This window comes from Ambystoma mexicanum, chromosome 1p, assembly GCF_040938575.1.
Source record: "Ambystoma mexicanum isolate Mex_15411 chromosome 1p, UKY_AmexF1_1, whole genome shotgun sequence".
Classification (NCBI taxonomy): Eukaryota; Metazoa; Chordata; class Amphibia; order Caudata; family Ambystomatidae; genus Ambystoma; species Ambystoma mexicanum.
Window position 1 is genome coordinate 1,429,420,839 of NC_090921.1, and position 72,089 is coordinate 1,429,492,927.

The following is a 72,089-nucleotide window of genomic DNA, read 5'->3' on the forward strand; positions in this document are numbered from 1 at the left end:
CAGGAATCTTATAATCTCTTTCTTGACTTCCGTAAAAAATTGGCGTGGCATTTGAATGGGGAGCATTTGGAAGGGGTATAAGAATCTCGGGAGACAGGTCATCTTTATTGCATTCAGGCAATTACATTTTTGGAGAAGCGCTGGGAAATTGGCCTCATATAGGTCTCGGAGGCATCTCATGACATGTATCCCCAAGTATTTCAATTTCTCATGCTCTATCGTTAGACCCAGGGAAGAATATCTTTCACTGTTCAGTTCCATTGATCCCAATAGGGGGAAGAGTATCGACTTGGATCTGTTGATTTTAAAACCCGATATTAGGCCGTATGCATCTATTAGGTTTAGTGCCCTGGGGATAGATGTGTTGGGGATTATCACGTGGAGAAGTAAGTCATCAGCGTACAGCGCTACCTTATATTCCACCTGTTCCAATCTCATTCCCTCAATGTGGGTGTCCTTCCTGATGTTCTGGGCAAGGGGTTCTACGGAAAGGGCGAAGAGTATGGTCGAAAGGGGACATCCCTGTCGGGTACCGCGTTTTAACTCGAACCATCTTGAGTACTCTCCATTGACTGACACTGCGGCTTTTGGTGCTGTGTACACTGCTTTTATCCCTTTTCTAAATTTTGGCCCTATACCTAGGCACGGAGGACTGCGGCAAGGAATTCCCGTTCCACTCTATCGAATGCTTTCTCAGCGTCAATGGAAAGCAAGGCGGGTTCATCAATCATGGTTTGGGAGGCTGCAACCAAGTGGAGAGTTTTCCGCATGGTGTCTGCCCCTTGTCGCCCAATTATAAATCCAACCTGGTCGGGGTGAATAAGGTGGGGCATGTGAGTCTCTAACCTGGCAGCCAATACCCTTGTGTAAATTTTGGCATCAAGATTCAGCAGGGATATAGGGCGATATGACCCACAACATTTGGGATCCCTACCTTCCTTGGGGATGACCGATATGAGTGCTCGGACGAAGGAGTCGGGAGCGGTTCCCGTATCTAGGACCTCATTGAATAGTTCTGTCAGAAATGGGGCTAGGAGGGCACTGAAGGTCTTATAGAAGCCGGCTGTATATCCATCCTCCCCCGGGGATTTTCCCAATGTCAGCCTTTTGATTGCCTGGTGTACTTCCTCTTCTGTTATGGGGGACTTAAGGTGAGGCGTAAAAAAGGGTTGAGTCCCAATTTTTTGTTAAAGGGGGATTGAGCTGAAGTAGGGACTAAGTTGTGAAGTGTCAAAAAACACGCAAAAGAGCTCAATTACCCCACTTTTAGTCCACCTTGCACTTGGGTCAGGGACAAAGGAGAGAATATTGTGATAGATTATCTGTTTTATCTATCTAGGAATCACATAGAACAAACATTATTTTCCAAAGAGTAGGCAAAGTAAAAACACATTTTTTAATCAAAGAAATATTGGCAACACAAAGAAATATATGTGATGGGTGCTTTCCGCAAGACACTCATAAACTTAAAGCAAATTGAAAAACTCAAAAGTTAAAAAGTCCAGCAAAAACACATTTTCTACTAGTGGTGTCTAGAGTTAGTATAGTGACATTTGTAACAGATCACCTTGGCAAACTATTTCAAACAATTTTGATTATTTTACAATTCTTTCAGGGGGAAAATACTCTACGTATACAGCATAAAATTCTAATGCTGCAGAGAAAAAACACATTAGTTGTAGTGTCTGTGGGATGTCTACATATGTTTCGGCACACAGATTACATCAACACCATCCCTGGTGTTCTGCTGTTTTAGTTGTGGCCCTCTTCAGGACGGTATATTGTTTTTTTTCAGTTGACAAAAAGTTCAAAAAACAAATCCCCAGGTGTTTCACACTTTTTTCGTGCTGTAAAAAATGGAGAAGCGGAATTTGTGTTAATGCTTGGTCTACAACAAAAGAACACAATAAAAACTCTTTTGGTAAAAGTTTGTGTGAGTTGGGCTTTTTTATTTCCCATTTCTCAACTTTTCACTGACCTTTATATGCTCTTGTGGTTGGACTAAAGGTTGGTTTCTATAGCGGGGGAAGTGGAAGATCACTTCTTTCTCATGAATTCCGTTGTGCAGCGAAATTATTTCTGTTCTGCTTTCGCAGTCAATGCGTGATTTTGTCAGCCAGGAGACACTTGTGAAAATATTTTCTTTCAAGCCAAGGTTTCTTCTCCGGACCTAGTTATGAAAAACAATCAGATTTTTGATTTTGCTAATTGTTTCTTAATGTGCAGGATAGCACATGTTATTTAGCATATGTACTAACCTTGTGTTTCTTTGGTGATTTATTGTTAGCAGGACTCAAGGTGAGCCGACTCTACCGCACCTATTTTGGGGAGATCGGTGTCAGCGAGATAGTCATCTATCTTTTGCGAATTTGGGTCTGCTTCAGAAGAGTATAGGGATTCATAAAAGTTTGCGAACAGTTCAGGGATGGATGGTTGGACTTGCCCTTGGTCAGGAGTGTTATGTGTTATTTCCTTTACCCTTCGTTCTGCCCGTTGCATCCTGAGTCTAGCAGCCAACAGTGCATCAGCTTTATCCCCCTTTTCGTAGAACTTTTGTTTCAATAATTGCAATTTTCGTGTTATCTGACCCTGTTCTAGGTGGCGAAGCTCCTCCCATTTCTTTTGAACTTCTTAGATCTTATTGAGGTCTATGGTGTCCCCTTCCCTGGCTGCCATGTCCATTTGACATATTTCATTCCGGAGCCTATTTTCAATGAGGGTCCTTTCCCTTTTCTTTCGCGCCCCCTCCCGTATAAGGATCCCCCTCCAGGTTGCTTTGGCCGCCTCCCACACACCCCGTTTGGAGATCTCCCCAGTATCGTTAACTTTGAAATATTCTCTAATCTCTGTCTCGAGTTCTTCTCTAAAGACAAGGTCTCTACACAGGGTCTAATTGCACCTCCATTTCCCACCCCTGATCGGTAAGTGTTCCCACTGTATAGCAGCTGTGACCATGTCATGATCTGACCATGTTACTGGGGTGATCTCAGAGTGTGATGTGATGTCATACAGCTCCCGTGAGAGGAAGATATAATCTATTTCGGTAAAAGTATTGTGTGGGGGAGAATAAAATGTGTATCCTCTTGCGTCAGGATGCATCTCCCTCCAAACATCAACCAGCGTGTATACTTGCATCATGCTTGTAAAATCATTGTGGTCCCCTCTCATTTCGTTGTTGGCAGTTGGGTTACCCGCTTTACGATCAAAGCTGGGGTCGGCCCATAGATTAAAGTCCCCGCCCAGTACAATATGTCCCCTAGCTTCCACCATTATTTTAGGGATGGTCCTTGAGAGGAATCTGAGTTGCCCTACGTGGCTATCGTTACCTCCACACTCCCTATAGTTCCCGCCACCAAAAAAGCTTGCCCTTCTACATCTGCCCAGGATTTTGTGACTTGAAATTCAATTCCCTTTCTAATGAGGATTCCCACACCCCCTTTGCGCAATGGTCCAGAGCCCCAGAACTCCAAGCCGTGACGTTTCCCCAGAATAAGCCTCTCCTCCCCCTTCATATACCTGCTTTCTTGCAGGAATAGGATGTCCATCCTGGCTCTCTGGAATTCCCTTAGTACTAGCGACCTCTTGGTGGGTGAGTTAAGCCCCTTAACATTAAGCGTCCCCACTTTCAGGGGGCCCTGTGTGCTAACTTCAGGGGTAGCCATCAGTTTGTGACCTTGGATTATTCATCATAGTATGCCACCATTCCCTGCGATTTATGCCCTCAACCAGGATCGATGTTTTCCTCTCCTCAGCAGTAATTGAAAAAACTGCTTCGATCATTTCTTTTCCCACGTCTTGTGACCCCTCCCCCTCACCCCCTCTCTCCCTTCTCCCCTCATGTGGCGGCGTCCGAGCAGGTCCAGTGAAGTACACTGAGCCAGCAACGAACCACCAGCAGGGACCGTTACCTCACGGTCCTTTTGCTAAAATTAACTACTGCATGAGTCTGAGCCCCCAATGCATCCCCCTTCATTTAAATCTCAACTTACAACCATTGAACGTGGGTGTTTGTAGTGTCTGACTATAAAATGCCTTGATTTAAGGCAATGGTATAGCATACAGTTAGTTATTGCCAATCCGGATCACTTGCCTCCCTCCGTGGATGTGTTGCCTCTTCGATATTTTCTTGATCCTTTAACTCTCTTTCTCTTCAGGCCTTGGAGTTTCCATCCTCTTCCTTCGCCGCGTGCTACGTCTCCGTCGCTCCCTCGTTCATTCGCCTCCACAAGTTCAGATATGCATTTTATTTCTCTTTCAGATTGCAGCCTGATCCTCGTGCCATTGTGTTCGAAAGAAAGGGAGAAGGGGTAGCCCCACCTGTATCTAGTGTCTCGTTCCTTCAACCATTTTGTGAGAGGGCCGCACATCCTTCTCAGAGCTAGTGTCATGGCAGACAGTTCTTGATATATTGTTATTCGAACTCTGTTAAGGGTGAGCACACCTTCGTGTCTCGCTTTCTCAAGAATCTTAGCCTTGTCCTGATACCTGTAGAAGCGAGCCAGGCCCGATCTCAGTCCCCCCGGTGGGCCTCCTGCCCTGTGGATCCCCTCTGTTCTTGGTTCATCAATCGCGTCATCAGCTACGAGGATCTTAATGATGTCATGAATCGCTGTTTTTAAGCCCTCTTTGGTCTCCCCTTCCTGCTCCAGAATTCCAAAGAAGCGCAGGTTATTCCGTCTTTCACGATTTTCCAAATCGGCCATTTTTAACTTGTATTCCTCTTCTCGCTGCTCGAGTTCTGTAATTCTGTGTCCTAACTGCGTTTCCAGGGTGTCGATCGAGGCCTGGTTGTTTTCTACATCCTCTAGCCTGTCCTCAATCCTATCCATGCGTTGGGTGATTTTGTCGATTTTGCCACCTATATTGGCTCCCATATTTTTTATTTCCGCCAACAGGGCTGCCACGTCATCGTTCGTGGCTGCTGTCTCACCGTGTGCTGCCGCTCTGGTTGCCATCTTGGGGGAAACGATTTTGTGAATGGGGGAGCGTAAGCGTATGTGGCAAGCTTTTCTTTTGCCTGCATATATTCAGGGTCCTTTCCGCCGATTCAGATTTAGGTTTGGAGTGTGAAGATTTCACCCTCGGGCTATGCTGTGCGCGCATAGATTTTTCTCCGCCTCCCGTTGCTATGCTCAGGTGGCTCTTTACGCTCTTGGGATACGGGCCTGTTGCCTTTTCTCAGTCTTGAATAATTTGTGTAGCTTACAAGGCCTCCGTTATGGGTGGGGGGAGCTGCTGCGTGGTACCCCCTATGTATCAGTCCTGTCATGCACTGGGTCGCTTGAGGAGGCACACACCCCTGTGACGGGGGCCCTAACCTCAGTCCCGGCGGTCTTTCAGTGATTTGGTGCATTCAGCACAGGATGTTCCTGCCCTAACGGGGCAGAGGTGCTCTGTGGGGGGGCGTCCTCTCACTGGGGTTGGGAAGGCTCCTTAAGGTGATTCGGGGCTATCCCAACGTTTGATCATGGGGGGGTTCAGTGGGCACGAGTATGTGGGCTGTGGCCGTTGTCCCCGTGTGTCGGTTGAGAGCTGAAGTGGCTTCTCAGAGGGCCCAAAGAAGGACCTTGTCACTTATAGTCCCAGCGCTTGGTCTCTTGTAAATGTGGTTCTGGCATGAGTATGGGTGTTGGGAGCCTCACTATTATAAGGCCTGAGTCACTAGGTGCACCAAAGTTGCAGCGCCTCTTTCCCTTCAATTATTGTTCTTCTGTTTCCTCCTCTCTCCACTTTTAATCATTATCCAGATAGGGTTTTAGCTCCTTGAGTGTGCACCCCGTTGCTCAAGCACGTCAAGACGCTTTCCAGGTGGGGGATGATTGCAGTCCCCCCCACACCTCCCCCTGAAGGCACCGCCAGCGCAGGCCTCCACCTCCGTGCTCGGGGAAACCGCCCGCGGGACCCGCGGCAAGTGCAGACCTCAGCAGAGATCAGAATAGGGGGAGGCGGGGGGGGGCTCTGACCCGCCGGCGCCAAGCACTGGGCCGCCGGAGGGAGAGTCTGAATTATTTACTTTTTTTAAAACGTGCTACTGTTAGTCCTTGAAGGTTTTGCACTCAGAGAGAATTTTTTGTCTTTTGCTGAATTGCATCCTGGTATTTGTAGTCTCCCAGTGAATAATAAAAAATAAAAAAAAACATGTATTTTTACAGCAGCAGTGGCTTTTCCATCCCTGCAGCAACTGGGACAAATCCTGCTTAGCTTCAAAGTGAGGAAAGTGTCATCCCACTAAGGCCATGTTGCCTGATATATGGGCCCCCCCTTAGAAGAACACTTAGAGAAACATGGCCTAAGGGGGCTGGATCCTTCCTCACTTGGAAACTAAGCTGGGTCGGTCTCGGTTAGACAGTCCACAGTCCTGAATTTTGTGTGTTTTCTTAGTTTTAAATATCTCATGACACACAGCATTGGTATTTTTATAAAACAGAAAAAATGAAATAAAAATAATCATGTTTATGCTGAACTCTGCTATCAGAGCATGCTGGCTTAAGGAGTTCAAGATACAGCACTTAACCATTATGTTACAATGAGGTCACTGTTTGGATTTTCACAAGTTTCATACCCAGCCTTTTATTATTGAATGTATTAAGTATGAAATATATGCCTCATGAAGCACCAAGCCATTGTGGCCTAGTGGTTAAATGCTGGGCCTTGAACTCTGGCAGACCACATTTCAAGGCTGTATGTTTTTTTTATTTAACAAATTTAATATAATAAAAAGAAAAGCAATGCAAGTGGGAGGTGGTGAGGTTTGTTGCAGTGCAGTCCTGTGATCTTATTTAGCATGAGGGCATTTAGACGTGGCTGCAATGTCAGCCATGTACAAATATTCCTTGTGCAAAACTAATGACACCAGAATGTCTTTCGCAGCAAAAAGGGTGCACCTAAATGGGCGCTTCAGCGGAATGCCCGTGCCAAATCGGCCCATGCCAAAAGGATGACACTGAAAGGGGGGTACCACTTGGAGAATGCTGCTTACCCAAGTGTGTGATCCATGGCAAATAATTTCATCTCACTGGGCATTTCCTAAAAACATTATGAGTTCTCAAAGTTTTAAATATATCATCTGCATTCTTTTTTGTTACCGTAATACTGTCAGTCCTTGAAAGTTTTGCACTCAGAGACATTGGGCCTCATTCTGAGTATGGCAGTAAGGGATAGCGGCCACCGGTAACGAGACCGGTGGCGGTATTCCCTTGCCGCCATACTCCGAGTTCCCTCTGCGCCCTCGCCTTTAACGCCTGCTTTGAGCAGGTGTTAAAGTCGAGGGCGCAAAGGGGCCTCCAAGCCAATAACGGTGACCGTAATGAACGGTCACCATTATTTGCATCTTCCCCATTCCCATTGAGCCCTATGGGGGCTCATTTGGGAATGGGGAAGAGCCTTGGTGAATGGGGAATTACCGCCCCGCCAACCTTGGAATGGGGCGGTGATTCCGCCATCCACCAAGGCGCTGCCGTTCCGGGTACGGCGTCAACCAAGGCGTTAATAGCGCCATTGGTTAGCACCGTACTCGGAATGAGGCCCATTTATTTTGCGTTTTGCTGAATTGCATTCTGTATTTGTAGTCTCACAGTCAAGATGGGGGGAATAATGCCACAATTGTACATGTTTTGCCTAACATAGGGATATATAAAGATTGATATATTTGAGCAACACTGTGGTATGTGTACTTTTCAAGTTAGCTTTATAAAGCAGAGTATTGTAGAATGCCCGACATGGTGGTGCGAAGGGGATATGGTGACAGGAAAAGTAAGTTGTGAGTATTTGCCCACGATGTGGCAAGAGGGTTTGTAATTCTGGACACTGGTGCATTTATTTTCCCTGATTGTGGCTGCTTTTCAGGACACAAGTAAAGGACATATGTCGGTGAAGGGCGGGTGCAACCCCTTGGTTTTTCTTTAGGTTGGCAAGCTTTCTAAAGTGTTTGACTGCCAGGATTTTACTCAGGTTGTTATGTTCCCAGTGCAGACGCTTACTCACAAGACCATAAGCACTTGTTTGTATTGGGATTTAGTTTCCAGGGAATATTTCACCACAGATTGCTGGGTTTTAAAGGTGAGCACCGTTTATACTTTGCCAGCATACTCTCTCGGGTTATTTCTCTGGTTTTGATTACTTTTTTAAATGTCCAATGCTATTTTGTCTGCCGCACTTTCATCTAAGGAGTAGGTCTGTAATATTAATGTTAATTATGTATGGAATAACAAAACTCTTAAAATTCAAGGAAAAACCTTTAGTTGCAGAGTTGTAAGGTGAGCAATACATTGTAACAAAACCTTTGAAATTCAAGGAAAAAACTTTAGTTGCAAGGATGTGAAGGTGAGAACTTAATGCAACACAACCCCTGAAATTCACCTAAATCCACCTTAACTTCACGCCCCCTGTTGCGCAGCCTGCGAGCACAAATTGACACCACAGATCACATCACTGATGGCATCATTAATTACATGTTGTATGAGAACACTAATAACATTACAAATTACATCACTCATGCCATCACTGGTGACAACACTAATTACATTACAACAATAACTGGCTTTAAGCATGGCCTTTAGCGATGGTCAGTGTACATGGCCAACTATATTTGAACACATGAATGGGTGCTATTCATGGCCTTCAGTTATGGACAGTGGTGACAACCTTCACTCATGTGCACTGAATATTCGAAATCACTTACAGTCTACCAACTATTGTTTCTGGCCTTTACAGCTTTCAACTGTGTCCACTGTATATTATATTCACTGGTCAGGCACTAGCTGTGGACATTAGCACAATACAGGCCACTGTCTTTGGCTGTGCCCACTATATATTGTAGCATATAAATGGGCACTAGCCTTGACCTTTGACCTTGAGCAGTTTGTACATCTTTTGGCCATGTCCACTGTATATTTGACAATAATAAAATACAATAAGCAATGGCCGTACGCCCTGTGGGATGTTTTACCCATGCAACCGAGCCCTACCACCAAAACTGTGCATTACTGGCATTGAAAACATCATGATGGCCAGAACTCCCCAGAAAATGCACAGGGAAAACATGAAGAATAGGCTGCCACCCATTTTTGCCTATGTTGTGAGCACAGGAGGGCACTGCCTAAAACCACCATTGGGCTACACACACAGTAGCCTGAAACCATTGGGAATGGCAAGGCGGATTGCCAAAAGCAACCCAGAGCTGTTGTGAATTCATTTTCTTGATGTCAAAAAGTTGCTAAAATCTTGGGGGTGCAGTACCAGCTTTGTCCACAACGGGCGCTAGCGGTCTAAACTCTTACAGGAGAGCTGTCTTGCAGAACTGTGCATTGATCAGAAGGAGTCTTGGTTAATTAAAAGTTCAAAGAGTCTCTGTTTATGGGAGACATTCACACCAGCCCTGAGCAGCAACAGCCCAGGAAATCACAGGTCTCTGTTAATCAAATGCAGAGTGGCCCCCTGGTCTGTTGACCTCAGCCTGCTGGACCCAACACAATAGACCCTTGCAATTGAATGGGGTATGTTGATTTTCAGTGTGGACTGTAAACAGAGCCCTGCCTGGAAGGAGAGACATGTGTTTCCTGACTTACCCAGTTTCTGGGGGTGGGCTCAGACACTTTTGTGGAATCATATTGCAGCAAATATATGTTTAAGTTAAATGCTTCTAAAATATTGTATTAAGCTTACAAAAATGTGCAATTTGGAGATCCTTAATCTAAGAAATGTATCCACAATTCAAGACTTGATTCAACTTTGTACCATGTTCTGAGGCAAAACCCTGCTATTTATTGATATTACAGACACTGTGTTTATGCTAGAGACCTAGTAAATTAATGGAATATGGGTAGAAAGGCGGTGTACAAATGTGCCATTTTTGGTAAACGTCCGATATTGGTAAATCAACTAAAAACGAAAATAAGTTATCATTTTTGAATGCAAGCCCCCAGGAAGATCAGAGTTGGGCCAGAATGTACCTTAAGTAATCTGTAATATGTACATGTAATGTCAAACAACTGTGTATCTGGGAAATATGTGTAGTTATGAAAAATAATTTATAAGGTAAAAGCAAAGGGGCGTTTCTTCAATAGATCGTAAATGGCTGACATCAGTCTGACACACTATCCTTTCTCAAATCAGGGACCAAAGAATCCTTTGGCCTATCAAATCTTGAGAGGGTTGGGCATGCAGAATTAGCCGACCCACCCACTTTCTAAACACATAAAAAGAGCCACTGGAAGCCAGATAGGACTTTCTTTTTCACTTTCTGCGGAGCATTTTGACAGACAACTCCACATCCAGACTTCAGACTTCACATCCAGAGACTCCTGACTCCAGAACAAAACTCCAAGAACTCTAGCACCCAACAGCTGAACTCCTATCAGCAGGCCTTCAAAACCTAGCAGCCAAACCAAACTATTCAGATAGCCGGGCTGAGCTGTCTGATTCTGGCTATTACCCTGTGCCAGTACCCAGAAAGCAGTGCCAAATCCAGAACCACAGACTAGACCAGAAAGCAGAGCTGTACCCAGACCAGACCGCTGTGAGCAGAACCGGTGCCTGACAGACCCAGAAGGCAGAATTATCCAGTGAGCAGAACCAGGCAGCGACCGTCTGTGGCGAGGGAACCGCAGTCCAATCCTGACCCGATCCGTGGTGAAGTCGCATTCCTGTCCAAAATATAGTGTGAGTACCGGCAGAACTGTGCAAAACCCAATCTCTTAGTTTAAAATAATCTAATTCAAACTACTTTAACCTATTGAGAACTGCATCCTAGAAATCTTGTGTTTCTTCTGTGATCTCAAGCCTGAAAACTGTCAACTGTCATTCTGAGCTTGACTTTTCTTTTGAGAATCTACCTTCACAAAATAGTCCGTATCTCTGGAACCGTTTGTCCTAGGAACGAAATTTCATCTTACAGCTAAGATTCTGGGCTTTCCAACGAACCCAGAATCGACTTTCTACTCCTTCATCCTCCTCCGTAATCGCTCGACGCACGTGACTAAATTGCCACGATTTGACATTTTGCTTCATTTCAGCCACGTGTAAAAATATTTGTCTTGCTTTCCTTTGCTGAAATTCGTTTGCAACCTGACAATCATTCATAGAGAATTGCTAAAGTGATCCTGAACTAATTTAAAGTAGCTATCACTCACCCTGAACCTCTAGAGGGAATTAAAATATTTTTTAGCATATTTTTCCCTTCTTTGCATACCACCTTTAAAGTACTTTGCCTGCGTTTAAAATCATCCCTGTTGATCTAAGCTTGCTAGGGGGAAACTGAATTGGGATTGTACTGTGATTGTATTCCTGAAGAACTGTGTGTGTCACTTCCATCTCCTTACATTGCATAGAGGGGGGGGTGAATTGCCAAAAGGGGAAAAGTGATTATATTATGTTTTGCTGAAATCATATCAAGTTTATTCCTGTGTTGCTTCTTTTCCACCTTGCATTTCCTTGTACCATATAAAGCATTCTCAGCTACCTTATCCTATATACTACTCCTAAGTAATTACTCAGTGTGCTAGTATCACATCATCCATTGTTGATCACTCACTGTCATATGTCTAAGTGTTATATCAATTATTAATTTATTATAAAAGTGCGATATATATATATATTGTTTAATTCTCAAATAAACCTTTTAAATTTGCAAAACAAACTTACTTCTTGGCTCAGTGGGGTCAGGGGGATTCTAAGAGAGGGGTGTTATATAAGGGTTGTCATCCAGAGTACACGAACTGGACATACAAATATATAATTAAGGGCTTTCCTTGAGCAATCCCAGACAAGGCACTGACTTAGTGGGACTGCTTGATTGGAGTCTTTAACAAAGTGGGGGCTCGTAGCCGGGGATTCTGGATTAGATCTATCACTTGTGCCGATTAATACAGTGTGCCAGCTGACAGGATACATATCCGGTTAGATCACCACGCTGTGTTACGCTGTAAAGCACTCCTCAAAGGAACGCTCTAAGGAAACGGTCTGTTTTGCAAAATAAAATACAAACTTCTGTAAGTCAGGAAGGAAATCAATCTCCAGAATGACGACCTTGGTAGATATGAAGATAGCTAGGGAGCACCTCTTACATAAACTGTTTGTGAGAGGTAGATGGTCTGAACAGGACCAAAATGTATGGTTGCAGGCAATCACACAACAGGTCACTACAACTGGGTCAGATATGTGGAGAGATCAGGGTCCCTTACATGTGGCCCTGAGTGAACTATATATGGCTCCTAAAGCCAAAGATGAACACAGTAAGATTGCCAGGATAGCGGCATATTTGTATCTATATATGGGAGCCATGCAGGACAAATGTGCTGAAGGCCAAGATCTGGCAAATTGGCAACAGATGGCGTTAGAAAAGGCCCAATCTGACCTGGTCTCTTCTGAGCAGAGGCTGCACAGAAGCCAGGAGTCAGAAAACGAGAGTAGACAATACATCATTAAAATGAAGGAGGATATGGATATCCTGCAACAGGAAAAGGCTGACCAGGATACCAGAATTCTGGCTTTGCAGAAGGAGCACCAAGACAGTTTGGACTCCTTACTGCAGTGCCAGAGAAAGCTGGAGCAACAGATCAATTTCAACAGGGCATGCACAGAGCAGGTAGCCACCCTGCAAATCCAACTAGACAGAGAGAAAGAGGAAAGCAATAAAATGATTTTGAAAGACCTGGACACCCAGACAGAATTTCAGGAAGAGCGCCAGAAAGCTGGTGCTTTTCAAAGCCAGAGGGACGACCTGGTGGCACAGATGCAGGCTCTTAGTCAGGAAAGGGACACCTTAGGCCAGGAAGTCTGCCAATTAAAATAAAAAATTGAAGAAAATCACCTGGCCCTCCAGGGGCTGGGTGACCTCCAAAAAGAGCATCACGACTTGCTAGAGCACACCAAGAGGGTGGAAGATGCTCTGGCAAGAAAGGAGCAGGCCAGTAGGGTTGGGACTCAGGGGGTAACCCTCCTGCAGCAAAGACTGGCCAGTACTCCACGACCAATCAGGAGGCACAGAGAGAGAATGAGGCTCTCTGTCAGCACAATGATAGGCTCCAGCAAGAGGTAGCCATGCAGGAGAGACTGATAGAGTCTTGTAAGGCCTTAACTGAGGAACTGAAAGCGCAGGCTCTTGCATTGCAACAGGGAGCAGGGCTGACAGAGATGAAGTTCTCTGGGAAAGGGAAACACCGGAGCATAACCTCAGGAGCCCTAGTACCAGAGGCCTTCATCTCTCCCAGTCCCTGGACTCTGCCACCCTCATGTCCCTTGGCACACAGGAACACAGGGCCACAGGGATGGCATATTACTATCCAGCCAAAAGGATTAGGCTCATAGGCCAGTACCACCCAGGAATGGATGGCCACCCAAGCGCAGTGCAAATTAGTGGGGAACCCCAGGAGAGTAGGCCCACTAAGGGCATCCTGAAAACCTCTGCCCACTTAGGTCAGAAGGGGGGTACCCAGCAATTCCTGGTAGCAAGGAGGGATCTGAAGACTCCTCTGAGCATCACAGGACACAGGAGAGCAGGTCCCCACATTCTGCCAGCCATTCCCAGGCTCACAGAATCCGGGAAAACCTGGAAGATCAGACGGGCCCCTCTGGGAGCAGTGCTTCTGAGTCGGAGGATGAATGGACCAGGGTTACCGAACCAAAAAGGCCCATAAGGCATAAAGGGCCTTGCTTAAGGACCCCTTAAAACAGATTAAGGCAATCAGGAGTGTCATCACGCGGTATCACAAGAACTCCAAGTATTCTGTGTGGGAACACTTGGAGCTCTTTGAGCAAATGATGGAGACCTTCCATTTGAAGGACAGCAGTAGCTGCATCCAGTACCTCAAATGGACATTCTCCCCAGAATACTCCAGTTTCTTTGCCGGGCTGGAAGAACAAAATCATTCAAGATGGTCCACCTATAGGGCGGCCATCTTGAAACACTTTTCTGTGCATAGAAATCCCCAAGAGGCTCGCAAGGCAGCCTACAATTTGCAATGTGGGGAGGATCAGGCCCCACAAGAATTCGTGCAAGAATTGAAGCGTGCCTTTGCGCAGACCACCAGAAGGGTGCGCACGGACAGCAGAGAATTCGTCAACACATTTTTCCATGCTCTCCCCAAATACATAATGACCCAGCTCGTGAGAGATTTTCACGAGAAAAGATCTTTAGACTGGGTCATTGAGCAAGCCACCCACATCTATGAGGTGCAGAAACCGGTGGAAAATAAGAATCCGCCCAAAAACCCCAAAACCAACTGCACCCCTGCTGCTGCCAAGGTGGCAGAGGTAAAGGTTGCCCCCGTTTTAGAGTTGGAGATGGGGGGGCCTAAAAACCTGCCTGCACCAAATAATTCACAGCCCAGAAGGCCCTTGGGCCAGTCACAGACAGGGAGTCGAGGAGGTAGTCCCACAAATGGGGTCCCCCGCTCCCCTGACTATGTAAGTCCCCGCTACAAGGGAAACCGACCCATCCTGGGTTATGTGTGGACTCCTCCAGCCCAAGGGGGGGGATCCAGCCAACCACCTAAACCGGGGAACTTCCCTCCTAACTTCCCCCAGGAGGACAGAAATTCACCAAATCCTGGGCAGAACTTTTTCCCCAGGTATCCACCCAATTTCCAACTCCAAAACCATCCATCCTTCTTTCCCCAATTCCCTGAGCCCAGACAACCTAATCCGGGAGAGGGGAGGCCAAGGGTGGAGGGGTACCCAAATCTTCCCAACCCAGGGTATTCAGAGAAGGGATAGCTACCCTTCTCGGGATCAGCCCAGGGGAGAAAACAGGACCCCGTATCAGCCTGAGCGGGTTTCCCAGTTAGAGCGCCAGGTTCAGAACATGGCACAGGATTTGGGCCGCATGCTGAGGGCCCAACAGAACCCTCAGATGGGCATGCCGGTACAGAATACCCCAAACTCTGGACCTAGTGCTCCAGAACAATGACAGGGGCAGCACCCCGATAACCCACTGGTTCCCAGGGAGGAGGCACAAGGGGAAGGGGGGTGTAAAGCCTTGGAGGAGGCTTCCTTTCCCACTTGTAAACAGCCCCTGGAAACCCAGGAATCGGAAACAAAATCTCCTACCCCTGGAAGTCTGCCGCCCAAGGAGCAGAGAGGAGGTAGGAGAAACAAAGTACCCAAACAGACCCATTTTGTGGAGGAGGTACAGGTCTTCCAATTTGAGGGAGAGGGATCCTCAGAGGATCCTGGGAAAAGGATCTTCTCCTTCGGAGATGGGGGAACTCCTCCCAAGGAAAAATGGGTCCCAAGGGATTCCAACCTAGACTGGGTAGATGTGGGGATTGAGCTGTCGCCGCCCATCATTCTATCCCAGAACCAACAATACCAAAAACCCCTGGTTCAAACCCATCCTGGCGACTGCCTCCAAAAAGGCAGGGGCGGCCCAGAACCGGAACCAGGGGAACCTAAAACCGAATCAATAGACTGGGTAGATGTGGGGATTGAACTGTCACCGCCCATCATTCTATCCCAGAACCAACAAGACCGAAAACCCCTGGTTCAAACCCATCCAGGTGACTGCCTCCAAAAAGGGGGGGCGGCCCAGAACCGGAAAAAGGGGGACCAAAAACCACATCAATATCAAATTGCCAACTTTTTCTTTCAGATTCCCGAGACTCTCCACAGAATTCTGCCCAAATCTCTTCTCTCGCCATGTCCAAAACCAGAGAGTTAGCACACCAGTTGACCAAAAATGTGCATTATCTGTGCCCCCTTGAGGAGAAGGAGGGAAGATACTATGCCCCGGTACAAGTTCAGGGGCAGGGTACAATTTTGGCACTGGTGGACACTGGATCCCAAGCTACCCTTCTGTCCAAAAGGACCTTTGATGAACTAAATGCAGGAAGGGGGGAGAATTACCGCTTTCCTCTCACCTCTCTTCCTGGACAACTCCAGAACTTTGACGGGAAGGAAATTCCCGTCGAGGGGACTGCAGATTTGGACATCAAAATTGGGCGATACAAGGTGAAACAACCGGTCATAGTAGTAACTCCAGAGGGCACCCCTTGTTTACTAGGGAATGACCTCCTGAGAAGGATGTCACCCCTAATAGATTGCGTAAACAACGTCCTCTGGACCCAGACTAGCCGACCAATAAAATGAATACAGAGTGTCAACCATGTTAGTTTAAACGGCACATGCCACATGGTTGAACAAAAATCTGACCAAGTAGAATTTCACTTCCAGAACAACCAGATTCCAGACGTGACAGTAATAGAAGTATGACAACAGACTGGTGATGGGGGGTCCTCTCTATTTCTGAAAATCAACCTTCCTTCCAGTTTAAGGTGGTATTCCACACTGGAAGGAAACACTCTGAAATTCTTTACTAATCCACAATCAGAAACTCCCACTCCTATAGTCCAGAAAGATGTGAAATCAGCTCAGAGGCTGGCTGATATTCAGCAAATTGGAGATCAGTTGTTCATCCCTGTTCAGTTAAATGATGGGAAGGACTCTGTTCTCGCCTGAGTTTGTGTGAACAACGGTAAGAGCTTCATTAGCGAAGCCATGTTTTGACAACTCCCAAAAGATCCAGCCATTCCCACATTCAAACTGATAGACAAATGGGAAATGGACCTGGAAGCACCTAATTCCAAACATCTCCTGCCAAGCAGGTGTATGCTCAAAATCAATCTCCATTGGCAACAAGAGCATAGTCCATAATTGTTGGGTCGTGCGAGACGTCACTGCCGCCTTTTACTTAGGCAGTGACATTCTCAATCGCTTTGCCATTAGTTTGGACCTAATAAACTTCAAAGCTTGGTCCCGATTAGCGGATAATCCCATGGTCTTTGATGATCCAGAAAAAGCATTTAGGTCAGCTCAATTGCTACCTTATGCAGTTGAAATTCAGCTTTAAGAGGAAGTCACCATCCCAGAAAGGACCCGACAATTCTCCCTGGAAGTGAAAGTTAAAAGAGGACAAAAATTGAAAAACCCTGATGCTTATATTCATCTAAATGCTTCTCTCCAACAGCAAGGGTTGGGGGTAAACCCAACACCATTAGTCAACATAGAACAAGACACCATTCCAATCGAGGTGGATAACAGTGACTTAAAGAGTATTACTCTAGCCGCAGGCACCATTATTGGAATGGCGGTTGATGACCGACATTTCTCCATTGATTTAGGAAATGAACTGTTAGGACCAATCCCCAAGGACTGTTTTGACAGTGACAGTGAGGACAATACAACACCAGACAGGATCTTTACCCGGCAGGGGGGGAACTTCCTGGTGTACACTTCTTGCCCTTATGGTAAGGAAGACGTGACTTGTGACTTCAGAAGGGATGAGGTGATTTTCCAGGTCCATGAGGGCTGCCTTTCCTACCTGAAGCATCCAGTCCAAATCAGCACGCTGACCAGGGACTTCTCCACCCAGCTGGAGGAGGCCACGGAGATAGCGAAACCAGAAGTCTTTCCAGGCTTCAGGCAGATGGTGGAAGAGAGAGTCAACCTAGCTGATGCCTGTGTGACTCTGGAACAGAAGCAAATGTTGAAACAAGTTTTCTTGGATTTCCAAGATCTCTTTGCGGTAGACTCATATGACTGTGGTCGCACCGACATCCACACAACAACAATTCCCACGGACCCTGGCATGACTCCAGTGTCTGTGAAGCAATATCGCTTGCCTCTCGCATCCATGGAGTCCCTTACTGAAATAATTAAGAACCTTGAGTCCCGGGGAATAATCCATCCAGTACACAGCTCCTTCAATAATCCGGTGCTGGGAATATTGAAGCCAAACGGCCAGTAGAGACTCTGTGCCGACCTTAGGGAGCTCAACAAACAGGTCCATACTTCCCGATGGCCTCTGCTCTATATTGACCAAGGGCTGGCACAGATTCAGGGGTCATAGGTATTCACTGCAATAGACCTGACCAATGGATACTGGACCGTGCCTGTCAGTAGGGAGGACCAATACAAACTGGCTTTCACCTTTGGGGGCCAGCAGTACACATGGACCCGAACTCCCTTCGGATACCTCAACTCCGGCAATGAATTCAACATTTTCCTACATAAGGCTATGCCCGACCTGGGTGCGAGGGGTAACCTGGCTTATGTAGATGATGTCCTCATCAAAAGTTCATCTGTGGAAGAACACATAGCAGAGATCCGTTATGTTCTGACACAGTTGAGGGCCGCCGGAGCAAAACTTTCCTTTCAGAAAGCACAGTGGTGTAGAACCCGTGTTAATTTCTTGGGGCATGAGATTACTCCTCAGGGTCTCTGTCCCCAAGAAAAGAAAGTGGAAGCACTTCAGAAACTGAAGGATCCCACAACTCTGCGGGAACTAAGGAGCCTCCTTGGACTGACTAATCACAGCAGAAAGTTCATTGAGGGCTACGCAGAGATCACCAGACCCCTGATTCATCTTTTGAAGGGGGGGGGTCAAGTGGGAATGGGGTCCAGAACAATCCGAGGCAGTAAGACAACTCAAAAGAAGCCTCTCACAAGCACCTTGCCTAGCTTACCCTGTCAGAAACAAGGAGTTCTTCCTGCAGACAGGGTTCTCTAATACGTGCTTGACGGCAGTATTAAACCAAAAGCATGACATGGTCAGTAAAGTAATCTCCTATGCGAGCAAAACTTTATCCTCTGTGGAGGAAAAATTCAACGATTGTGAAAAGGCACTCCTGGCAACGGTGTGGGCATTTAAGAATTACCGCCCATTCATCCAGGGCGAACACATCATAGTGGAGACTCCACACCAGCCTCTGCAATACCTCCAAAGTGACAGAATCCGGGCAGGAAATGTGAGTTATTCCCAAATTACTTCCTGGATTCTGTCAATGCAAGGCTTTCCTGTGGAGGTCAGATATGGCCAAAACAAGAAGAGTCCCCTCGCGCAAGGTCTGGCTGACTTGCATGATTGTGCCAGAGAAAACTGTCTCGAGGTCGAAAGTCTAAAAATCAAGGACAACATGGAGGCATACCTTAATTCTCCACACAAAGTCATTGAAGATGACAAGTGTGAGGGAATGCCCACTGTCTATGTGGATGGATGCTCTTACCATGTTGACAACAACGGGGAAAAAGAACTCATGGCCGGCGTAGGGAACGCATGGGTGAATGAGTCCCCAGAACCCTCCGCTGGATACAAAATTGGTCCCCAAAGTAGTCAGGTGGCAGAATTGATGGCTGTGCATCCAGCCATCCTCACTGCTGTCCAACATCAACTCCACGAACTGGTCATAATCACAGATTCAGATTATGTACGGAACGGGTTCGTGGAGCACCTGGTTAACTGGAAAACCAGAGGCATGCTATGTGCTAATAACAAACCTTTGAAGCATGGGAAGTTAATTCAAAACATTGATGATCTGGTCACCTCAAATGGGATGACAATCTACTGGAAGAAGATCAAGGGTCATTCCAAAGTAGAGGGACCAGACAAAACTGACAATGACTTAGCTGATCAGCTGGCCAAAACCGGGGCCATCCAAGGGGATCTAATAGAGATTGAGTCCCTGTTGGGGGAAATCCAGGTCACTGCTATCACTAGGTCCCAGACAAATGCTCACAATGATCTTTCAACTGCACAATGGAGTAAGGAGACCCGTGATGCTGATTTGATTACAGCTCAGAAGGGGATCCAATAATTGGTAAGTTTTACCAACACATTGAGGACCCTGAGAACTTTCCCCTGACGGATACCGATTACATTGGGAAAGAGGACCTAAGAGTGTTGATGAAATGTCCAAAAAGGTTCTGAATCCAAGACAGTTTGTTGGTAAGGAAATCCCAAACTGGCCATGATCAGTGGGTGGTTCCTACCTCATTCCGAAGCCTGATGTTAAGTCACGCCCATGATGCGGCCAACGCCGGTCATAGGGGGTTTCATACAACACTTGAAATCTTAACACAGATTGCATACTGGCCACATATGGGCCAGGACCTCAACCAATACTTGAATGGGTGTCTTGTGTGTGCACAATTTCAGCCAACATCCCTCACACACCGGGCGCCTCTCCAAAAGAGGGGAATGACACTGCTATGGTCAGATTTACAAATCGACTTTGTAGGCCCCGTGATTCGCTCCGCTAGGGGGAATAAGTACACGTTGACGGTGACATGCTTGTTTACCAAGTGGGTGGAATGTCTCCCAGCCCCAAATTGCAAGGCAGAAACAGCAGCTGCCCTGATGATTAACTACATCTTTGCTCAGCGGAATCTAGAAAGATCAGCTGATAGCATGAAGACCCACTACGACCTGAAGACCACCAGGAAGGAATATAATGTGGGAGACCGGGTTTATCTATACAATTTCCAAAGAAACCAGGCCAAACAGCGAAAATGTTTGCCTACATGGAAGGGACCGTTTGAAATTATAGACAAAATCTCCCCTGTAGCCTACAAGATCCGCATCCCCAAAGGTAGTTCGGCGGAAGGGGAAGACAAGTGAGTCCATATTAATCAGCTAAAGTGTTGCCATCCCAGGCAAACTCTGCAACAACTGGAGGAATCCTCTGGAATCCCAAAGGGGGCCGCTCCAGAGTAATTCAGTTCCAACCCTAAAATATCCCACATATAGTCTCTAAAATATTATGATTCTTGTATGCAACTGTCTTTGAATTATATCTTGTTTTTCAAAATAAGAATGCTATGTCTCTTGATGTATAAAATGTACATGCCGCCCCACTATAACAATAGTGGGGGAGAAATGTCTACGAATAGGTATTGCCGCATTTGCTTTATCATCCTAGGAGAGATGAAACCATGGAGACTGACCAAGGAGAACGATCCGGGGACTGGGAGCAGAGATCCGAGGGGACCGGGGTACCGACCAATATTCCCATCAGGACCGGCGAGGAGAATCGATCGATCCACCTGATGGAGGAAAAGATACAGAACTGTACCATCTACTGGAAGAAGATGAGGCGAACATCCCAGATCTTGCGAGTTCCGTCAGTGAAAGATCAGAATGGCCATCGCAAGAGGGGGGGCTTGTGGGATGTTTTACCCATGCAACCGAGCCCTACCACCAAAACTGTGCATTACTGGCATTGAAAACATCATGATGGCCAGAACTCCCCAGAAAATGCACAGGGAAAACATGAAAAATAGGCTGCCACCCATTTTTGCCTATGTTGTGAGCACAGGAGGGCACTGCCTAAAACCACCATTGGGCTACACACACAGTAGCCTGAAACCATTGGGAATGGCAAGGCTGATTGCCAAAAGCAACCCAGAGCTGTTGGGAATTAATTTTCTTGATGTCAAAAAGTTGCTAAAATCATGGGGGTGCAGTACCAGCTTTGTCCACAAACCGGCGCTAGCGGTCTAAACTCTGTCTTGCAGAACTGTGCATTGATCAGAAGGAGTCTTAGTAATTTAAAAGTTCAAAGAGTCTCTGTTCATGGGAGGCATTGACACCAGCCCTGAGCAGCAACAGCCCAGGAAATCAGAGGTCTATATTAATCAAATGCAGAGTGGCCCCCTCTGGCCCCCTGGTCTGTTGACCTCAGCCTGCTAGACCCAACACAATAGACCCTTGCAATTGAATGGGGTATGTTGATTTTCAGTGTGTACTGTAAACAGAGCCCTGCTTGGAAGGAGAGACATGTGTTTCCTGACTTACCCAGTTTCTGGGGGTGGGCTCAGACACGTTTGTGGAATCATATTGCAGCAAATATATGTTTGAGTTAAATGCTTCTAAAATATTGTATTAAGCTTACAAAAATTTGCAATTTGGAGATCCTTTATCTAAGAAATGTACCCACAATTCAATACTTGAATCAACTTTTGTACCATGTTCTGAGGCAAAACCCCACTATTTATTGATATTACAGACACTGTGTTTATGCTAGAGACCTAGCAAATTAATGGAATATGGGTAGAAAGGCGGTGTACCTGTGTGCCATTTTTGGTAAACGTCCGATATTGGTAAATCAACTAAAAACGAAAATAAGTTGTCATTTTTGAATGCCCCCAGGAAGATCAGAGCTGGGCCAGAATGTACCTTAAGTAATCTGTAATATGTACATGTAATGTCAAACAACTGTGTATCTGGGAAATATGTGTAGTTATGAAAAATGATTTCTAAGGTAAAAGCAAAGGGGCGTTTCTTCAATAGATCGTAAATGGCTGACATCACTCTGACAAACTATCCTTTCTCAAATCAGGGACCAAAGAACCCTTTGGCCTATCAAATCTTGAGAAGGTTGGGCATGCAGAATTAGCCGACCCACCCACTTTCTAAACACATAAAAAGAGCCACTGGAAGCCAGATAGGACTTTCTTTTTCACTTTCTGCGGAGCATTTTGACAGACAACTCCACATCCAGACTTCAGACTTCACATCCAGAGACTCCTGACTCCAGAACAAAACTCCAAGAACTCTAGAACCCAACAGCTGAACTCCTATCAGCAGGCCTTCAAAACCTAGCAACCAAACCAAACTATTCAGATAGCCGGGTTGAGCTGTCTGATTCTGGCTAGTACCCTGTGCCAGTACCCAGAAAGCAGTGCTGAATCCAGAACCACAGACTAGACCAGAAAGCAGAGCTGTACCCATACCAGACCGCTGTGAGCAGAACCGGTGCCTGACAGACCCAGAAGGCAGAATTATCCAGTGAGCAGAACCAGGCAGCGACCGTCCATGGAGAGGGAACCGCAGTCCAATCCTGACCCGATCCATGGCGAAGTCGCATTCCTGTCCAAAATATAGTGTGAGTACCGCCAGAACTGTGCAAAACCCAATCTCTTAGTTTAAAATAATCTAATTCAAACTATTTTAACCTATTGAGAACTGCATCCTAGAAATCTTGTGTTTCTTCTGTGATCTCAAACCTGAAAACTGTCATCTGTCAATCTTAGCTTGAAGTCGCATTCCTGTCCAAAATATAGTGTGAGTACCGCCAGAACTGTGCAAAACCCAATCTCTTAGTTTAAAATAATCTAATTCAAACTATTTTAACCTATTGAGAACTGCATCCTAGAAATCTTGTGTTTCTTCTGTGATCTCAAACCTGAAAACTGTCATCTGTCAATCTGAGCTTGACTTTTCTTTTGAGAATCTACCTTCACAAATCGTCTGTATCTCCGGAACCGTTTGTCCTAGGAACAAAATTAAAGCTAAGATTCTGGGCTTTCCAACGAACCCAGAACCGACTTTCTACTCCTTTTACTTCCTCTGTAATCACGCTCGACGCACGCGACTAAATTGCAGCGATTTGACATTTTGCTTCATTTCAGCCACGTGTAAAAATATTTGTCTTGCTTTCCTTTGCTGAAATTCGTTTGCAACCTGACAATCATTCATAGAGCATTGCTAAAGTGATCCTGAACTAATTTAAAGTAGCTATCACTCACCCTGAACCTCTATAGGGAATTAAAATAATGTTTAGCATATTTTTCCCTTCTTTGCATACCACCTTTAAAGTACTTTGCCTGCGTTTAAAATCATCCCTGTTGATCTAAGCTTGCTAGGGGGAAACTGAATTGGGATTGTGCTGTGATTGTATTCCTGAAGAACTGTGTGTGTGTCACTTCCACCTCCTTACATTGCATAGAGGGGGGGTGAATTGCCAAAAGGGGAAAAGTGATTATATTATGTTTTGCTGAAATCATATCAAGTTTATTCCTGTGTTGCTTCTTTTCCACCTTGCATTTCCTTGTACCATATAAAGCATTCTCAGCTACCTTATCCTATATGCTACTCCTAAGTAATTACCCAGTGTGCTAGTATCACATCATTTATTGTTGTTCACTCACTGGCATATGTCTAAGTGTGATATCAATTATTAATTTATTATAAAAGTGCAATATATATATATATATATTGTTTAATTCGCAAATAAACCTTTTAAATTTGCAAAACAAACTTACTTCTTGGCTCAGTGGGGTCAGGGGGATTCTAAGAGAGGGGTGTTATATAAGGGTTGTCATCCAGAGTACACGAACTGAACATAAAAATATATAATTAAGGGCTTCCCTTGAGCAATCCCAGACAAGGCACTGACTTAGTGGGACTGCTTGATTGGAGTCTTTAACAGCCCACTGTGTATTATACAATACAAACCAGCCACTAGCTATGGCCTTCAGCCGTGCCCACTGTATATTATATACAATAACCATCCGCTAGCCATATTCAACACAATACTAGCCAGTGGCCACGGTTTTGAGCTATGCGGACGGTATATTGTAACATATTAATAGGCACTAGCTACAGCCTCTAGCCATGGCCGCTGACTACAGCTTTATAACATATTAATAGGCACTAGCTACAGCCTTTAGCCATGGCCGCTGACTACAGCTTTGAATGTTGCCCGCTGTATATTTGAAAACAGTGATGGGCTACTTGACATGTTTTTTTTATTATTATTTGTAATGCGTGCCAGAGTCGAGGGTATGAGGGCTCAGAGAAGACATGAAGATTTTCAGCTTGGGTTACAACGCTGTACAGACATATACAAATGGATATAAATGCAAGATAGTAGGCATATTCTATACAGACAAGTGGTACAGGAACTAGGGTATCATGTTCAGGCTGACTAAGGGCAGGCCAACAGCAAGATAATGCAGGGTGCAGAGCTATATACAATGTGGGTGTAAGGAGAACAGGCAGGCCTACGCCTGCGTGTCTAGCTGCTGTTTTCTTTAATCCAGTTGATAATCCCGTCTAAAGTGCGGGTAAGTTTGGTCAGCCCTTAGGGTTGGGGGGAGGGAGTTCCAGAGCTGAGCAGCTTTAACTGGGAAGCTACACCCTCCCACTTTGGAGAGTTTAAACCTTGGGATATTTAGGCATTTGGAGTTGACAATTCTGGTAGGCCGAATAGATGATTTTCTGTTGACTCTTTCTGAGAGATAGCGTGGGGCGGCATTGTTAAGTCACTTGTATGTTAATGAGGCAGTTTTTAGTAGGATTTTGTCTTTGGTGGTGATCCAATTGTACTGTCTCCTTATCTCAGATATCTGTTCATTTTCTGGAATACCCGACGCTGCTCTAAGGGTGTTGTTTTGGAGGATCTGAATTTTATTAATGTGTACTTATTGGTCCCTAGGTAAAGTGTGTTGCAATAATCCAATTTGGACAGGATTAGTGCCCTGGCCAAAATGGTGAAACTGTTTGTGGAAAGGAATGTCTTGGCAGCTCTAATAAGCTTACAGGTGTAAGCAGTAGCTGAGGCCATAGAGTTTACCTGCTTGGTAAAAGTGAGAGAGGCATCTAGGTAAAAACCAAGTGTTTTTACTTCTTTGGCAACTTTGATTGTGTTAACATCGAAGTTGAAAGTGGAGTATTTGTGTCCTAGTTTATTGAGATTTGGGATGGTGCCGAGGATGATGAGCTCACTTTTGTCATCATTCAGGCATAGACCGTGGGCAGCCATCCATGCCTGGATGATGAGGTACACTCTATTCACCATGGCCAAATCCTTGTCGTAATCTCCCGTAAGTGGTATGAGGATCTGGGTATCATCTGCATAGTTAGTGTAGGTGATACCAAGACCATCCAGATCATCGAAAAGGGGTTTAGTGAATATGTTGTACAATGTGGGTGAGACACATGAGCCTTGTGACACCCCGCAAGTGATGGGAATGGGATCGGCAGATGAAGAGGGCGAGAAGGTTTGCATGGTCTTATTGTTAAAAAAGGATTGTATCCAGCCTATGGCCTCATGAGAGAAGTTCGCAGCTGAATCCAGGTGGTTGCAGAGGACTTTGTGGTCCACCAGGTCGAACACAGCCGAAAGATTAAGTAGAAACAGCAGTGCAGTTTTTCCATTGTCTTTAAGTGCGTCGAATTGGGCCTTGAGGTCTATTAGTGCTATTTCGATCCCATGTTCGGGCCTGAAGCCTGATTGGCGGACTCCTAATCGATGGTTCTGTTCTAAATACTTCTGTATTTGGAGGTATGGAACCCTATCTAATATTTGAGCATGAAAGCTACATTGGAAATCAGCCTATAGTTAGTGGGTATTGTAGGATCTAGCGATTGTTTTTTTAAGTAGAGGGAGTACCCGGGACTCCTTTAGATTACTGGGGATGGTGCCAGTGGAAAAGGAAGTGTTAATACATTTTGATATGAATGGTGAAAGGTCTCTGGCAGCATCTTTAATGATTTGGGGTGGGCAGCTATCGCGTGGCAGTTTGAGGTTTTAAGGGTGAGGATGACTTTCTCAACCTCGAGGATAGAGACTTTAGAGAAGCAAAAGTGGTGTGTGGGTTTATGTGAGGGCGTGAGGAAATCTTATCATGGAGGGAAATTACTTTGTTCGAGAGAGCTTTTTGTATGCTGGTACACCAATTTTTGTCTTTCGTGCAGTTGTCTGGCACCGGGATCTGTGTTTTGAGTTCCTTTAGGATTACGAAGAGTTCCTTTATGCTGGAATTAGTCTGCAGGATTCTTTTATTGTAGGTATCTTGCTTGGCAAGAAGAATTTCTTTCTTGTAGCGGGCCGATACCTTACTAAGGTTGGATTTATTGTCATCTGATGGTAGTTGCCTCCATGTAGCTTCACATTTTCATTTTTTCTTTCTAAGGGTTTTGATGTGTGGGGTGAACCAGGTGTTCAGATGCATTTTGGGCTTGCTTTTTCTCATTTTAAGTGGGGCAATGGAGTCTAGAGCTTTGGTCAATATTTTGTTGTATTCATTGACTAGGATGGTTGAATCAGAGGACTCTGGTAGAGAGTTGAGTGCAGGTAATATTAGGGGTAGTAGCTTATCTACTGTGATGTTTTTTTGTTCTTAGTAGCAATGGAGGGGGACGTAGGGTTGTTGCTGGTTGTGCGTGTTTTGGCTGCAAGTGTGAATTCTAGGAGGTGGTGGTCTGTCCGTAACTGAGGTGTAATGGACATGATGGAGGTGCTGCAATTATAATCAGCCACCCAATCAAGGGTTCTTCCTTTATTATGAGTGGGCAGTGTCACTCTTTGAGTGAAGCCGAGTTCAGTGAGGGCATCCACGATTGCTGCTGCTTGCTGGTCTTTGGGGTCTTCGAACCCCAGGTTAAAGTCCCCTAGCAAGAGTACTTGGATAGGTTCTCTTCGAAGGAGCCGATGGGGCCTGGGGGTCTGTAAATTAAGTTCATGGTTAGGGTTTGGGATCCAGCTATGGGTAGTTTGGCAGTTAGTGATTCGCAGGATTTGACATTGGGAGAGGGGGCTAGTCTCAAGGCGAGGTTGGACTTAGCTATTAGGGCTATGAGGGCTATGGTGTACTCATCAGGGACTGCGAGCATGATGGCGGGGCGGCTGCATTGTGCAGCCAGGATTCAGTAATAGCTAGGAAGTCAAGCGTTCCTGCCCGAATAAGATTGGCTATTTCTGTTGCATGAGCCACTAAAGATCAGGCATTTAAGGCCCCCTTGATGTGCGGATCATTGTTGTTTGTCAAAGGTTTTGGAGGGGTCTGGTTATTTGAGTCGTCATTGATGAATGACGTGTGAAGTTTATTCCTCTGGTAATTTTCCTTTAAATGTGGTGAAGGTATGAGGTGATTATTGTTTACATTTAAGTTGGTTTGTTTGAGTAGAGGACATTTTTTCCTGGTGTTCGTGATGGTAGTCACCCTGGCGAGGGGTTTGAATAGTTTAGGGAGTCTGGAGCGGAGTCTGTGGTTTCTGAAAGGGGTGCTACATGGTGTATATTCGTTTTGGGTGGACCTGGTGTGCGAGCGTCAGTAGGTAGTTGGACTTGGTTTTGGTTGCTAGATACCAGTGAGGACAGTGGGGCATCCATGAGTACTGATAGATTAACTATTGTGGTAAGGTTGAGTGTAGATAGGGAGTATGGGCCTAAGATGCTGGACATTGAGCTCAGAGAAACAGTTTGCTAGCAGGGCTAGTGCAGGCAGTGCAGTTTCCTAACATAAGCAGCACAGTTTGCTAACAAGGCTTGTGCAAGGGCTAGTGCAAGACAGCGCGCTTTCATAACATAGGCAGGTTCTAGATTGCTACTAATGGGGTGAAACAACACAGTAGGCTAACATGCTAGTGCAAGGCACCACAGTTTGATAACATTGGCTGGTTCTAGATTACTACTGATGGGGTGAAACAACACAGTAGGCTAATAGGCTAGAACGAGATTGTTACCAATGGGTGGTACAGCGCAGTTTCATAACATAGGCTGGTTTGACGTTGCTTACTAATGGGGTGAAACAGAATGAGCAGACAAGGAGTGAAGCAACACAATTTCATAACAAAGGCTGGTTAGGAATAGCTACTAATGGGTGAAGCAAAATGAGTGGTCATGTATATATCCAGAGTATCATATGGGGGGAAGGACACCGGACATGGTGTGTCAGCATTGCGTAGACAGTTAAGGGCCGTACAAAATACAGAGCAACATTGCACTTGTCAAACAAAATAAAAAGCAACATTGCACTTGTCAAACTCAACAAACAATCTCTGGGGAGGTGGGGGCATGATGATGGGATGGGATATGGCCATAAGAAGCCAAAAACCAGGTTGTTTCACCCCCAACAGTCCGCAAACACTCCAGATGTCCTGGGGCAGTCCTATGGTGTCTGTGGACACTTCAGATGTCCTAGGACATCTGTACCTATTTCTGCATTTTGTTTTGTTTATTTTTTGTTTTTTTTTTACTTCTATTTCAGGCTGAACCTGTAATTTTGTCAAAAAGATCGGCAGATTTAACCCTCCAAGATTCTTCGAAAATCTTCGAAAATTGGCTTTTCTACAGATCGAAGTACGTCCTTTCACAGACTGTAGGTGTGTTTCAAGTGCGATTGTCCAGGAGCTCCTTAAGCTGGTAGTGATGAAATAGCTTCAGTGGGGAGAGCTTTGTTTATCTGTTTGAAAGCCAATCCAATGAGGTTTGCCATGGCCATGGTCCACCGGGTGGCTTCACCTGAGATTAGTCTATTCCATATGTTGTCCTCTTCAAACATCCAGGGATTTGTGATCAGCGGCGATAGGTAAGTAATTCTGTTCTGTTTGGTGTGTGGACAGATTAGAACCAGGTGCCTGATCGTTTCCACGGTGTCCACGTTTTTACATAACCTACATACTTGATTTTCCGCCATACCTCGGATGGCGAGTATTTGTTTTGTGTGAAGTATATTTAGTCTCGCTTTCATAAACAAGTGTCTTTTTTTTCTTTTCTGGGAATTTGCTGACATATTTTATAGGCACCTTTGGTTTATTGAACGTGGGCGGAAGATGTTGTAACAATTTGTTGTCTGCTGCTACCTCTATGGTTCTAATCCATTCCATTTCCTGCAGTTTCCGCTTGATTTTGTCGGGATTTTCTTTTAAGTCTGTTTCCGTGCACATTATTTGCGACAATCTTTCTTTTCTGGTTTCGGCCCACTTTTTGAATACGGTGCAATTTCCGTTTACCATTTCTTCTTTGACTACAGCATAGATTGGAAGGGAGTCTGCCAGAATGATTTTTCTAAATAAACTCATTGCGCTGACGTCGACTATCGAGGCCAGAGATGTTAGCCCAAGTTCCCTTTCAATTTCTGCATTACAGGGTTGGGGGAAAGCAGTTTTTGGATGGCTTATTACTGGTTCCATGTAATAATGTCACCACAAAAATCTCGCCATACAAAAATATCGCCGAAAAATGGCTTTTTTAAAAAATAAATATTTTGCCCCTGTCCCCATATATATCGTCACCCATATAATATCGCTGCAACCTTTTCCCGGCGATATTATTTACGGCGACCATATATATGGGGATAATATTACCTGATACCTTATTACTTTAGCGCCACTCAATGAAACTGCATGTAATTTTGCAACTTCATTCTAGTCCTAATCCTGAATGGTTTTGCAAAGTTTTGTGGGGTTCTGTCAAGAGGGGGCAAAATTAGAGGGGGGGTCCCAAAATATTGTAAAGGCATATAAATCTGGTGTCATTTGACGAATCTGCCCAACATTTGGCAAAACGATTTTGGATCTAGATATAAATGGTTTTCTAAAGTTTGGTGGGATTCTCTCAAGAGGGGGCGATTTGTGATGTCATTTTTAATGTCCTGGGTGTTAGTCTTAGCAGTGCATGGTGGTGGCATGAGTTATGGTTGCTTAGCTTACCATAACTAGTGAATTTCGGAGGTTTTTCGGTTTTACTTGCAACCATAATGTCCCTTTAACAAAGTTTTTTCATTGAATTGCATAGGTTTTTATTAGTGCAATTTAACCATAACGTCCCTTTGACAAAGTTTTTTTAATTGAATATTACACGGCCTGTAGTAGCGGCCATGTAGTTATGGTTAAGTTGCTCATCTCCTAGGAAGAACACTTCCACCCAGACGAATCCTCAACAAACTTTGCAAAAAAAGTGTATGGGCCGCTCTGAATTCTTTCGGCAAGTTTGGTAAGGTTTCATCAAGTGGGGGCAAAGTGATAGGGGGGTCCGGAAAGATTTTTTTTCCATAGACTGAATGGAAAAATACTTTGCTCACACTTACAGGTCAAACCACTGGACGGATTTTCACAGAATTTGCTGCTTGATTGGCGGCTTGGTCCCGAAAGCGTGCTTTTGTACATTTGGTGAAAATCCATCCAGTAGTTTTTTTAAAAAACAGGTAAAATGTAGGTGGCAAAAAATTAGTGATATCTGGCTCCACTCCGTGGACCCATTTCCCTGTTTGTTCCGCGGATCGGACTCTGATTGGCCCGGTTGACCACGTGATGTCCGTGGACATACGACATGGCCGCTGTCACTTATTGGCTGGACGGAAGCGTGATGAGCGTCATATTTTTCTGAAATGCCCCCAATGTTGTAGCCACGGATATTCACGGATAGTGTAGCGGCGAATATGGCTGAAAACATGTTTTGGGGCATCTGGTGGTGGGAAGAGGGGCTGGAAAGGGTGCGGGAGTGTAAGATGGGTCATATGATGTATTTGTTAAGGTGGAAGAAGACTGTGTTGTGTTTGCAGTGTCCGTGGCAGTTCGTGGGTAGATCCTCAGGTAAGCAGCTTTTGTAGTGACTGCAGGCAGGATTAATTAGCATAGGGGAGTGGAATGTAGCTGGTATGAGGATGTTTGTATAGGCTGTATTATGCTGTGGTGTTTGTGGCCAGCTACTAGAGTCTTGGGTGCACCCAAGAGTCTGCCCACTGGTTGAAGTACTGTAATAGTATGTGAAGAGAAGTGTACAGGGTTGCAGGCGGTTTAGAGTAGGGAGTGCAATGTGAATGGTTGCAAGAACATTGCAGCAGTTCGTGGGTAGGTCTTCAGGTGAGAAGCTTATGTGGTGATCTCAGGCAGGCTTCATTAGGGTAGGGTAGTGGAATGTAGATGTTTGTATAGTCTTTATTATGCTGTGGTTTATGTGGCCAGCATTCACCCAAGAGTCTGCCCACTGGTTGAAGTACTGCAATAGTATGTGTAGAGAATTGTACAGGGCTGCAGGCGGCTGGCTTATTTGATGCAAGAGTGTGCTGACTGGTTGTACGTACTGGAATACTATGTGTATAGACGTGGACAGGGCCTCAGGTGGTTGGCTTATGTGTGTGGGTTGTGGCAGTGTATAGATTGTTGGGTGCATGGCTGTATTATTCTGTGGTGATTGTGGCCAGCTACTAGACTCTTGGGTGTATGGCCGGAGGCGATGCACTCAAGAGTCCAAGAGTGTGCCCACTGGTTGAAGTACTGTAACGGTATGTGTAGAAAAGTGTACAGGGCCTAGCTTATGTCAAGAGTGTGCTCACTGGTTGCACATACTGGAATACTATGTGTACAGAAGTGGACAGAGCCTCAGGTGGATGCCTTATGTGCTTGGGTTGTGGCCACTGGGCAGGTTCTTGGGTACTTTACTGTATTATGCTGTATTGGTTGGAGGCAGTTAGTAGAGTCTTGGGTGCAGAGGCCATGCATCCAAGAGTGTGTTCAATGTCGTAGTGCATTACATTGCAGACATTTGTGTACTTTCTGGTCCCTCATAATTATTACTTTACAAGTACTATGCTTGTAACAAGTATACTGTGCAATGCGTTCAGTTCCTGTGTTTGCTTCCTGTGTTTGTTCGCATAATCATTGAGTCAGTGGGAAAAAAAATCCATGCAGGATTATAGGCACTGTTGCAGTAGGAGGAATTCAAATGGTGTATGATTTTCCTTTTGGAAGTGGTGGTTCTATGGTTGCAGTTAGATACCAGTTGGCGTATTCTAACTGTTTATTTGTTTTCTCTGTTTAACCATATTTGTTCATGCATTTGCTTGCTGTTGATGTTTTCTAAGTACTGTGGTACTGCAGAGTAATATTGCAGGATTGTGGGGCTAGTTAGATACCTGTTGGCGTATTCTAACTGTTGGCAGTTTGAAAGTTGTTGAGGGTATGTTTGTAGCACTGTGATTGCTGAAGGTTTATTTTGGCAGTTTGACTGCTGGGATTAATATTGTAGTACTGCTGGTGCAGTAAGATACCAGTTGGTGTATTTTGGTTGTTTATACTTAAAGACTGTTGAAGGGTTTCCTCAGAAGAACTTTTATTTTTGGTGGTGGATTAATAGGAAGTAATATTGTAGTATTATGGTTGTAGTTAGATACCGGTTGGCGTATTCTAACTGTTCACAGTTTCTCATTTGTGATGGTGGGTATTGGGCAGTAGCTCAGTGAGTACATTTTGGTTTCAAGAATATTACGTAGGTAAGCATTCACAAGATTTTCTGGTAATCTCTGCTTCAGAGTAATGGAAGTACCATTGCATTCAACCATCCACATTTCTTTTTAATGTACGCAGTATAGTGACGTGCACTGTTTGTGGCGCCCGTGTGGTAGATTATGCCTACTGTTATGAAGGTTTTCTTGCCAAGTGATACTTGTCCGTGTGTGAAGCTAGTAAGCTTGCAGTTGTTTTTGGTACCATCTGCATTGTATTGTAAAAGCATTCCTATTATGTATTGACTATGTGATTGTATCTGTATGGTGGAACGATTGTCGGAATTGCAAGTAGTACATAATATGCCATGGTTTGTATTTTGTACCAGCTGTTGAAATGGAATGGATTCAAGTTAAGTATAGATACATACACAAAACACTAATTAGGGACTTGTTTCTGCACCACATGGCTGCAGAGTGTGCATGTATGTTTCCACATGTGTGAAATCTGGAAGATGTTAGTTATAGGTATGTTTTTGCTTTCCAGACTTGCAGTAAGTACATTAGAAATTATTGTGGATCTTCTTGTGTGTTTATAGTGAATCTCACCATACACGCACAGTAGTCCAATTCCTGCCTTATTCCTGAGACACTGTAAGTGTCCTCAGGATTGTTTGTTGCATTGCTGTAGAAATTGCAAACACAACTGGTCTGCACCGTTTAAGTAAATGTTTCCAACAATTGGTGGCAATTGGAATAGAACATTGATTGCTACATTTGCATAGCAATTTACACCAGTTGTATTGGAACATTTGAATGGCCCAGACAGTTCTGTGCCTGACTCATTTGATGGAAGTACACATGGTTTCTTTGAAGAGGTAGTTCTCTTTGTTTGTGCAGTTGGTTATGCATTTGCCTTTTCAGTAAATACTTCCGTGGTTGTGGTAATTGATGGAGTACCAGTTGTTTTCAATTTCTTTGGTGGTACTGTTGGGAGAACATGTATAAGTTGTGTTTGGTCTAGTTTTATTTTACAAAGTTTGCCTTTTTGAGGAACAGGGTACATTTTGAGATGGACTGTGTAGTGGCCATAGTCTGTTGTACTCTAGGATGCAAGGAATGTCAGCTTTGACTTTACTTGCATCAAAATTGACTAGAAATAGTCCTTCAAGTAAACAAAGGCGTGACAGTGCTACATAACACATGCCTGTTTTAAAGACTGTGCTGTCAATGTCAATCAATGCTTGATCTAGGGTTAGACCTTGTGATTTATGAATAGTGACTGCGTATGCTAGAGACATAGAAAACTATTCTCTGCGTACATACATGTCTTTGAAAAGAAGGAATCGGGCTATTGAGCGTCCTATCTTTTTATCTTCTGAAAGTTTGTCAAAGAGAATATTGACAAAATGAATGCTGTTGTCACGTGGGTATGCCTGGAAGCCAACAACTGTACCAAGTGCTCCATTAACTAAACCTTGTTCCACGTCAAGGTTACGCTTTAGCACTACTCTACAGTTTAAACACAATGTTAAAATGTTCTCCAAACCAACTGTGTTAGAGATAGAGTTCTCTAAGGTATTTAGTCATGCTGTGGCTTGTTGACACATAGGTACTGTCATACCGTGCACATCCAGTTTGTCTGTGGAGTAAATTTGCACTACTGGTCGCATTTATTTTTTCAACATTGTTTCATTGAATTGTGCACAGCTTGCTAGGGTCTGCATTAAGGACATACAGTTTACATTTTTGTGTGATAATTTTTCCATGACTTCAGTAGTACATGTGTTATGCCCGTACAGCTCATGGATGCGTCTGCTATTTAAGATAGACTGTGCTTCCTTAGAAAGCACCCCAATGAGAATGCTTTTCAAAATGTTGGCATAGGTGACTGACGCATGTTTTCAGATAGTTCTCTGCATTGGAAATGTTGCCAGAGATTTAAATGTCCTATGCTGCCAACTGTCTTACGGCACAGTTTGTGTCCTAAGGTTTTAAAAATAGGTTTACCTTTCACTGGTGTTAATTGAAGAAGATCTCTGAAAACAATAATGTGTTTTTCTCTAAAGTGTTCTTCGTAGTCTGTTTTAAGGACCTCTTGCAATCTGAGGTGAATCAAAGCCAACATTAGGTTGGAGACCATGCTCACCTCATCTATTATGAGCATTTTCATTTGTTTCAAAACTCTGCGTAGCTCCATAGCAGCTGGCAGGAGTAGCATTCGGTGTAAAGTAACACCACCAATATTGTAAGCAGCTAAATCTGTGGGACCAGTTACAACAGCTGAAAGCTTGTTGTTTGTCAATTGTAGGAGGAACCTGCTGATCATTTTTATCAAGAATGTTTTGCCTGAACCTGCTTGACCACTTTTATAAAAAGTAGTATAGATTTATAGTTTTGACAGGTACACATTTTAGTTTCGTGATGCACACCATGCTCAATTTCTTTAGTTACCTCTAGGGAAATGCTATGCTGCTCATTGTTTAGTTGTGATATCACTAGAACAAAGTTTTCTGTAGATTGCTCATACTAACACATTGTGTTTTCTACTTCAGTCATGGCTAATTCTGCCTCATTTGCTATGAGTGGCTGTCGAAGTGATTATTGGCTTCCTGTAAGAGAAGGTTGACTGCTCTCTGGAGTGTCTACGTTTAGTTGTGCTTGAAGTTCTTCTTCTTGTTGGCGTTCATTCTCCAACATGTTTTTGCACTGTATAATGTTTTTATCTGTTATAGTGCTTTCAGTTGCATTGAAAGCATCTTCATAGGAGTCATGGGTGTCCAATAAATCTTCTTTTCTCCATGGTTTAAAAAGTTGCAGCAGGGACATGTAGTACAGTTCTCTATGTAGAGGAGTTTTTAACAATAGCTTCATATGATTAATGAGGCTGTGTTTGGTAAGTTTAACCAGGCTGCCCTCATAACTTTTGACTATCTATTTACATTTTTTCTCATCTGGTTTAATATTCTTTTTGTATGATACGTTTTGGGCTATGTGATATAGGCACATGGTTTCCAAAGAAGTACTCCTGCTTGAGTAGTATGTGTCCAGTAAGTTGTTTTTTCAAAATGTCCTGTCTGTTGTGATTGTTTTTGGCTATTGTTTCTATGTCTTGGTACGATTTGAGAAGTCTTTTTCTAGATGCAGCAGCACCAAGGCTTAGCCAGACTGTGTTTTCAGATTTCCCATACAAGCGGGTGCCGCTTAAACAGTCTGTGGCTTTGTAGCAGCCACATTCTCTATGGGAGAGCATGTTTATGCCAAAGCTGTACCATTTTTGTGACAGTGTTTTGTCAGATGATATGTCATCTCAAAAGTCTTTCAGCTCTGTTTTCTCTGCTTTGATTAAGTAGGCTGTGACATACCGTCCAACTGCAATGGAATTGCATTCCATAGGAGGGCAATGATTGCATTATAATAATTAATGTACTTTGATGCTTTGGTTCTTTTTATGCAGAATGTGTTCTTAGGCGATTTGCATTTCACACTGTATCTAACAGAAGACATAAAGCTGTGTACTTGTCCTTTTGCTGAAACAGGTCGAGGGAAACCAAAGCGGCATTTGGTGTAGTATTTGCCTTGTAAAATCTTTGCATGTAGGTCACTATGTGTACTTTCTGAAGGGAGTTTGCAAGTGACATACTTATGAATGAATTGCAAAACAGTGGCATCCCTGTTGTGACCAATTTAGGAGCATCTTTAATCCACAAAAGCATGTGGATCTGTGGTGCTCCTCTGGCTTGATATTCTTTTCTCCAAAAGAAGTGTTCCACTTCTTCGAGGGGAGGAATTGTTTATTGCAAATGAAGTGCAGTATGGCAATAAAGTGATGATGGAAGTACCTTGACTCATTTACAGAGTCAAGAGAGAAGAGCTCTCCTGGTGTTTTCATGTCTATCCCTGCATTGATTGCATTTGCTATACGTAGGAAATTGTGCAAATCCTCCCAAGCATACTCTGCACAACTTAAAGTGACAAACCATGTGGGTCGACCAAGGGTGCGTAGCATACACTGTACATTTGCGTGACGTCAGAACCAGTATTCTTTCGTACCTCTGCCAAAATATTTGTAATACTTGACAGTAAAACTTCATCTTTCTCTTGCACCTTTTGAAGTCGCTGCATAGCAGACATGTTTAGAAAATTGGATCCTGTTTTCAATGTGTATGCAACTCACTTTCAAAGAGGAGGTGGAATATGTATTCCACGTTTTGTCTGAATCTGGGGTTTTCAGAATACATTCGTAAAGAGCTGTATTCTGATGCTGTTATTTGTGTGCATTTTTCATCATATCTTCCACTTTTCCAGCAGGAAATAGTAGAGGAAAGGTTCTTGTTTCTACACTTTCTTCCTATATGCCGATTGGAGATCCTTTGGCTTGCCGCATTTGATATGTTTCTAGTGCATCGTCTATGGTATATTTAGAGTGTAGTGGGTGAATTGTATACTGGTCTAAAATTTTTGAGGCTGTACCAGGATCTAGAAGTTCAAATTGGCCAGTTGATGAGGAATCCTGAATTATTTTGGATGTTTCTCTCAGGTTTTCTTCAATGTTTATTTCTCTGCAGTATTCATTGTTGTCTTTAAGATATTGTAGGGCTTCTCTAACTTTGTTTAAGTCTATTAGTTGCTGCCACATTTTTTTGTCTTTTGTAGGTATAACATTCACTAGGATAATCAAAGATTGATCTATTGGCCATTGCACTCCCATAGTGTCTACGTTTTCTTTGAGATCTCATAGCAAATAAACTACTTTTCCATGAATGCCTTTCAGTAATTCAGAGGGAGGCAATTTCGCTGTTTTTGGCTGAAGGCGTATTATCGCTTGAAATGGGTGCACTGTTTGGATTATAATGCTCTCATAAAATTAAGCTGTTGCAATGGTTTTGGCAGTGGGAATATTTCAAAGTTATTAGTGATAGCCTGTGAAGGCATTTGGTTATTGCCAAGTTTTGCAGTGCAGTATGTGCAAAGTATTGAGGGGTCAGTCCTTTCGTATTAGTTTTTTGCTATGAGGTAGAGAGCTAATTGGAACCATTGGGATTGCTCATTGTCTTCTATTCTGTACGTTATATATACAGTTTTGGTGCTCTTTGTATAAAAAGTTCTGCGTAAACACAAACATACTTGATTTGGTACTTCAGCAGATGTGCTTTTAAACTTCGCTATTTCTTTTTTGTATGTGTGTAATAGAAGGTTGACATCTACACGGTTGTCGGCACTCTTTTCTAAAGTTACAGGATTTTGTAAGTGCTCTTCAGTTCCAAAATATTTGTTTTGGATGTGGTCTATTTCTTTGAGCAGTTCCTTGGCTGTACCATGTAGACGCATGTCATTTAAATGCTCCAGTGCTAAAGCAGGACGTTTTGCATAGTACAGTCTGTGAACGAGATTTCGTATAGTTGAGTGGTGTGTTGCTAACATTTTGATGTGGTGGAAGGTGCTTTTGCAAGCAGGTCCAGAAATGCAGGCTAATTAATGGGCCTCATTACCACCCAGGCGCTGGACCATGGTGCTATTAGCTATTAGCACCATGGTCCATGCCGGTCTCCGGCATGGTGGATGGCGGAATTACCGCCCCCATCACAAGGTTGGCGGGGGCGGTAATTCCCCATTCACCATTTGCCCTTCCCCATTCCCATTTTGCCCCATAGGGCATAATGGGGATGGGGAAGGCGCTAATTACAGCACCGTAAATTACGGTTGCCGTAATTAGCTCCAAGGTCCCTTAGCGGGTTGGATTTTAATGCCTGCAAAAAGCAGGCGTTAAAGCCTCCAACCCGCTAAGGGACCTTGTAATCAGGCGCTAATGGTTTAACGGCGCCGACACTCTTTACGGCGCCGTTAAACCATTAGCGCCAGGGTCATAATGAGGCCCAAGGTCCTTGTAGTCCTGTGTATTTGCGCACTGGACAGGAGTCCATAGTTTGTAATATTTTATTTTTTTAATTTATCTTTGGCTTTCACATACTGATTAAGGAGCTGCTGCAAAGATTTGAAAGATTGTTTGTGCACCTTACACATTGATGTGCATGGCCATTTGTACATGAGATGCATTGGTTCGGTGGAATGGAGAGTTGATTTTAAGCTTGTGTAGGATATTCTTGCAAGCAGTATTTCTTCTTCCATAATGGAATTGTCTACCGTTTCATACCCTTGCCCACTGCTATGTATAGCAATTGGGTTTGTTTGCTCTTGTTTGTATGCCTCTTCATTGAAATATGGCTCTGTGCTGATGTTATGAATGTACTCACCTGCACAGACGTTTGCAGTTATCTATACTGATATTGCATCTGTTATGAAGTACTGTTTGTAGATTACTAATTCGTTTTGTTAGTGGTTTCATTCTGTTTAAAAGTAATATAAATGATTTCTTTTTGAGGAGCAGTGCACTGTCTATGAGAGCTTCTAGGATCAGTTTCTGTGGTAAATTTAAGGTTGGAGCATGATTTCTCCCCTGTTTTTATAAGGTTCTGAAGGATCCTATGGTGGAAACATTTTTGTAAAATTCATTTTTTGGAATGCTTACTTGTGTTACCGTTGGTAGATGTAGTGTTATAACTACTGGTAGGTGCATTCTTCTTAATGCATTTAGTTTTTGTTGTACATTTTAAAAGAGAAGTCACACTTTTTTTTCCTGGTACCTGGTTCCGTTTCGCTTAGTGACTATATTAGCTGTTTTGTTTGAACTTTTTCTACAAAGTCTGCTAGAGGTGATGGGCATTTTGCATGGCTTGAGTTTTATCTGCTCTATTTCTGTGCTATTTTCTACGGAGTTGGTTTGTGGTAGGCATTGTCTTGTGTCTGTTGGAGAAAAAAGGAAAGTATGGGTTTGGAAGTTGTGGAATGTATTTGTGAGTACTGTGAATGAGTGTCTGAATATGAGGGTAGGTATACATAGAGGAGTATGATTGTGGAAAAGGCTGTTACTTTTGGTTGGGAAGGTTGTACTGTTGCATGTGTGTGTTCCGTTGGGAAAGGTGTTATTTAGTGTGCATGACAGTGTAATGTGCTTGAAGAAGTAAGGAGATTGCAATGTTTTTATGAAAGTAGTGGGTGGTAACATACTGGTGTTCCGATGACAATAGAAACAGTGGACCTTGCAAGGTGGAATGAGTAAGGGTGAAGCGTCTGCTATGGGTTTGGATAACATTGTGTAAGCTACAATAGAAGAACACAGCACTGTCTTAGTAACAAGCAGAACACTACAACAGTACAGTACTTATTTTTTTGGATGTGAAGATTCGGTTTCTTCTGGGTTCTATTCCAGCAGAGACATCACTGCCTTTTAGCAGGTGGTTCTTCACTGCAATTGCAAAAGAAGGAAGTTAGTGGGTATGTGTGTTAATGGTACAGTAATAGCAGTAGGAGAACACATTGTTTTAGATTGTCAGAGGATTTTTGGCAGGAAGAGTTAGTGTGCGTACACAATTGCACAGCACTGCATATGCACAGGGAGTATTAGCAATGTTGCTATGTGGGGGCAGTGCTGCAGTGATGCCCCATTGGCGATGTAATTTAGAAATGTGTGAAATATTTTTCACTATTTGTTCTGGAAATGGATTAGTGGAAGTTATAATAGAGTGAGACAAAGGGCAGAGAGATGTAGCCATTGGAAAGGAGAATATTACTGTGTATGGATGTTTGTTAAGTTTCTCACATATAGATGCTTGCTAAATGAATGCAGACATTCTTTTCAGTTGAAATTATCTATTCAAATGTACAGATGTCACTGTTTCCAATTTATACATGTATTTTTTTGGTTTCTTCCCAATGGTGCATTTTGTGATTTGTGCAATGCATGTGTTTAGCATGCTTTCTGAATATACGTGCAGTTTACCTTTTTTGTGTACATTGTGGGCATTTCAGATCTAGCACTTGCATGTGCTGTGGAAATGTTCCCAGTGTTGTTTTTTTACAAATAAAAATCACAGGCAGTGGTGCTGAAATTGAAATATGTGGTTTGCAGCTGTTATGCTAGTGGGCAGTACAAGAAAATTGTGAAAGCAAACAGCACTGTAAGCAACTGGCAGTTGATGTGAGGAGATGGTACAAATGACAGTATGATTATTTGGTAGGTTTTACAGGGCAAGTGGCAGGTACCCTGTTCAAATGCATGCAATATATGGACTTGCTATGCTTTGGTAACATACATGCAGTTTTTCTATGTGCATTACAAAACATATGCATATCTGTAGTTTCTGTTGCTGGATGTAGATGTGGATGAATCTAGAAGTAGAAATATTGGAGAGTTTTACAGTACTTTTGAATGCAGCTGTTGGGGAATCATAGGAGACCTGTTCTCCGAGTGTTCAACAGTACATCTGCAGTGTTGTAATGAGTTGCTAGATTTATATGTAGAGATCTTATATGTGACTGGTGGATGGTTGTGGGACTACTTATCAGTAGAGATATCCACAAAATTGGAACCTGAATTGGGAGTCAGGACCTCGAATCTTCCCTTTCGTTTTATCACACTCGAATCCGAGTCACATTTATTCAATTATAACTTTACCTTTAGAATTAATCCATGCTAGTGAGTTCCTGAGTTTTGCCTTCAGGGTTCCACAAGTGTAATTCATTTTCTGTGTTACTTTCCAAATAAACATTCATTTTTATTTATGTTTTTTGGATTTTAAAACTGATTAAAAATCTATAGAGTATCGGACCACAATTGATAATAGTCAAAATATGATTAATCGTCAGAGGTAACTCCTATGTTGCGAGGAATACGATGGTCTAGTTATTTTGTGTATGGACTCCGCTCCTCAATAGGTAGGTGAAGTGATGGAAAAGATGATCCCTTCTAGTTACTGGGATCAAAAAGCGATCTGATGTAGGGATCTCCCTGATCCGTGTTGATCTACTCAGGTCGCAAAAGAAGCCGACCGGTTTCAGTGGTATAAAGATGGATGTCACCACTTTCTTCAGGGCTGGGGACACGCACCAGTTTTGTTGTGCGGTCGCATTATTTATTGTTGAAAGAGCTCAGTCTCTAGTATCCAGGAATAGGAGGTTGCCCTATATGATACATAGGGCGGGAAAAGGGGAGAAATAGAGAGAACGGGGGAAAATGCCATTCGGAACATATCCCACCATTTGTCTCAACAAGGGATAGATATAAAACTACATCTTACCCAATAGAGCTGTAGAAACTCCCATCTATCAAGGTCCTGGATTCGAGCAGGGTTCTTTCACTATATCCCAAATCCAAAAGGGTTTATCTATTTACCCACCTACAGAGAAAGTATTCTGTAAGTTTCACATGGAACACTAAAAACAGTACCATATCACACTCCTCAGACATAGTTTTCTAATAGTAAGATACATTTAAAAATTACAATTTAAAACTTGCTCGCTAAATTTCACAGGTCAGCTCCAGAAGAGCTTGAACTGAGGTACACTCCGGCCCAGCCGGGCACCCTCAAACGATTCCCCAGTGCTTCGCTATTTTGTGTGGCAGAGAATGTGAACTAGGTACTTAGGGGACCATTCCGTAACAGTAATAAAGTGTCCCCAAAGAGGCGCTTGAAAATGACCATTCCATAATTGCCTAGTGTTCTCTGGAATGTCAGAGATACCCCCGTCAAGCACGGATTGCCAGAGTGGATGGGGACGGGTTTTTATTTATGTGATGGTAGTGATAGGCGTTGCGAGTGGGGGGAACTGTTTACGTGCTGGATGTGCAAGAAAAGATTTAATAACAACAATGGCTTGGTCGTATAGGAGAGGCGTGCCCTGAGAAACCCTTGTGTGGGCAAAAAGAGCAACTTGAACCTGTATGGTTATAAATAAAGTTGTACTCGCAATACTTAGAAAACGGGGGAAGGGTGACTTTGCCTTGCTTACCTCCCACTTGCTAGGAGAAATGCAACAGTCGTTTTCCAGCCGGTATACAAACAACAAAGTGCCGTTGTACGTGCTCTGTTTTGTATGGCGGTCACATGATCCGCGTCATCTGCCGTCCGCAGGCAACAAGTTATAAGGATAGACATGAACAAAGGACTGTTGCATGGCGGCCTTCTTAGGATGGTGTCTAAATTTCGGGGCTTGTATAGATAATACTATTCTCCAGCGATGTAGTTATATTAAATGCCTCCACGTCCTGTAGTGTGTGTGGGTGTAGATGAATAGTTTAAAGAGATCACTCAAACCCGTGCAGCACACTACCTGTAATGATCTAAGGGAATACCCCAGGATGAGTTTTATGCTCAATAAAAATAATAAAGATTGAAAAAAGGGGGAGGGGATGCCATTACCATGTTGCCGGACGTGATTATTTCTAAACAGAAGTATGCGTAAAAAAAGCATACAGTATCAATTAGCTCTCAATATATGCTGTATAATGATCAATGTTATATCTGACTGCAAGAAAATACGCTCTCTGAAGAGCCAAACATTGGCTTGGAAATCAAATGTTGGTAGTATGAAGACAATAAGTCAGATCAAACAATAAAGTATTTGGCATTATACAATTATTTGCAATCAGTTCAACCCCAATCTACTGAGGGCACTCGTCACGGATACTCATAGATGTATATCACATATATGTGTCACAAGGTCAGCAAAATACCAAAAACAACCACACACACAATTCAGGTTCCAATTTTGTGGATATCTCTCCTTCAGATAGCCAGTGGCTGTGAACCCATGCCAAGTGTGGCATCTTTTTGCATCTAGCTCCTAGGTGCACAACACCCCAGCTGGACATTTCTCTTTCCCCCCCCCCTTCTTCCCTTACGACAATCCCCAAATTTTGAAGACATGTACCAACATGGCAGAGGCACGATACCTGGCTTTTGCTGAAGACCTGGTTGAGAACATATTGGCGAATCCATCCATCTCAGGCACAGAGGGTATTCCAGAAGCAGGAAATGGTGGTAATGAATGAAATGAACTTGAAATTCTGAAAAAACAACTTATCCGCACAGAACTACATGGCTCCATAATGACAGAATATCTATGTGCCCATGCGGCCCCTATGGGTTTAATAATCAGAATTGAACCAAGAATATTCTTGGAACAGGTCCAATTCAGAAAGGACTGGTCGTACATTTCGAATAAGTGAACAAGTGACTGGCTAATACTGATTATAAGCACAGCAAAGACGGTTTCGGAGAAAATGATGAAGGAGATCCAAGAAAAACAAGACACCTTAAAAACAGCCACTGCCATTGCTATATATAAAAAGAGTATCGAAGATCTTGATGCTACAATGAAAGACTTTAAGGATTTCAATTTAAATAAAACAATCGGCAAACTAAGAAAAGACCCTGCAAGTTACACGCAAGAAAAGATATACCCGTATATTACAGAGGCCCATTATGAAGATCAGAGCCAAACATCTGCACAAACAGGCCAACAATACAACCAGTATAACAAAAAGCGAATACAACAACGCCCAAGACCGTCCCACTGGACCTTTTCAAGTGGAAGTTCAAATGGGAGCAACCAGAGTCTAGCATCATCAAGTGGTTTTCAAAATATATCTAACAATAATCCCCTTTTAGCGCCACAGTTTTTTCATCGAGGCCAGGGAAAAACAAAGAACAGGGGCAAAGGACAATGGAATGCCCAATGGCAGAACCAGTCACCTCGCGTTACACGCAGCAAGGGACGAGGATGCACTGGTGCCCCTCCGCCCTTAATACCTTAAACGTTTCAAAAAATTCAAATAAGAAAATGGTGACCTGGCAGATGGATACTGATAGGACTAGACAACCTAATCTTAACCCAATGGGAAATATACACAGACCAGTTCATCAGACCAGTTCATCAGACACAAGCACCTATGACCCAGATAGCTATTCCCCACTGTGTGATGTATTTGGTCATAAATATTTCAAAAATTACACTTACACAGGAACAACATACCCTGTTGGAAAAAGGACGTTCCTTTGTACCGACCTCTCAACATGATCCATTCAAAACTAGGATCGAGGCAGCACAATTGATCCATAAAATAAGGTTAAAACAGTATTTTGGTACAGTTCTGGAGAGTGATCCCCGAGAATGACAGAAAAATGTGCCACTGATTTAAAGAACAAATCAACCTTTTATCCACCACCGAACGGGATCTCCCCAGAATCCATCACCTTTGAAAAGGCATTATTCAAAAGTATTGAAAAACTTGAAAAGGAACAACATCATGTCTTTAATAATTTTTCAAGAAAAGAAAAAGATGCCCTTAAGATGCTGGCAGAGAATGACCAGATTGTTATAAAACCTGCAGATAAGGGGGGAGGACTGTAATCCATGATGTGGAAGACTACAACTTGATGGTCCGAACTCTTCTGGAAGACCGAACTAGTTATAGACAGCTGGGAAAAGATCCTACTGAGGATATTCAGAATTTGATCCAACCTATTTTGGAGGAAGCCATCTCTGAAGGACATATTAGCCTGAAAGAATATGAGTTCTTATCCCCAAAAAACACCAAGGAGACCAGCTTTCTACGCCTTACCAAAAATCCACTAAGAAAAAACACCCTTCCCGGTAGGACCTATAGTATCGGGAATAGGATCAGTGCTGGAGCCACTCTCAGAGTTTGTGGACTTTTTTCTAAGACCAAGAGTGAAAAAAATGTGCTCATACCTTAAGGACACAACAGCGGCACTGCTACTTCTAAAGAACCGGCATTTTGACCCCAATACACAGCTACTTGTCACCCTTGACATTGAATCTTTATACACACGAATCCCACAAATGGCCACCCTGCAAGTAGTCGACAACATCCTCAGAAGTCTGGACCCCAGTATCTCTGATCATGCAACTGGCAGAAATAGCGCTTACTAAGAACTATTTTCTTTTTGAACAAACATTTTTTGAACAAACATCAGGAACAGCGATGGGCGCGACCTTTGCGCCCAGCCTTGCCAATTTGTATGTAGCAGCATTCCAGGAGGAGAGGATCTACCCCGATGTGAATCCATGGAAAGCCAACATAGAATTGTGGTCTCGTTATATTGACGATGTCCTTATGATCTTCAGAGGTACTGAATTAGACCTTGGGAATTTCATGCTCTGGATAAACGATCAGAATAGATATCTGAAATTCACAGAACACACAGTGCATCTAAAATACATTTCCTAGACTTACAACTAGAGGCACGTGACAACATCATAGCCACTTTGGTTTTCAATAAACAAACTGATAGAAATCCCTTGTTAACCTTCTCAAGTTTCCATCCAGCAAGTCTGATGAATAACCTGCCGTTTGGCCAGTTTCTAAAATATAGAAGAAACTGTTCAAACATTGTAGATTTTGAGAGACAGTCACAACAGTTGGCAAGTAAATTGAAGACAAGAGGATATCCAAAAAGAATCATAAAACAGGCGAGGAAGAGGGCACGTAATATACCACACAATTCCACACTAGAACAGCATGCCAAAATGACTGATTCAGAGGATAAAATCACTGCAGTCTTCACTTTTTCACCTCTTACCAACAAATTAAAACAAGAAGTCCTGAGATTGTGGCCCATCCTAAATGTAGGAGAATCAAATTTGGCCACTCCACGATTTGCCATGAAAAGGAATAAGAACCTAAGAGACTCTCTTGTAAAAACCTATAAAGAAAAAAGCTTACCTGTCGAAACTCTCTGGAATCAAGAAAAACCAACAGGACACACCCCATGCGGGTCGTGTAGTGCTTGCCCTGGCACCATGAGAACAAAAACTATAGACATTGGATGGCGCTACCCATGGACACAAAAAGAAATAATGAACTGCAATACCAAAAATGTTATCTACCTGATTACATGCCCATGTACTTTAAGATATGTGGGCATGACTACCCGCCCAATAAAAATAAGACTGGCTGAACATCGTTCGTGTATACGAACCAAGAAAATCACGGCACCGATGGTAGAACATTACATAGAGAAGAAACACAGCCCCACTGACATCCAATAGACAATTTTGGAAAAAGTGAAGATACCTACAAGAGGAGGCAATATCCACGATTTGTTCTTTAGACGCGAGCAGATGTGGATATATAGATTGAGAACAGACGTGGAAGGCCTAAACAAATTCATGTGCTGGCAAACTCTTGCAACTCTTTAACCATCATCTCTCTATGTGTGTGTGGTTGTTTTTGGTATTTTGCTGACCTTGTGACACATATATGTGATATACATCTATGAGTATCCGTGACGAGTGCCCTCAGTAGATTGGGGTTGAACTGATTGCAAATAATTGTAAAATGCCAAATACTTTATTGTTTGATCTGACTTATTGTCTTCATACTACCAACATTTGATTTCCACGCCAATGTTTGGCTCTTCAGAGAGCGTATTTTCTTGCCGTCAGATATAACATCGATCATTATACAGCATATATTGAGAGCTAATTGATACTGTATGCTTTTTTTACGCATACTTCTGTTTCCAAATAATCACGTCCCGCAACATGGTAATGGCATCCTCTCCCCCTTGAGCATAAAACTCATCCTGGGGTATTCTCTTAGATCATTACAGGTAGTGTGCTGCGCAGGTTTTAGTGATCTCTTTAAACTATTCATCTACACCCACACACAACAGGATGTGGAGGCATTTTATATAACTACATCGCTGGAGAATAGTATTATCTATACAAGTCCCGAAATTTAGACACCATCCTAAGATGGCCGCCATGCAGCAGTCCTTTGTTGATGTCTATCCTTATAGCTTGTTGCCTGCGGACGGCAGATGACGCGGATCATGTGACTGCCATACAAAACAGAGCGCGCAGAATGCCACTTTGTTGTTTGTATACCAGCTGGAAAACGACTGTTGCGTTTCTCCTAGCAAGTGGGAGGTAAGCAAGGCGAAGTCACCCTTCCCCCATTTTCTAAGTATAGCTAGTACAACTTTATTTATAACCATGCAAGTTCGCGTTGCTCTTTTTGCCCACACGAGGGTTTCTCAGGGCACGCCTCTCCTATACGACCAAGCCATTGTTGTTATTAAATCTTTTCTTGCACATCCAGCACGTAAAAAGTTCCCCCCACTCGCAATGCCTATCACTACCATCACATAAATTAAAACCCGTCCCCATCCACTCTGGCAATTCGTGCTTGACGGGGGTATCTCTGTCATTCCAGAGAACACTAGGCAATCATGGAATGGTCATTTTCAAGCACCTCTTTGGGGACACTTTGTTACTGTTACGGAATGGTCCCCTAAGTACCTAGTTCACATTCTCTGCCACACAAAATAGCGAAGCACTGGGGAATCGTTTGTGGGTGCCCGGCTGGGCCGGAGTGTACCTCAGTTCAAGCTCTTCTGGAGCTGACCTGTGAAATTTAACGAGCAAGTTTTAAATTGTAATTTTTAAATGTATCTTACTATTACACCACTATGTCTGAGGAGTGTGATATGGTACTGTTTTTAGTGATCCATGTGAAACTTACAGAATACTTTCTCTGTAGGTGGGTAAATAAATAAGCCCTTTTGGATTCGGGATATAGTGAAAGAACCCTACTCGAATCCAGGACCTTGATAGCTGGGAGTTTCTACAGCTCTATTGGGTAAGATGTAGTTTTATATCTATCCTTTGTTGAGACAAATGGTGGGATATGTTCCTAATGGCATTTTCCCCCGTTCTCTCTCTTTCTCCCCTTTTCCCGCCCTATGTATCATATAGGGCGACCTCCTATTCCTGGATACTAGAGACTGAGCTCTTTCAACAATAAATAATGCGACCGCACAACAAAACTGGTGCGTGTCCCCAGCCCTGAAGAAAGTGGTGACATCCATCTTTATACCACTGAAACCGGTCGGCTTCTTTTGCGACCTGAGTAGATCAACACGGATTAGGGAGATCCCTACATCAGATCGCTTTTTGATCCCAGTAACTAGAAGGGATCATCTTTTCCATCACTTTCACCTACCTATTGAGGAGCGGAGTCCATACACGATATAAATAGACCATCGTATTTCTTGCAACATAGGAGTTACCTCTGACGATGAATCATATTTTGATTCTTATCAATTGTGGTCTGAAATTCTATAGATTTATAATCAGTTGTAAAATCCAAAAAAAGCAAATAAAAATGAATGTTTATTAAAAAAGTAACACAGAAAATGAATTACACTTGTGGAACCCTGAAGGCAAAACTCAGGAACTCACTAGCATGGATTAATTCTAAAGGTAAAGTTATAATTAAAACTGCTTATCAGTACCCAATGAGAGAGTGCTGTAAAGTGTGAAGTGGAAAGGGAAGAAGGGTTGCCCCTGTGTTACGAGATCTGTGGACACTGCAGTAGTCACGGATCACACCTGCTGCACCCTGGACTTGTAAGCATGCTTGGCATGGAAATGGGAGTGTACAATGGGTATTATCCAATCAGGTGTTAAGGGTGTGCTGTACATGAAGGAAGGGTTATACTTTTTTCATTACTGTGTTGGTTGTATGGTGAAGATGGCAGGAGTTTGTTTCTGGGTAGCTGGAGATAGTTTTGTTGCTGATCTGGAGAAATATGCAAAAGGTGTTTCTACAGATTTTGGGTTTCCAGGCACGGAGGTTTTGTGGTGGAGTGAGCCTGGATGCAATTTGGAGGCACTGGTTTCTCTTAGTAGAAAATTGTCTACTTTTGGCAGTCCAGATATCTTGTTGGTGCACTGTGGAGAAGACTATTTGGGGTACATAAGTGCCCCAAGTTCGATTCCTGTGTTGAAGTCCTTGATGGAGAGACCAATGCAAATTTTACCATGTGCAAAGGTGGTGTATTCTCAATTGTTAGCAAGAGCACAATGGAACCAACCAAATGTGTTCAATCCCCAGCAAAAATGTTGGAAGGTGCTTGTGAATAAAGCCATGAGTGTAGTTCTGCGGCGTGCGAATATGTTTCTTTTCTCCAATGACAATATTAACTCCGTAAGTGTGCAATTTCTTTGTGCCGATGGAGTTTCGTTATCCATTCTGGGGAATGCTCATTTTTTCCGGAATCTGAAAGATGCTGTTGAGAGGCTGATATAAGGAGGAAAGGATGATTAAAAAAAACTAAAAAAATACAATATAAAATTTTTGTAAGCTTCTTTTCAATAAAAAAGGCTCTTTTCAGAGCCACCACGAATGAGGAAATCTCCTACCCTAGTTGAAATGTCTTTCCCCACCCCTGTGCATTGCACGATATGTCTGCGGACAGTGCGGGAGTTCGCAGATCGCATGTGCCTCATCTGGGGCTTTTGAGGATGGCAGGCATGGAAATGGGACTGTGGAGGCCAGGGGATTGGTCAATAAGGTTTCCTGGGTGTGGTGTGCAAGGAGAAAGTGTGGCAATAGGTATGTTTGCTGAGAGGAGTGTATTTGTATTTGTATTTGTATTTATTGATTTATTGATTTATAAAGCGCCTTTCACCAAGGCGCTGTACAGTGGAACTACTTAGCACATAAAACATAAACAATATAACGGTAGAAGCAAAATTACAATATGAACCATTCAACAAAACAGTGAAAAGAGCAATTAACTGAGGGGAGAAGGGGGGACTAGTGGTGATGAGTTGGAGGAGGGAAAGGGAAGGGAGAAAGAGGGGAGGTAGGAGAGGGGGGAGAGATAGTCAAGGGGAAAGAGTGAGGAGGGAGGGGATGGAGAGGGGGGAGGGGTTTCAAGGCGGAGAATGGAGGAGGAGAGATTTAAGGGAAGTGCGAAAAGAGGAGAAGGTCGGGGTGGCGCGGATTGCGAGAGGAAGGGAGTTCCAGTGCAGAGCCGCTAGGAGTTGGAAGGAGCGGAAACGGAAGGAGGCGCAGGGGGAAGGAGGAACAGTGAGAAGGAAATGGTCAGCGGATCGAAGGGAACGGGAGGGGGAGTAGAAAGTGAGAAGGGAGGAGAGGTAAGGGGGAGCAAGACCATGGAGGGATTTGAAGACAAGGCATAGAAAGTGAAATTTAAGTTGAGCGTGGAATGGTAGCCAGCCAAGGCAGGATAGCGAGGTGGAGATGGAGTCACGGGAGGTAAGGAGACAAAGGATACGAACAGCAGAGTGGTAGATGGATTTTAGGGGGGCAAGATGAGATGTAGGTAGTCCAAAGAGTAGGGAAGAGCAATAGAAGAGGCGGGAGAATATGAGGGAGGAGATTAAGAGTTTGGTAGTGTGGAACGTGAGGGAGGGATGGATTTTGCGAATATTGAAGAGGTGATAGCGACAGGTGCGAGAAGTGAGGGAAATGTGTTGGGAGAAGGAGAGAGGGGAGTCAAAGAGGACGCCTAAATTACGAGCTTGGAGAGAGATATGGAGATTAGAGGGAGGAAAGTGAATGAACGGGGGAGGAGAGGAAGGGGGAAGAGAGTTGGAGGGAAAAAATAGGACTTCGGTTTTGTCAGTGTTAAGAGAGAGAAAGCGGGAGGACATCCAGTTCTTAATGGCAGTAAGGCAGGAAGAGAGTTTTTGGTGAAGGTCAGTAGAGAAGGAGGAGAAAGAGAGGAAGAGTTGAGTGTCGTCGGCATAGAAGTGGTGGGAGATGCCAAACGAGGAGATAACAGGTGCAATGAGTGAGGTGTAAAGAGAGAAGAGAAAAGGACCAAGTACTGAACCTTGGGGTACTCCGTAATCAAGAGGATGGGTAGGAGAGGTTCGGCCACCCCAGGATACAGTAAGAGAGTGGGAAGAGAGGTAAGAGGATAACCAGTTGAGAACAGAGCCTTTGAACCCGAAGGAGGAAAGAGTGTGGAGAAGTAGGGGATGATCGACAGTGTCAAAGGCTGCAGAGAGATCGAGGAGAATAAGGATGGAGGATTGCTTGGCATGGCGAGCAGAGAGGAGGGAGTTAAGGATAGAGGTGAGAGCAGTTTCAGTGGAATGTTTGGGACGGAAGCCAGATTGGGAGGGCGGAAGGAGAGAGAAAGTAGTGACAAAGGATGAGAGCTGAGAATAGGCAAGACGCTCAAGAAGCTTAGACGGAATGGGAGAAGAGAGATAGGTCTGAAGTTCGAGGTGAGAAGTGGATCAGCAGAAGGTTTCTTCAGAATAGGAATAATCGTAGCATGCTTGAACGCGGCGGGAAAGGTTGCTGTGGAGAGGCAGATGTTGAAGAAGGAGGTAAGGTAGGGGATAACAAGAGGGTAGATCTTAGGGATAAGGAGGGAAGGGAGAGGGTCAGTTGGAGCGGACGTGGGGTGGGCTTTGGATAGAAGGGCGGAGACATCGGACGTGGAGACGGGTGAGAAGATGGACATGGAGGATGAGGGAGGGGAGAGAGGGAGAGGGGAAGTCAGAGGGGGTGTTGATTTTTTGCCGGAGGGTGAGAATTTTGGAGGAGAAGAAGTTAGCGAAGTCAGAAGGAGAGAGCTTGGAATTGGAGGAGGGATCAGGAGTGGGAGGAGAGAGAAGTCTAGAAAGAGTTTGGAAGATGCGGCGAGGGTGGGTGGCTTGAGATTGGTGTAGGTTAGAGTAGTAGGAGGATTTAGCCGAGGTAAGACAAGAGTTGTAGAGTGAGTGGTAAGAGAAGTAAGAGGTTTGGTTGGAGAGTGAGGGTGTTTTGAGACAGAGTCTCTCCAGATGTCGGAAAAGGCGGCGCATAGAGAGGAGATGAGGATTAAGCCAAGGTTGAGAGGGTTTCTGGGTTGGACGGAAGAGTAAAAGGGGGTAAAGTTGATCAAGGGCGGAGGAGATAGAGGAGGAAAGGGAGGATAGAGCATCAGTCGCGGATAGTAAAGAGAAGTCTTGGAGAGTTGGAAGAGAAGAAGAGAAAGTGGCAATAAAGAGAGTAGGGTCGAAGTTACGTAAGTCACGCCGTGAGTAGATTGGAGGGGAGGGATTAGCAGAAGAGGAGTGTGGGAGAGGAGAAAGGGAGAAAGAGAGTAGGACGTGATCGGAGAGATAGACAGGAAGCGCGAAGGATGTGAAAGAAGGAGGAGGAGGAGGTGGTTAGTGAAGCGGGGACAGAGGTGTTATGGGGGGAATTCAGGTTTCAGTCAGGCAGAGGAAATGAAGGTTGAGGTGAAAGAATAAGTCAAGAACTGCTGTGGTTTTGTTGCAGATGGATCTGGCATTCCAGAGTGCCATGCTCATGAGGGCGGAATGGTTGGCGGTAGGGAGTAAAGAAGATTAGGGCGATGAGAGAAGGTAGAAATGTGATAGGAGGAGTGAGGGGGAGGATAGTGGAGAGGACTGGGCATTGGGAGGAAAAAGGGGAGTACGAGGGAGAGGAGAAGATAGTAGGAGGGAGAGAGAGGGGGAGAGGGAAGAGAGGGTGGTGGAAAGGAGTTTTGGAAGATCGCATATCAGAGGGCTCAGAAATAGGACAAGTAGGGAAGGGCCGTGGCTGCAGAGACTAGAGATGGTGAGGACAGAGACCTGTGTAGAAATTGCAAGTAGGGACAGTAGTGCAGTATCTGCATAGGAGTGCAGACAGTATCTGCATAGGAGTGCAGATTGCTATGGCTATGGCTGTGTCTTTCAGGGGACAGGGTGTATAGATTTTGGGGGACACGTAGATACATTGGTTGCAGTTGTATGCAAAGCATTGTGAAGTGGCTGCACATCTTGGATTCCCTCATGTGGATGTGTACTGGGATGGGTGGTGTTACGCTCACCTGATCTCCACGGGGGTGCTGAACGGAGCTGGATGTTCTGGTGATGAGTGGTTCCTTTTGCCCCCTCTGACTTTGTCACAAAAGCAGGTTTGCCTAAAAATGTTAAATCAAATGTTACCCAACCATAAGGACGAGGGCAACTCCCACTTCCCATGACCTCCTCTTGCAGCCCACTGCTATGTCTCACCTTTGTATTGAGAATGGCGGGCTCTCCGCCATGCGTCTCTATGCAGGGGTGCGTAGTAGTTCTAGGATCTAGTTACTTCACTGATCCTGCAGAGTGCCAAACAACTGTGACTCAATTGGTAAGTCTTTTTCCAATGGTATGGATTGCTTAAGAGTTCAAGTTGTAAAGCCATCCTGTGCCCTTCCTACAGGTTTCCCCCCTCGTGCTTAATATGGAGCGAGGTCCTTTTCAGGAATGGTAGCTGGCTTCCAAAGGTAGGTTTTGCGCCAGCGCACTGCAAAAGTCTTTCCCCACGGTTTTGTTCTCTGCACAACTAACCTGCTGTTCTTTGCCTTCTGCAGGTGTGGAATCTCCAGAACAGAGTTTGCGTGAAGATGTATTGCGAGTCCACGAAGAATTGCTGTCTCCTGGTGAGTAGCAACGTTGCGCAAGATTTTCAGTCTAAATGAGGTTTTTCCACACTGTGCGGCTGACCTGAAGTCTTCTTTTATGTTTCTACAGATGTGGCAGCTCCGGAGCGGCGATCGGATGATGGACGGCGATCGCGTGATGGTGCTCCGATGGACCTCTGGACTGAGCAGGCTTCTGGTAAGTATTGGCGCTGCGCTGAATAGCGATGTAGGTTGCGTGGTCTGCGCAGCTAACCTGGTGTCCTCTCCCTAGCAGCTCGGCAGTAACAGAGACTCCAGGAATACCAAGATGGAAAATCAGGTAAGTGCCTTGTTCTGCTCTTTTTTCTCTCTTTCTTCCTTGCAGGTAGCTCGATAAAACTGGACGGGCGTAACTGAAGACTGGCCTGGAGTTTGCAGACACGGTGAGCGTTACGCTGCAGGAGTGAAGAATAATGCAAAGCGTGTTCCTTACAAAGGGCGTGGCTTATATAGTCTTCCGAAAGTAGTCCTTAGGAAAAGTAGTCCCAGCAACCACACCCAAGCAAATAGTTCATCAGGCAAGTGGTCCCTTCAGCCCGCTTCAGATTGGTTTACACGTGCTTCACTGGGTTTGAAACTTGTCATGTTGGCGATGGCAGTATGAGCCCAACGGCACCAGGACCGGGTCCAGGAGGCCCCTGTGAGACCCTTTGGGGCCTTTAAGGCCCCAATGGAACCCAAAGCCCTGGGCATTTTGGTCTGCACCTGAAGTTTGGGGGTATGGACTGTGACAGAACTCCCCCCCAAGGCCCCTCCGAAGGTGGTTTGTCCTACTGGTCCGGGTTTGGTCGAGTAGTTTCGATGGAAATGGTTTACTAGGCGTGGTGCATGAATAAAGTCACTTGGTTCCCATGATCTTTCTTGGGGACCGTAGCCTTTCCAGTCAACTAGATAGAAAAGTTTTTATTCGACCCACTTGGAGTCCATAATGTCTTTCACCTCGAATTCTGGTTCACCATCTACCAAAATGGGTCTTGGCGGTTTCGTTATCCGACTTCCTGGTTGTACTGGTTTCAAAAGGGAAACGTGGAATACGGGGTGCATTCGCATGTTTGGAGGTAGCTCCAGTTTTACTGCCACAGGATTGATGATGGCCTTGATGGTGTATGGTCCCAAATATCTGGGATTAAATGTGTGGGTTCCTTTCAGTGGTATATGTCTTGAGGCTAACCAAACCTCATCTTCAACCTGGTATTTCGGAGCTTTGCTCCTATGCTGATCTGTAAATCTCTTGTATCTCTCTTTAGCTTGTTTTAAATGTTCTGTTGCTCTTTTGAAGGCTTGGTGATGGTTGTGTGCAGACTGCTTACTGCAGGCATTTCCAGATGTTGAGGTGGGTCAAGTTCTGAGGTTCTTGGATGCATTCCATATATTGTATAGAATGGAGTTTGCCCCGTGCTGGAATGCAAAGAGTTATTGTAGGCATAGTCGGTTATCCATAAAATGTCTTTCCAGTTGTTTTCAGTTTGATGCAACATGCATCTTAGGTATTGTTCCAAAGTTTGGTTGGTTCTCTTGGTTTGACCATCCATTTGGGGATGGTGGCTGGTCAAAAGTCTTACGTCAATGTGGGCCAACTGACAACATTTTCTCCAAAACTGTGAGATGAACTGACTGCCCCAATCTGAGACTAAGACGGAGGGAAATCCATGTATCCGGACAATTTGTTCTAGGAATTCCTTTGCCAAAATTGAAGCGGAGAGCAAACCTTTAAACGGAATGAAATGAACCATTTTGGAAAATAGGTCCACCACCACCAGTCTGGTGTTAAAGCCGTTACAGGGAGGTAGATCTGTGATGAAATCAAGTGACAACCTAAAGCCAGGGGGTTGGTGGAACATCTAGGGGCTGCAGTAGACCAGATGGTTTCTTTTTCTGGACCTTGTTCTGAGCACAAATGCCACATGAAAGCACAAATGGTTTGATATCCTTATGCCATGTTGGCCACCAAAAATGTCTCTTGATCTTAGGTTCGGTTTTTGCAATTCCAGGGTGGACTTCCACCAATTAATCATGATAATTGGAGATGACCTTTTTTTGAAGTTCCTTACTAGGCAAGTAGAGACGTCCCTGGAAATAAGGTAAATGATTAGTAACTGAATGATGTTTGCTTTTGGTTGACCTGTCTTGTAAGGGCTTGGAACAGAGGAGATGTGAAATTTCCTTGTGGATGTCGTCCAGGGTCAGTGTGATAGTGATTCCGAGAATTCTCCCCCCTGGAATGATGGCTACAGGGTCCAGATTTGAGTATGCATCTTCCATCCCTACGCGGGGCAGTGCATCAGCCTTGCTGTTACGGCAACGAGGTCGATAAGTAATCACGAAATCGTATTCTGCAAAAAATAATGCCCATCGGAGCTGACGAGAGGATTCAGCCTTGGCCGACTTTAGGTATTGTACATTTCTGTGATCTGTAATCACAGTAATGGTGTGTCTGGCTCCTAGGAGATAATGTCGCCAAGCTTTGAATGCTGCCTTGATGGCCAGAAGCTCTTTGTCGGTTACAGCATAGTTCAGTTCTGGTGCTGTGAATTTTCACGACCAAAAGGCCACTGGATGAAGTTGACCTGTCTCTGGGTCTTTCTGAGAAAGAACCGCCCCCATCGCCAAACTGGAAGCATCATTTTCTACTACATATGGGAGATCTGGGCGAGGATGTTTCAGAACTGGAGCTTAAGTGAATTTTTCTTTTAAGTCTTGGAAGGCCTTTTCCACTTCATCCGACCACTGAAAGCGTTTATTCTTCCGTAATAAGGATGTGATGGGATGCACCAAATGCGAAAAGCCTGGGATGAACCTGCGATAGAAATTTGCAAATCCAAGCATTCTCTGAACCCCCTTGATTGAAGTAGGAGAGGGCCATTTGACGATAGCGTCTACCTTCCTTGAGTCAATACGAACACCACTTGGAGTTAGAACGAAACCAAGAAACTCGACCTCCGTAACATGGAAGAAACATTTTTCCAATTTAGCATACAGTTTATGTTGTCGAAGTTTTTCAAGTACGGCACAGACGTGTTTCACATGATCCTGCTTGGAAGCTGAATATACCAGGATATCGTCAATATACACAACGACACAAACATCGATTAGCTCTCGAAGGACATCGTTCATAAAATATTGAAACGCTGCTGTGGTGTTACAAAGCCTGAGGGCCTCACTTGATATCCGAAGAGCCCATACTTAGTGTGGAAGGTGGTCTTCCATTCGTCCCCCTTTTTAACTCGTACAAGATGGAACGCCCCTCTGAGATCCAACTTAGTGTAAATTTGAGCCTCTTTTACTTGGTCCAGCAGTTCCGGGATTAGAGGCAGGGGGTACTGTTTTTTTATTGTCACCTGGTTTAATGCGCGGTAGTCGATACAAATTCTTAGTTCTCCTTCCTTCTTGGGGACGAAGAATAAGGGCAAGGCCGCCGGAGATTTGGATGGACGAATGAAGTCGTTAGCCAGGTACTGATCCAAATATTTTTTTAGGTGAAGATTTTCAGGTTCCGTGAGGGTGTAGATTCTACTGCATGGGATCTGTGCTCCAGGGATTAGGTCGATCTGGCAATGATATGGTCTATGGGGTGGTAAGGTGTTGGCTTGGTCCTTCTGGAAAACATCCCGAAAGTCCTGATATTCCTGAGGTAGCTGATTCACCGGACTTGTGACTGTAGCAATTGTCTTGCTCAGGGATTCTTCTGGATAGCAGGTGCGAGCACAGTTTGCGAAGGTCAACCTCTTATCACGCCAGTCTATACAAGGATTATGAGTTTCTAACCACGGCATACCCAGAATCACTTGAAATTGAGGGGCCTTGATTAAGTCAAACACTATGGTTTCACGATGCCCATCTTGGCACAACAGCTTCATCTCCTTCGTCGAGTGCATTACAGGACCAGAAGAGATCTCTGGTCCGTCGACGGTGGTGACCAAATAAGTTGTTGCCTTTGGGCAAAGAGGTAGACACATCCTTGAAGCCAATTCTTGATCCATGTAGTTACCTATAGCTCCACTGTCGAGGTAAGCCCTGACTGCATGCATACAAGACGGGTGCTGGTGACTAATGAGGATGATTGGCAAGGCTAGATGTGAGGTCTGGGAATTCTTCTTCTGGCTCGACAGGCGGACCTCTACGCTTGCCGGGCGGAGTAGTTTTCCAACTCAGGTTCGGTGCTGACCTTATCGGCAACCCCAACTGCCTTCTTGGGTGGCTTCACTGGACAGTCTCAGAGGAAATGGCCGGCCGTGCCGCAGTATAGACACAATTGTTGTTGTCTTCTCTTATCCCTCTTGGACTTAGATAATGGCCTTCGCACACCTCCAACTTGCATGGGTTCAGATGTGTCTGTAGTCTTAGCGGTGTTATCTTTCGGACACAAAAACACTTGATTCTCAAATCTAGCTCAGTCAGCTTTCCAATTCTGCAGTCTGTGTTCTAATTGTACCACTAAATCAATGTATTCCGCCCAATCTTGGGGTTTGTTGACCACTTGAGCCAAGACATCTTTCAATTCGCCTCTCAGCCCACGATGAAATAGCGTGATTCTTTTTTCTTCCGGCCAGCTGGTTTCCACGACGAATCTGTTAATGGTTGCAATATAAGTTAACAGATCCTGATTCCCTTGACGAAGAGACAGGAGTTTGTTATCTAAAGCTTGGCCTTGGGAGTGCAAACAACTTCTCATATTCTGCTGAAACCGCTGGAAGTCTCGAAGAAGGGGGTCGTCTTGATTAACCAGTGGTATGGACCAGTCTGCCGCACTCCTACTGAGGTATGAAAGAACAAAAGCCACTTTTGCTTGATCGTTCAGAAATGCCCCTGCATAGGAAGTGTAGGCGACACTGGTTCATAAAAACTGCAAAATGTTTGGGAACCCCCGCAAAGCGTTCTGGTGGAGCCAAAGGTATGGCTCTCGGAAGGACCACTTGCACTGGATTACTTGACTGAATTGGGACTGATGCCCCCATTGTTGGCAACGGCGTGTGGCCAGCCTTGGCTTGAAGTAGTTGCTGGGCTAAATCATTGGTGCACTCTTTTGCAATAATCAGTTCTCTTCTTAGAGCGTTAGTCTCTTGTCGAGCCGAATGTACCCCAGCTCTGAGTTCCACCAAAAGCTGAGCTAATTGGTCGGTCTCTGAGGTTTCCATGGCATCCAGGTAGAGGTTTGTGTGAGTCTTTGCGTTCTGTTACGCTCACCTGATCTCCACAGGGGCGCCGAACGGAGCTGGACGTTCTGGTGACGAGTGGTTCCTTGTGCCCCCTCTGACTTCGTCACGAAAGCAGGTTTGCCTAAAAATGTTAAATCAAATGTTACCCAACCATAAGGACGAGGGCAACTCCCGCTACCCGTGACCTCCTCTTGCACCCCTCTGCTATGTCTCACCTTTCTATTGTGAATGGCGGGCTCTCCGTCCTGCGTCTCTATGCAGGGGTGCGTTGTAGTTCTAGGATCTAGTTACTTCACTGATCCTGCAGAGCTCCAAACAACTGTGACTAAATTGGTAAGTCTTTTTCCAATGGTATGGATTGCTTAAGAGTTCAAGTTGTAAAGTCCACTCCTGTGTCCTTCCTACAGGTTTCCCCCTCGTGCTTAATATGGAGCGAGGTCCTTTTCAGGAATGGTAGCTGGCTTCCAAAGGTAGGTTTTGCACCAGCGTTGTGCAAAAGTCTTTCCCCACGGGTTTTGTTCTCTGCACAACTAACCTGCTGTTCTTAGCCTTCTGCAGGTGTGGAATCTCGAGAACAGAAGATGTGAAGATGTATTGCGGGTCCACGAAGAATTGCTGTCTCCGGCTGAGTAGCGGCGTTGCGCGAGATTTACAGTCTAAATGAGGTTTTTCCCCACTGCGCGGCTGACCTGATGTCTTCTTTTATGTTTCTACAGATGTGGCAGCTCCGGAGCGGCGATCGGATGATGGACGGCGATCGCGTGATGGTGCTCTGATGGACCGCTGGACTGAGCAGGCTTCTGGTAAGTATTGGCGCTGCGCTGAATAGTGATGTAGCTTGCGTGGTCTGGGCTGCTAACCTGGTGTCCTCTCCCTTGCAGCTCAGCAGTAACAGAAACAGAGACTCCAGGAATACCGAGATGGAAAATCAGGTAAGTGTCTTGTTCTGCTGTCTTTTCTCTCTTTTTTCCTTGCAGCCAGCTCGAGAAAACTGGACGGGCGTAGCTGAAGACTGGTCTGGAGTTTGCAGACGCGGCGAGCGTTACGCTGCAGGAGTGCAGAATAACACGAAGCATGTTCTGTACAAAGGGTGTGGCTTATATAGTCTTCCGAAAGTAGTCCTTAGGAAAAGTAGTCACAGCAACCACACCCAAGCAAATAGTTCCTTAGGCAAGTAGTCCCTTCAGGCCGCTTCAGATTGGTTTACACATGCTTCACTGGGTTTGAAACTTGTCATGTTGGTGATGGCAGAATGAGCCTGGCACCAACAGCGCCAGCACCGGGTCCAGGAGGCCCCTGTGAGACCATTTGGGGTCTTTAAGGCCTCTGTGAAACCCAAAGCCCTGGGCATGTTGGTCTGCTCCTGAAATTTGGGGTTATGGACCATGACAGGTGTCTGGATTTGCTTCCTCTTTGTACCATTTTGGTGACGCAGCATCATCCATACATTATTATTGTTCATTGTGGAGGGAACAGTTTAGGACACGTTACAGAATCGCATTGCAGTTTGAATGCAGATGAAGGAGGCACTTGGCATGGACATGTTTCCAAACCCCTGATTAATTTTTTCTCGCATTGCCCAGAGACAGATGTGGCTGCTCTCTTCTTCATTTAGTCAACAAATGGAGACAGAGAGGCACAATGTGAACAAAGCTGTTTGCACCTTTTTGAAAGATGCTGGGATGTCCTCCTTCCACAATGAAATGATTACATTTTATAGCAGGAACATTTTACGGAGAGATCAAGTCCATCTTACTGATGCTGGTAATCAGGTTTTTTTGTGAAACATCCAAAATGCATTGCAGCCCTTTTTGCAACTGTAGCAAGCATTTTTGCAGTTGGTGTTTTCCTCTTGAAACCTTTCACAAACAACAAAGAAACCCCAAAAAGGCTCTTTCCAGAGCCACCACTTTCTCCCGGAAAAGAATGCAATGTTTTTGATATTGCCATCCCCTACATTTTTTAAACGTCTGTGGACTACTGCGCTGTCCGCTTACTACTTGGAATGCCTAGGGCCCTGCACCAGTTCATTGTCACTTCTATTTTTAAACTGTGAAAGGTGCCTCTGAAAAGAGCCTTTTTTTAGATTTTTCAATTTTGTGTAATTTTTGGGATTTTTAAACATAACTCAAAAGGGAAGGAAGGGTAGGGAGGATAAGGAAGGGCCACCAACCACAGGGATAAGAAAGGGCAGATGGAGAGAGGAAGATGTTGGGTGCACCTCATCGAGGTAGGGGGCACTTTCCGTCGTGGTCCCGGACTGCAGCCTCGAAAACACTTTGGAACGGCTCAACACTGCAAAGCACTGCATCGCAGTATAACCACAAAACAGTGACCTTTGAAAGGTAAGGATCCACTGCCATGCATATAGCCTGTGAGGCTGCTTGAGGAATCTTCTGTCCCACAGGAGTGTCCCTTGTGGTGACAGGAGCAGATGTGGAGGATGCTGCACTAGAACCCAACCTACTACCCTGTTTGAAGGGAACAACCTACCAAACTTCTGCTTTGTGGCTGGATCTTAGGTGTCGCAGCATGGAAGTAGTCCCATAACTGTACAGCCCAGGTTTGCCCCGACTGAGTATGATGCCACATTCATTGCAGTGAACCTTGGACGCACTACCCTTCAGCTTATTTACAACTGTGGTAAAAAGCCTCCACGCCCAAGACTCACGTGGGCAGCTGGTAGTGGGGACTTCCATTACCTCATTCTCTTCTTCCTCCTCTGCATCATCACGCCTGTTCCTCTCTCCAGGTCCTTGGGGAGGTGGTGGTGGTGGTGGGGTGGAGGTGCTGCTGAGGCAGAGGCAGCAGGAGAGGTGGTAGCCATGGTTGCCATTTGCAAGAGAAAGTAGCCTGAAACCAGAAACACCAGGAACACAGCAATTTCCCAAATAGCTGAGCATCAACCTGCAGCAGTAGTCCTGGTCAGTCACAACCAATAGCGATGCAAGTAATGCAGCAATGAAATGCCAATGACAGCACGTGCCTAATGACAAGAAGTGCTCTGCCCTGGAAATCCAAAATCAGAATGAGGGGCAGCACTGGGGTGTGGCCTTTTATAGGGGTGCTGGAAAGCGCTCTGCAGACCACAAGCCGGGCTCAAAAAGTTTCAAAAAGTCTCTAGATTAACAGGGGCATGTAGTGGCACATCTGCAAGGGTGAAGTTTCACAGTAAAACACTTTGGATTGCTCAAAAAAAGCACTTTTTTGGTATCCGGTGGCTCAGACCCTGTCCGCAAATAAGGACCAACACTCAGCGTGGGTGCGGTCACATGGTGACATTGCAGATGTTCACGAATGGGGCGGCTGTCCGCCGGAACCTATTGCGCGGGATCCATTGTGCGTATGCACATAGGTGTCCTACGGACAGTGTTGGGGTCCCCGAACTAATGAAAAGTCCGACACACGTGCAGCGGACAGCTCCAAACAGGTGCAGTGTTTGTAGGACCCAGGCGATGAGATGCGCATGCGTCGCGGTGTCCGCCAGACATGGGTGGGATCCCCAAACTAATTAAAGTACGTCACTGTTTTGATGACATGTCGGACAGGCCGTATGTTCGTAGGACTCTGGGGAGAGATGCACATGCCCCCCAGTGTCCTCTGGACATGGTTGGGGTCCCCGAACTAATTAAAGGTACGTCAAAGCTTTACAGACATGTGGACAAGAGCGGAGTCCTACAGACACCTCCATTTTGAATGCGGACCTTCCGGACTGGTGCAGTGTCCGCAGGACACCTCCATTTTGATTAATTGTGGTCATCCCGGACAGTTCTGCACTTCGCAGACTCATAACGGGGCCTAATAAAAACACACACATAGCAACATTACACACATAGAACTCTAGTATACACATAAACATACAGAATTAGGAAAGAGAAGCGGTAGCAGAAATGGATACATATACAGGGGAATTAGGATTTTCCACAGGTGGGGCTTCAGGGGAGGAAGGGTGTAAGGTCTCATCACAACGTATTTGTTTACTGGGAATTTGTGGGGATGGATGGCTGGGTTAGGGGGAAGGGGCACAGATGCAGGTAAGGTAGTGGTATTTAATTTTCTCCATGATAGGTCCCTGTACAACATCTTTTAAGTCGGCAAAGGTGGTCAGAAATTGCTCAATTATTGCATCCAGGCTGTTTTGTTTATTTTGTATAGTGTTTGTTTCATTTTCTATGTGCCCATGCACTTGTGCAGGAGCTGCTTCTTCTGGGGCATTTCCTTCATTTCCTGTATGTACTATTAAAGAAAAAAATATCTGTCAGGTATATGTGAAGCAATGTGTATTAAGTCTCTTACTTTTCAAACTGTGTTGTCTACCAATGGAGTAACTGTCTTCACTCATTTCATCTTGAGGGAAATTCTCTTTAAGCCATTCCAGCGTGCTAGACCTACTTCATTTTTCCTTCTAATTCACTTATGTGTTGCTCTTTCTACATGTTCAGTATCTTTGCTGCATGATACAACAATGTAAGAGAACCCCTGACCTTTTGGGCAGTTTGGATGCTACCCAAGGTCCACGAACAGTCACATGGTCCGCGGACCCTGTGGTTAACAGCATGTAGCCAGGGGGTTCCATATGTTGTATGGTACATCCATACAAATTAAGGGTATCCTGGTAAAAACCTATGAAATTCAGTGAAAAAACTTTATTGGAGGGACATTATGGTTAAGTTGCGCTACAAAAAATCTATCAAATTCAGTGAAAAAACTTTGTTAAAGGGACGTTATGGTTCAGTTGCCCTAAGAAAAACCGATCAAATTAAGTCCAAAAACTTTGTTAAAAGGACATTATGGTTACTTTGCACTAATAACAACCTATCCATATTATGGTTATTACAAATAAACCGAAAATCCCCAGAAATTCATCAGTTATGGTAAACTAAGCAAACATAACTCGCCCAACCACTGTGTAGTGATACGACTAACACCCATGACATCAAAGATGACATCACAAATATAATTGATGACATCACTGATGACATCACATGTGCAGTTACTTTTCATGAAAAGTCCCTACAATGGATTGTGAGTATTATGTTGGCAAAAAAAGTGTCAGGGGTGGGTGGGAGACGTATTATGAACTAAGTAGTTCAATAAGCAATGTACTCATATAAACAACATTCCATTGTGGTGTTATTTCTAGTACAGCAACCTACTCATACAGAAAAATAGGCATTGGCTGCAACATGCACCATAGAGGTGTAATATTTATAACATTGCAATGTTGGATAGTAAAATGTGAATGCTTCAGTATCAGACATTTGAATGCTGTGCAACATGTAATAACTAGCTAATAATGCATCACTTACTACACACTTGTACTGCTTCAAACAAAACATAAAGACACCACAATGCATACAAATCTGCGGCATATAGAGGGAATATAAAGTAACCCAAAGAGAAGCAGTATTATCAGAAACTGTTCATAACCTAAATGGTTATCTTGATGTATAGAAATTATAGCTGTGTTTCAGGCGTGCGTCTTTCACTATGTATATGCATCACAAGATGCGACTGAACCCTAAGGAGAGTATTGTAAGAACATATGAGAAGGGTAATATCTGCAAATAGAGTACCTTTTGAATGTTCCGCTTCTATCAGTAATTAAAACCACCTGACCTAGATAGGTCAGTGAAAAAAAAACAAGGGGCCAGACATGTGATATCATCAGTGATGTCATCAATTACATTTGTGATGTCATCTTTGATGTCATGGGTGTTAGCCTTAGCAGGGCACGGTGGCCGCGCGAGTTATGGTTGCTTAGCTTACCATAACTGGCTAATTTCAGGGGTTTTTTGGTTTTACTTGTAATACCTATAATATGGGTAGGTTGTTATTAGTGCAAAGTAACTATAACGTCCTTTTAACAAAGTATTGTCACTGAATTTGATAGATTTTTAGTAGCCCAACTTAACCATAATGTCCTTTTAACAAAGTTTTTTCACTGAATATATATATATACATATATTCTGTTGTGCTTGCACGTTCTATTTTGCAATATATACAGTGTTAGAGAAAGTGGGAATAGGGTACAAAAGCATGAATAGAGGGTTTGACTATGTTATACCAATAAGGGAAGAGATGTAGGGGTACAATCGGGCTAGAAAAAGTGTCAGTAGAATGCGTGGATGGGGGTAATCAGGGTTAGATAAGCTGGGTGAGGTGTGTGGCACAGTGTGTCTAGTGGAGGACAGAGGACAGGCCTCTGTTCATTTTGCTCTGTGATTCCTGCGTGATTCCTGTGAGAAGTCCTTCTACTATTGCTACCGCTGGAGCAGAGTGGAACTTTCCGACCTTCTACTTAAGCACAGCGCATGCGCGGAGCGCGGCGCGGTGTGTGGCACAGTGTGTCTAGAGGAGGACAGAGGACAGACCTCTGTTCATTTTGCTCCGTGATTCCTGCGTGATTCCTGGGAGAAGTCCTTCTACTATTGCTACCGCTGGAGCGGAGCGGAACTTTCCGACCTTCTACTTAAGCACAGCGCATGCGCGGAGTGCGGCACAGTGTGTGGCACAGTGTGTCTAGTGTCCGGTGACCGGAGACTGGAGACCGGACCGGAGACCGGACCGGAGACCGGAGGTGAGACGAGCCTAGTGAGTTCCCCCTTCCCCTTCCCCTCCGTCCCTCCCCCCCTTCCCCAACAAGCCAGCTCGATCAAGAAACACCTACCGGTTCGCACAAGACCATCTATCATCGTCAACGAACTACGATCCCACGCCAGTCCCGCTCGCGGACACCTCACTCCTGCTTTTTTTTCCACTGCTTCCTTCCGCGTGGCAAGCACGGACTAATGGCGCCGCTGTCACCCACCGAAGCGGACTCAGGCCGTTGGATGCGTAGTGACAAAACGCAGATCGAGCACGGCATCAGGAAACCAAGCCTGCAAATCAAACAGCATCAGAAGCCACCATGAGCGAGCCTGATGCAGCGCGAGGCGGGCTGAGCCCGACCCCCTCCGCCCTGGCCCCAGAAGAGCAGAGCAAGAAAAACGCAGCCCATGTGCACACCTCTCTCGCCCAAAGAGCACTACAGAACAAACAGCTTTGAACGCCCCGCGTACGATAACCCACCTAGGAATGGAAGGGCACAAACTGAAAAATAAAGCAGCCACGAACACCAGAAGTCTAGAAGGGAAAGCCCCTTCCATCGCGCACCACAAACTCCCCGCCGGCGTACCAACTCGGCGAGTGACACCGTGCCAGAAGCTGTCAGAGGACGGCCTCGGCAGGGGTCTGCATGGCGGGGAGTGCTTCTTGTGGAAGGGGACACCGAACAGTGCCAGCCCCAGCGTTACCCTCTACCCACGGCGCCTGGCAACCACCTGGCGGTTATGGATAATCGCTGTGGCAAGGGCGGACAACCTTCGACCTGGTCGGGACATGGCCAGGCAACGGCCACAGTACACAACAGCGCCAGTACCTCGAACAAGCAGGCAACAGGCTTAAAAAAACTGGCCGCATCAACCACGCTCAGCCCTACTGAATCCTGGGCATCAGACAACGAAGACAGGGTGGAAGCCCCAGCCAGGGGAAACATTGACGACTCAGTATTCGAAGTGGCAGAGGGAGCAAACGCATTCCATCAAGCCCCTCCCTCTGAAAAAACAGAGACCCGATTTCAAACAACAGAAGAGGCACAACAAAAAAGGGCTGAACGTCCACAAGAGGCTCAAGCAAAGAGCTCGGAGGGCATAGACCCCATAGGACCGTTTGCAAACCACGAGGCCATCTCGCCATCTGACCAGTCCACATCACAGGATGAAGAACTCAACAAAACTAAAGACACTGCTACCAGGCCCAAAATCTTCAAAAAAACCATGAAGGCCAGGACCAAAGCTAAGACAATGGCCGACAAACCACAAAAAAAGAAAGGCAGGATAATAGGCCCAAAAACACTAGGAGGTACTAAGGGGCTATCAACACCTCTACTATCGGCCTCCCTGAGGCACTACTTCATAAAACACAACAAGAGAAAATTGTGCACAGACCAAGAGATGTCGGACGCCGAAATACTGGAGGCAATTCAGGATCCATCCCCACTGAGCAAAGCCCGAAAAATCGACCAGAACCAGAAGAAAATGGCATGCCCGTAGTACATCCAGCATGAACCAGGACACAGAAGCAGGAAGGGTAAAGCCCCTCTACGCAACGATCGCACAAGATCCTACACTAACAGCAGAAAATGCAAAGCAAGCGAGTGCCCCGAAGACAAGTGAAAGGCCTACCACTGAAACAACGAGTGTGGAGCCCCACCAGCCAGGTGAATTAAACGAAACACCAACACAACAAGACACGACGGAGTCTCAGAATGTCTCCAGGAAAAGTAACCCGATCATAGAGATCGAAAAAGACCCACCAGCTCAACCCGAAGCCCAGGTCCCAGCGGCCTCCGACAGCCCAGAGGTTCGGGACAGGCCAAAACACATCATCAGGCAGTCTCAGGTCGAAGAGGCCTACTCATGAACCAGGCCATACATCCAGGCTAACAGTAACAGAACATGGGCTGAAACTTCAGCCAACATCCAAGACACAACTGCAGGAGCTGAAAAAAGACTTTCCGACAGATTTCCTCAGCATCAAAATGAAAGAGGATCTCATACGCCAATCAGAAACAGAAGACAAAGTGATTTCTCTGGAGTCTCTGACAAAGAAACACCATCATCAAAAAAAAAGACAGACCTCTTATCGATCATGTCGGCCCTCACAATAGCTCTAAATCCCTTTAGCAAGCTCTACGAGTCGATCCATGAGGCCCTAAAGGACAACACATCTATGATCGCCTCATTTAAGGACAAACTTACCTTCATAGAAGGGTACGTAACAGCCGTCGAACGGAATTCAAACAACATGCAAACGAGCCTCAAAGACAAATTAACGAAACTTGGGAGCGAACTGTCAAACAGGGAACCTCAAACTCGGCACACAAGTTCACCGATCTCTCGAAGTACCCAGACGGAAGACGCAGTAAAAAAGCAAGAAGTGGCTCCAGTCTTCACGAAAGGACTGGCTAAGTCGCCAGTAGCACGACCTGGCTCTAGACGAGTTCCTATGACCAAAACCGCTGCTAAACACTTTACGGACGGCCCGCTATTGTGCGTCCCACCCAAGAGTCCATCTGATGCCCTAGTGAGAGCGGCTGCCAGTACCTCAATAGGGCGGGTAGGCTCCTCAGATGATACACCAGCCAGAACCACCGATAACAAGGAACATAGCCGTGTGAACATAGCTAGTAACCAGCAATGGCAAGACCAGCCAGAAGCCACACAAGGGTCCCCCATCTCAAGCCCTGCCTTAGACTCACCAAACTTTTTCGACCACTCGGACTGTGTTGAAGTGACCTCCTCAACTGCCACACAGCAAACTGAAGAACTGAAGCAGACACTGACAGGCGCCCGGAAACAAGTGGGGCAGCCTTTGCTCACGGAGGAATCCAACGAAGGAAAGGGCCTGACAAGTAGATCTGACAGACCCCGTTCGATCACACCCAGCACTGTCCTAGAGGCCATAAAATCCCTAAAGAAAGCAGAACAGAATCCAGTGCAGAAAAGAGAGGCAGAACGGTGCTCAGGGCAGACCCGCAAACACAATCTAAGAAAGCATCGAAGAAACTCCTACAAGGAAGATGGCAGACCAACAAAACCCACAGCCAAAAATGAGCTAAAACTCGCTGCAACACCACTATTCAAACTGGAGTAAATCTCTTCTAAAGACAGCTACATGGTTCTGAATAGAAGATCAGTTCTAAAATTGATAAGCTACGCCATCTCTCAACAAACGACCTGGTCCTGGTGGAACCTTATCATAGAGACCACAGAGCCAAAGCATACTTGCACATAAAATCAAAGGCCCTAAAAGACTGGCCCCTCGAAGCATCCAAAGATCTACATCGCCTGGGCATGAAACTAGAAAAACTACAGAGCGTGGGAAAGGAGCAAGAAGACGCGGAAAGATCAGAAAGGAAGGCTCCACCAAAATCTGATGACGACGCAAGAACTGAAACTGCTACAAAAGAAAACAGAAGAGGAGAGGCCTCGCCTGGACGAGAAAGGGAAGTAAGGGGAAAAGCGTCAGACTACCCCCCAAAGTGGTCTAGGAAAAACAACACAACACCAAACAAGCCAAGACGATGAGAGGAAAGTCCACGGAGCTACCGCGCAAAGAGGGAACAGACAACATACCCTAAGCCAGCTCAAACCCCATCCACATCAACCAAACCATGGAAATGGATCTCAGACACCTTTGGTCGTAAGAAGAAGGACTAGCAGTCAACCCATGACGCCGTCACCAACAAGACACAGACAACGATCTCTGACCAACTCAAGAAAAAGATTGTATTACAGATGGCGTCATGGAACACAAGAGGATACCTTCACCTAACCAAACCCAGCGACATAAACTTGAATCATTTCGATGTAATCTGCTTACAAGAAACATGGCTAACGGAAAAACCAACGCTCGAGGGATTCACAATCGAAGTCTCTCCAGCTCAGAGGCCTATGTTGGGAAGACCCTCAGCGGGACTACTAACCGCAGAGCGACTAGGATCAGGAATCGTGCCGAAGAGCAAAATCCATGAGGAGTACGGCATGTTAGCAACCCTAACGAGATGGCATTATCAAGATCAGGAGAAAAATTGTCGGACTAGTTCCGATCTCGCCATAATAAATCTATACTGGAACCCAGAAAGAACGTCAACGAAAGAATTCTGTGAACAAGTAGCTAACACCGTCAACGAAATCAGAGTTAACCACGACATCCCTAACATAATAATAAGTGGGGATCTGAATGCAAAATGTGGATCACACTCGGCAGGCAACACGATCTCCCTGGGCCTGAGGAAAACCGACGAGAGAGGCCAAGCATGGCTGACCCTGATGAATTCTAGACAATTCCACAATGTCTCAACACTACAAGAAGGCGACGTGCACATTCCAACATGGGAAAGAGCGCCTGCAGCCGCCAACCTAGACTACATCTTCATCACAGAAGGTCTTATTCCATACTTCGCGGACTTCAAAGTACAAAGAACTAGAGAAAGCTACCACAACCTCTTACTTCTGTCATGGGGAGGAGAAGTCAAAGATCGACTATCCTATCCCTTCGAAATCGGCGTCAACAAGCAACAAAATCGAATTCGTCTGACATCCGGAAACATAAATGCATTGGAGTCAAAACTACGCAGAAATCATGCCAACACAAACAGTGGCAGGGAAGGCCCTCGGCCAAAATACGTGTCCCTATTGGTGCCTCACAAAGTGAGTTTTGGGGGGAAGAAGCGGTCCCAACCCAAACATAACCACATGTTCAACACAGCACTAGTAGCCAAACGTAAAGACCTCAGAAAATTGAAAAGAGTGGCAACAAAAAGCAACACCAAAGAAGCCTGGACTACCTACCAAAAGGGGAAAGCAACCTACAAAGCATGGCTCAAGCAAGAACGGCAAAACTTATACCAGAACGACGCAGAGGCCATGCTAAAAGTGTGGGCCTCAAAGAACAGCCGTGACTTCTGGTCCCTGCTAAAAACACCTATCGGCCAGAATCCCCACCAGATTCTCTGCGACGTCACAGAACAACAGTGGATTACACACTTTTCGGAACTCTACGCGCTCCCTCCTTCCTGCTCTCCACCCACTACGCAACCCCAACTCTTAGTGGGCCTTAACGAGCGCTGGACCAACGTGGCCATCATGGAAGACATCCTAAGTGCAATCACAAGCCTAAAGTCATCTAGGGCCCCGGGGTCCTGATGGACTGTCCAACATAGATCCGAAGCAACATCCCAAAGCCTGAGCTAGAATGATCAGAGAGCTGTTCGAACAATGCGCCCAACGAAAACAGATCCCGAAGAGCTGGACCGAGGCAGTCCTTGTGCCAATCTATAAAAAGGGGACCAGAAGCAACCCGACCAACTACAGACCCATCGTCTTACTGGACATCATTGGAAAAATGTTTGCTTCTCTGATACTTACCCACTTTAAAAAATGGGCTAAGAACTCACCAGCCTTTGACATCTTCCAGACAGGCTTCCAAAAGGGTGCGGGAACAGCAATAAACCTTCTGATCCTCAATACCATCAAGGCAAAAGTGAAGGGAGGCGCGCCAAACGTCCACATGGGCATGATTGACCTAACACAGGCCTTTGACACAGTGGACCGCCACAAACTATGGTCCAAACTAACAAACTGGGAATGTCCAAGATCGATCCTCGACCCAATCATGTCCCTGCACACAAAGACATCTTTGAGAGTCCGCCTATGCCAACAAGGAACACTTTCGGACAAGACTGAGACGAAAAGAGGAGTGAAACAAGGTTCCCGCTAGCGCCCGCACTGTTCATAGCCTTTATTGGCGACTTTCAAACAACGGAAGAACAGCTGCGATCCTTTCCTCCTAAGCTGGGAGAAGCCAAGATTTCAAGATTGTGGTACGCGGACGACTTGATCCTGTTGGATCAGACGGCCATAGGCCTCCAAAAGCAGTTAGCTCACCTATCCACATATATGGAGAGCAATAACCTAAAGATCAACATAAAGAAAACCAAAATCATTTCATTCTGCAAAACCACGAAGGAAACCCAGATGACACACTCATGGTTTCTGGAAAAGACAAAAATCGAGACAGTCAAAGAATTTAAATACCTGCGAGTGGTGATCGACAACACAATGAAAGACAACTCCCTCCTGAACTCTCTGTGGGAAAAAACCCGAAGCCTCACAGCGCAAACCCGTGCTGTAGACAACAAATTCGGAAAATTCTCCTGGTCACCAGCACTCCAGTACTACAAAACCAAAGCAGTACCAGCCCTAACCTACGGAATGGCGGCGAACGTAAACCTGCCACCTGAATTCTGGAATAAGTTCGAAGGATACCTGTGGAAATCAGTGCTGGCCCTGCCCAAATCTGCATCCATGCCAGCCATACGGCGCGACTTAGGCTTACCATCTCTAGCCTCAGTGGTAATCCAAAGCTCTGTGCAACTCTACAGGAAAAATCTGTCTCCTAGCTCGCTGCCGATATTTCGAATCATGGAAGCAGAAACCTCCAAGGGATCCTGCAAACCTTTATCAGAAAGGGTCAGAAAAATACACGAAAATCTGGAAGAAGTGGCATGTACGACTGAAACGCTTCTAAACAACCATGGGAGGGTAAAGAAAAAATTGGAAAATCAAGATTGGATCCACACCACCGAAAAGATCCTGCAGTACAAATCGCTAAAACATCTACCACCCACTACGAATCGGCCAAAGGTCCCACTGAAATATTGCGAGAGATTCCCAGAGAAGAACTTGAGAAA